Source organism: Palaemon carinicauda, chromosome 6 (genome assembly GCF_036898095.1).
Source record: "Palaemon carinicauda isolate YSFRI2023 chromosome 6, ASM3689809v2, whole genome shotgun sequence".
NCBI classification, from domain to species: Eukaryota; Metazoa; Arthropoda; class Malacostraca; order Decapoda; family Palaemonidae; genus Palaemon; species Palaemon carinicauda.
Window position 1 is genome coordinate 14,280,102 of NC_090730.1, and position 72,089 is coordinate 14,352,190.

Below are 72,089 nucleotides of genomic sequence, written 5' to 3' on the forward strand. Positions count from 1 at the left end.
TCAGGGTAGTAAGCAACAGAGAGAGCTAGAGAGAGAGAGAGAGAGAGAGAGAGAGAGAGAGAGAGAGAGAGAGAGAGAGAGAGAGACCAATGGATACTATCAAAATTCCTTTTAATCTCCCAAATATATAGTAACCTAATTTGTAATGCATTTGCGAGTATTCTATTTAACTGACAATGTTTTCATCATTCATGAATTGTAATATTTCTCGAATTTTATGACTTTAGAAAGGTAGATTTACAACGCTTCACCGAGTGTTTTCCCGAGCGGCTGTCATAGAAGTCGGCTCCTGCCACTGAAAAGACGAATTTATTGCCCCACAACCTGGTTAAACGGTATTATTTGTGTTGGTCTTAGATGTGTTAGGTGAAGGGAACAGAAATGAAGAGTCGTGGTATTTGCTATATGCAGATGATTTGGTGATTTCTGCTGAAAAATGAGGAAGAATTAATAGCCATACATGAAAGTAGAGGGGCAGTTATAAAACAGGTAGAACAAGTTAGGTACTTGGGATCTACTATAAATCAGGAGGGAGGATGTGAGACAGTGAGGCTGAAGTTGAGAATAGGATAAAGCAGCATGGGGAAAGTGGAGGGAGGTAACTAGAGTGGTATGTGATAGGAAAATCCCAATCAAGGTAAAAGTTAAGATCTATAGCACAGCAATAAGACCAGTGTTAATGTACGGATCAGAAACTTGGGGTTTAACGAAAAGAGGAAGCAAAACTTAAGGGAACTGAGATGACAATGCTGAGGTGGAATATGGGAATATCATTTCTTGAAAGATTGGAAAATGGTGAAATAAGAAGTATGGCAGGCATAGTAAAAATTATAGTGTCACGACTGCGATGTTGTGGTCACGTTTTGCGGATGGATGGGAAGGGGGGGGGGAGAGTGAGGAGGGCTTGGGAAGAACCTGTGTGGGGGGAAAAGATCAAGAGGGAGGCAGAGAATTAGATGGCCAGATAAGGAGAAGGATGATATGGAGAGAAGAGGTTTTGTGGAAGAGGAAGCCTTTCATAAAAGGCATCGAGGAGGGCGCATCAGGCCACCGACCCCTTAATGTAGGGATAACGGTGGGGAAGAAGAAGAACCTATATAGTAAACGTGGAGCCCTATAGAATATTATAAATAATATCAGACAAATTATCTAGAGGGTCCAAATAGGACCGAATTTGCGTTCCGGGGGTCTACACCGGACCCCTTGAAACCCTTTCATAGAGATTTTTCTGAACGAGAAAGTCACGTTCGCAATAAATATAGGTTTATGATTTTCATAGCCAATATGACTCGCCAAAAAATAAAATAAACATGTTTGTATCAATGTCCTGAGTCATGCAATTCTCATACAACACTCTGCTCTTTGTTATGATTCCTTTATGCATCAGACCACGTCTTCGGCAATGGTTTATAAGGAGTAGTGTCTGCTGTTGCATCATAAGATATTGGCGTTAGCAGAATATAAATGAGTTTTCTGCTGGTTTTGCTCTTGGAAGCAGTTTAACCTCCATCCCCGTGGTAGCGTAAGAGACAATTTTCTGTAATCCTTCATCTGTGATTTCCTGTAATTCTTATTATTTCAATGATGAGGATAATTGCACGGACAGTCCAGTAATCTTTTCTTGTCCAGGCTAGAGCCGAGAGGAGAGCATTGCATGGAAACGAGATGCGAAAAGGCTGGGGTCTGACCAAGAAGGGAGCGATAGACTTGTCTATTTAAGTCTTTTGAAGGTAGGAAAGCAAGGGCAGAATTCCAAGCCTTGACATTTGAGTGAAAGAAATATTCACCAGACTTTATAAGTCGAATTATGGGACTAAATGTATTATGTTTCTTCTCTTTAGGCTGACGGGTAAGGCAACTGAATAGGCCTAATTTTGCCTTTCCCAAGCTCAAAGGCGAAATTATAGGGAGATGTAGAGCAGTCGAAACGGATTATATACCCGCTTGTCAGAGAGAGAGAGAGAGAGAGAGAGAGAGAGAGAGAGAGAGAGAGAGAGAGAGAGAGAGAGAGAGAGAGAGAGGACCCTCTGGACAAGTTGAAAACAAATCCAGTATTTCTACATGGATCTCAAAATCTAATCTTTTAAGGTTCTCATCATTTATGAATCATAATGTTTCTCATATTTCATGAAAAGAATTCTTTGTTTTTATGAAACAGAATTTTTTTTTTCACAACATTAAGCAATAAACACGGTCATTTACGCACTAAACAATAACAACGCAATGAAAAAACTGTTATTCAAACTCCTCTTCTTGGTTGTTTACCCAAAACTCCGCGCTTAGCCAATTCTGTTGTTTTGATATTCTTTGCCTGTGTCCAGAGTGAGTTCACCGTTTATCGCCCCCTGTCAAACCTGTTTGTTTTGGACGTATCTTCAGATATAATCTGGGGGGGGGGGGGGTTGGATAAGCATTTACTTGCGACATGAATGCAATTGTCATAAAAGGTTTCACCTTCAAAATTATTATTATTATTATTATTATTATTATTATTATTATTATTATATTATTATTATTATTATTATTATTATTATTATTATTATTATTATTATTATTATTATTATTGGCATGACAAGATTGGAAATGAGACAATGAAACAATAAGAAAGATTACTCGAGTGCCATATGTTGATGAGATCATGATGAGGGGTATGTGGAGATGGTTTGGACATGCTCTTCGCACTCTCCAAGAGAGATTAGTTCAGCAAACGTTCAGTTAGGATCCACAAGGCACTAGAAGAGTTAGAAGACCCAGGCCTACCTGACTGAGGACTATGAGGCGCGAAGTAGGAGATGAGTAATGGAAGAGTATTGAATTAAAACCTCAAGATAGAGACGATTAGCGAAATCTAACCGAGGCCCTTTACGTCAATAGTCGTAGGAGGATATTATTATTATTATTATTATTATTATTATTATTATTATTATTATTATTATTATTATTATTATTATTAGCTACGCTGCAACCCAAGTTGGCAAAGCAAAATGTTATAAGCACGAGGGCTCCAACATGGAAAATAGCCCAGTGAGGAAAAGAAATAAAGAAACAGATAGAACAGTGTGCCTGAGTGTACCCTCAAGCAAGAGAACAGTCTGAAAGAAATTGTTCAGGAATAGGAATGAAGTTTTGAAATTGAAATATTCGTCACATATCCTACAGGGATCATTCCTCAGAAGATTACGTAAAAGTAGCTCTAATCCGATTTCCTTTCCTATAAAGTCTCACCATTCGCCCATCTACCCGTAGACTTAGGTCGTGACTTTAATATTCTCAATCTTCACATAAAAATGGATTCATTATATTATTATTATTATTATTATTATTATTATTATTGGGTTTGAAATCATTATTATTATTATTATTATTATTATTATTATTATTATTATTATTATTATTATTATTATTATTATTATTATTATTATTATTATTGGATCTTAAATTATTATTGGGTTTGAAATTATTATTATTATTATTATTATTATTATTGTTGGATCTTAAATTATTATTATTAAAACTATTATTCTTTTAAAGTTATTGTTACCAATAAAAATATTAAAATTAAAACTTTCTTTAACTACCAAGCCTATCAGCTATTGGCTCTCATAACCATAGTAATTACAACGCCAATTTGTAACATCGGGCCAACCAATAGCTCTGTTATCTACCATACCTCAGACGCATCTACACTTTTTCTGTTGTCGGCCATATGCCAGCACCGATCCTTGCTATTTAACAATCCATAGAATATCTAAAAGCATTGCTAGCTATGTCATGTGATAGCCAAGACCATTTTGGAATTCTTCGGACATCTTTTCCAGCACATTTTGAGAACACTTTTCCTTGAGCTATGGTAAGCAGCTCTTCTTGGAGAAGGACACTCTAAAATCAAACCATTGTTCTCTAGTCTTGTGTAGTGCCATAGTCTCTGTACCATGGTCTTCCCCTGTCTTGGGTTAGAGTTCTCTTGCTTAAGGGTACACTCGGGTACACTATTCTATCTAATTTTTTCTTCCTCTCGTTTTGTTAGAGTTTTTCTAGTTTATCTAGGAAATATTTATATTTATGTTGTTATTGTTCTTAAAATATTTCATTTCTCCTTATTTCCTTTCCTCACTGGGCTATTTTCCCTGTAGGGGCCCCTGGGCTTATAGCAACCTACTTTTCCAACTAGGGTTGTTGCAAGTAATAATAATAATAATAATAATAATAATAATACTCTCTTCGGTTGTGGTGGTCTATTCCTAACGACCCTGCCTGGACTGGATTGAACTGGGATTCGAGACCCGCCCAAGCTCTGTTGTTTCTCGTAGTGTCGGCAACCCCACCATCCTTGATGGCTAAGGATGGAGTCATCAGCAATCATTTCCTAGTCCTAGCTTGGGCGCTGATCATAATATGATCAGTCTCTAAGGAACTGGTACTGTCCCTTGTCTCTGTCATTCATGAGCATCCTTAAATTTAAACCTCTGTCAGTTCAACGTATTGTTCCAAAGGACATCTTACCCACAATGAATGATTTGAAGACCCACAAGCAGTTCTGTTTCTTTACGATCTTGGTCGCCTTCATATACCCTCGTCATTAATGTTCGTATTTCACACATTTTCCAGGTTTAGTCAAGTTTTATATCGCTTTTCGATCTCTAATATATCCCAAATATACATTAATTCCATGCGAGATTATGCGCAGTTCTCTGCTATCAAATTTGCATAATTCACTCCATTCTGTATTGAACAACTCGCAGATTTAATCAAATTATATTTACAATCTCCTTTTATATCTTTATATGTCAATTTTGTGTTTTTACATTGCTATTCATCTTTTAATAAACACCATTCACTTCTGTGACAGTCACCTCTACCTTCAAAATTGTATTTGTTAATTCTAAATTGCCTTAACCTAAAGATCAAAAGTCACTAATTACTAAAAATATTGACTGAATCCTATTTTTCCAGCAATAGAAACATATGTCCGATCTCCCCTAATCTTTGTGTCGGTACATTAGTCTTAAAACCAAGTTACTATTAATTGACATATTATTTTCGTTAAGTTTCTTTTTTCATATTTTATCCTTATTACCTATAAGCTTCCATCCATTAATATTCCTTCTACCACACTTCAGTTTTGGATAAAAAATCTGCATTCTTTTATTTTGTTTTTCTCTCATATTTATGTGTCTATGGCCACAAGCTTTTTATTAATCCAAGAAGCAGCATAGTTGAATAACAGAAATTCAATTATTCATATATTACGTGAACTCATAAATCTTTGCTAACAATCGTTCTACTCTCTCTCTCTCTCTCTCTCTCTCTCTCTCTCTCTCTCTCTCTCTCTCTCTCTCTCTCTCACACACACTCACACACACACACACACACACACACACACACACACACACACACACACACATATATATATATATATATATATATATATATATATATATATATATATATATATATATATATATATATATATACTGTATATATATCCACAAACTAAGCGTTTTATCAATCTGGGATAGGGTGTAAGCCTACTGTTCTGTGCTTGGGGTAAAGTTCTCTTGCATGAGGGTACACTCGGGCACACTATTCTGTCTTATTTATTTCCCCCTTTTTTTAATTGCTTATAATTTGTATATGGAAAATTATTTAACTGTGTTTACTGTGCTTGAAATCTTTTATTTTGATTGTCTATTACTTCTTTTGTCGTTTATCTATTTCCTTATTTCCTGTCCTCACTAGACTCATTTTCCCTGCCGGAGCCCTTTGTTTTTCCAACGAAGGTTGTAGCTTAACTAATAATAATAATAATAATAATAATAATAATAATAATAATAATAATAATAATAATAATAATATTCCCAAGTCGCCCAGTGCTGCCCATTTGATAGAACAACAATATCAATCAAACTTTTACTGACATCATCTGAATTGTAATAAGAATAATGGTAACCTAATTGTAGTAGTAGTAGTAGTAGTAGTAGTAGTAGTAGTAGTAGTAGTTGTTGTTGTTGTTGTTGTTGTTGTAACCACAGTCTGCATTATCATTATCATCAAGGAATTTGCGGGTGTTTGTTGTCCACATTTTTTTTTCAACCGTCTTTTGTTTCCATTCATCGACTCTTTGTAAGCCATTTGCCGAGTGAGTGTCATATTTTTTTTTATCCTCTGAGACTTTGCAATAAAAGATCTTCTGTTTTAAATGTACGTTGTTTCTCTTTATTTGGATGTTTGTAACCTTTTACTCAAAGTTCGGCTCAACTATATTTCAGACAGTTGTTTTTCTTTAATTGTAGTTATTCGTCTTTCGAGTGGTAAGCATTATTTAATTGTTACTGAAAAACACAATTTAGTAGGAGAGGTCAAATAATTCTGAGCCATTGAAGAGTAAGTTATATTTTAAAACGTCGAGCTTATCTGTGTGAACAGCGCAAGGCCTCAACATACCGTAACCCGTAATCTATAATGGGAATAGTCTTGTCATCTCATAACAAGGTCTAAGAAATACACACTCATGTTTGTAACTAATTACACGAGAGCTGTTGACCATTTTTTATGGCATTTACATACTGTAGATTCAAAATCAATTATAATACACTGTAAGGAGCAGTAAGTTACGGTAAATCAAATTAAGATATTAATTCTCAAAAGCAAATTAACATATATAAATTCAACATTTCATTAATGAGTCGATCAATCTGTAAACAAAAAATCAGATGTTGACGTTTCAGTTGTGTCAAGAGTGCCATTGAGCATCTTACAAGCACCTGCTTAAAAAAAGAAATAAAAAAATAGTGCGGGTTGGGTGATCCATTGCACTCGTCAATATTGTGATGATGGCTGGTGTACCTTGCCAGCTACTCATTTTTCTTGTTTTTATTTTAGCTTTTATTTGATTATTCTATAGTTCAATTCAATGTATTTAATAGAGAATAATTCACGAGCGTTAGTACTAACGATACAGACAACAATTTTGTAGTAGATATTTATGTATTTTTATTGAAGTACAGATGGCATTCTCTGGAGGCGCGCAGGAATACCATTTAAAATCCAGAGCAACTGCTGTGTTGTTTACATCTTGCTAAATGCTCGTAATCACGACCATTTATAATAATAATCTGTCTAGATCGTAAATTTTGTAGTTTCTTTGTTAAACGAATAGGCGTATTAAATTATTAAACTTAGGTAATAGTTTAACACTTATAATGCGTATTTTATCAAGCTACATATATAACTTGAAATATAATATATTACTCGTATATATTCAATGAAAAATATAACCTAAAGTATATAAAAAACGACCTTTTCAGCGACATGTCGAATTCCAAAGGGAACTAGTTTGTTAGGCGGAGTATGCACCTGATCGAGAGCTCAGTGGCTCGATCGATGCAGTAGTGTAAGGAGGTGGAAAGTGGCTGTAGTTGGAACGTTACTGTTTTATCTCTATTTTTATAGATATACGAACCGGATTTACTGTGAACCTACGAGCTGGTGTGCTGAATTGGAGGGTAAGCAATTAATCCGAACCATTTAGCACCGTCAGGGGTCAATAGACCCGTTGACAGATGCTTCAGATCAGTGGATTTTGTTGTGAGCTGTGGTCTACTTGGGTGTGTATGTTTGTGTGTGTATCTGAATAACGTGAATCGGTGTTAAGAGATATACTCGAGTTCCTATGACTCAGGAGATCCTCCAAGCATTTCCTGTCCTCGTATCGGGCGATAAGCAATGGGAAGGAGAGAACAATGGCTCGCAACATCCTTCCATTCCTTCGAATGTGTCACCGCATCGCGTCGTATATTGGGGGACGAATCTCTGTTGTCCGATGGAGGGAGAAATTATTAGCCTAAATTTATTTGATTAGAGTCGTATGGTGTGGTGGGAGTTGTTAGCCTCTGTTAGCGTAATAAATCAGGCGATAGGTTATCAGCAGTGTTATCCAGATAACGTTGGGAACTTTGACGAGGTTACCCAAAGGTGTGTTGTGATGCAAATAAGTTTTAGGTATTTATTTGATCGAAAATGCCTTATCTTTCATAAGTACCGTAAATGATGTTCTCTGCAGCTATTTTGGAGGAAGTTTCGGTTATCGAAGAACTGGCAAGTTAACTGGGCTGGGTGTGGTGGTGGGTGTTCACCCCTTACTGAGGAAGGATGCTGTCACCAAGTTAGGCTAGGTTAAGCGGTAGATTTTTATTTTGCTACAATAATTGAAATTATGAGTTCTGGGTATGTGTAGAGGCAATTTTAAGATTTCTGAGATATTCGAATTTAAAGATAGCAGATTGTATGTATGATAGCGGACACTGTGTGTATGATGACAGCCAACTTTAGATACATCAATTAATGGTAGTCTTACGGAGGGGGGGGGGGGCGTTGTTATACCTTCAATTAGTTAGTAGTTAAGGACAGCTTGTAGGTTAGGGGAGTTTAGGTTAGTTGGTTCCTATTTTCGGAGGCTTTGTATATTAGCGGCCAGTTCCTCATGCATTGATTGAAAATGGACCTAAACTTTCCCCCCCCCAACCTAACCTACAAGCCGTGTCCTTACCTACATACTTAGCTGGCCGCTATCCTACATACACGCCCCATTTTCTATGCATGTAGGAGGAACTGGTTGCTGGGTTTCATTGTAGTGTATTACAGGGCAATGTAACCTAGGAAAACAACTACTTTTTCTTTTAGAAAAAATTACGCTCTCTTGGAAAATGACTCGTTCCCGTCGCAAATGAATAGTTTCAGAAATATATATACATCTATATCATCCGATAATGGGGGACCGGTTGCTGATATAAAAACGGCTCCAAAATAGTTAAAACTGAATAGTCCCATTTCAAAAGTAATACAATCTAATTCAAAGTTCCCACCTGATAAAATGCCTGTCTTAATCTCCCATGGGACTATGCCTCCTTGCGACCCTCTATAGGACTTGTGCCCTCGCATTACCTTAAGGCTGAATATATCTGTATCGGATTTTGGACCAGCTTCCCTTCTGAAACATGGTTTCAGTCGTCATTACCGAATGATTTGAAAAGTACTACTTTCCAACATTACCATATTGAAACCATTCTAAAACTGCTAGTATATAAACATGCCATTAACACTTTATTTCTTAAGAATGGGAAATGTTTATCTAGTGGTTCCCAACAACCCCATTATCACAAATAGGTTGGTGATTGGGCAAAAAAAAGTCACATGAAAATGCCATTGTTTGGAATCTTGAAAGTCATTTAGAAGTGGAGACCAGTTCCTAACATACAGAATTTGTGAAATTAATGTCCAAGGATAAAGGATTTGGAATTTTAATTATGTAGCTCCTAATCTTGGGATAAAGGGTTAAAATGAGTGTTAAGAATTTTTATTTTGTCTGGCCAATCACCTGATAAATGTGCAAAAGTTGAGTAAAAACAATTTTAAAGTTCCTGTGGAATGAGTTTAGGGCATCTGTAGTAAAAGTGACGATAAAATCTCATCCTTGTGGGAAAGTGATTTTCACATTGGGGTAAAGAACAAAGAGAGTAAAAATAGCTCATGACAAAGTATGTTTCTTGTTTATTAGCTGACCTTAGCTTAACTTGATCCAACTTAAGGACAGGGTTCTTCTTTGTATACAACCCCAACTTAAACCTGGTTTCTTAATGTTTTTGAGATTTTATTTTAATTGTTCATTACTTTTTATATCATTTATTTATATATCCTTATTAACTTAAGTCACTGGGTTATTTATCCTTTTGGAGGCCCTTGGCTTATAGCATCTTGCTTTGCCAACTAGGGTTGTAGCTTAGCTAGTATGTAATAATAAGACTTGTTTCTATTTTGTTAGGTAATGGGATGTATTGATGGTTTTATGATGCTACCATGTCACCTTCTTAATATGGCTGAGTATTTAAAAAAAAATTTCAATTGATTTTATATTTTCAGTCGAAATACTTATGGATGGCACTGAATGACCTAATTGGTTCTAATACGAGCCATCTACCTCTAATTTAATTATCCAGTCTAATCCTGTTTGCATAAGTTGTAAATGTAAAATGAATACAGTATTCTAAAACTCATTATATAACATTCAACCCCTATCTTTTTTTTTCTTTATTCCTCACATAGTTAATTTATTACTTTTTACTTGATTTTTCCATACTTAGCTACATACTTTATTTGTGCCTTCAAGCTTTTAGTACTACACTACGTATTTACTATATGACAATAATAGCTATGCTGTAGTATCATATGTTTAACTCGGTGTGTTTGGGAAGAAGAGCTATGAATAATTATACGTACATACATATACCAAGGTACTTCTCCCAGTTTTGGGGGGTATCCGACGTCAATAATGAAACAAAAATTAAAAGAAAAATAATAAACGGGGACCTCTCCTCTCAACGTTCCTCCCAGCCTGACAGGGGACAACAGAGTTCAGCTGGTACTGATAAATTGTTATAACATGTAGATAACCAATTAGGGTTTTTATGAAAGAATGTAGGTAGAATATTTTGTAACTGGCAGATTTGTTCTTATCTGAAGAATGTATGAACCATGTGTCTTTCTTAATGCTTGTCTCATGTTTCGAAAGATTTTGGCAGTAATTATTGGGCCAAAGCAATCATTATTGTTTTCCCCAATCCCATATCCAACAGTTATTAGTTGACTGCAATGGGGAATCTTTTTGTGGGGGGGGGGGAGGAATGGTGAACTGTGTTCAAACCTTGAAATGAAGTTGCTGAAAAAATGTGTGGTTGCATCCTATGATTCTAAAAAATCACAGGGAGTGAAAAGGAAATGTGGATGTTATGTATGATCTGGATACTGAGTGGAAAATGATCCTACCCAAGGCTTCTACTGCTGCCCATCTGGAAGTTTTGTCTGAATTGCATTGTCCCTCCTTGGACTAACCTAGCCTACGGTGCCCAAAATTATTGAAAAAACATGCTAGAATCTTAAGCCTACTGTTTCTCACTTTTTTCCTAATTAGAGGATTTTTGGAATACCATTTTCGGTTACTTAAAATCTGTTGAAGTACTTGTTTGTGTAACCCGTTTACCTCAAAATATGCTATTTCCTTAGTACAGTCTTTTTAACACAGACACTGCATTGAAAGTATGGCCACCTTATTTTGAATAATTGCAGTGAAGTACTGAACTCATTATCCTTAATCTCCTTCCAGTGCAGCTGCAAGTTGGTAATTCTGGTCTCCATTTAGAATTAATTACTCCCTGATTTGTATGTTTCCCAGTCACATTTTTTGGCATATTCTTCCTACTTGCCATAGAGGGGTTAGGATAATCCCAAGAGAATCCTAAACTGTAATCCGTAATATACCATCAACACGTTAGTTGGGGTAGAGAAACTCATGACTTGAATGAAGCTAAAAAATTTTACTTACGCCACATATTGAAGTTGGATCTCAAATTATGTTGAGGGGCATGTGATATTTGTTAATGGTAACAAATAACTTTGTAAAAGGTAGACAGAGACCAGCACATTAAGAATAATTTTATCTTTTAAGATTAATTTGTTGGAATATATAGCAAAAAATTTAAGTTTTATTATCTGCATTTTACTAGTATCTGGGAGTACAGTTATACTGTATTTGCAACAATTCTAAAACAAAAAGTATCCCAGTTATTTTTGTCAATATAGGGTTTTAACTTAAAGCTAAGAATTATTAGTTTTTTCTATTAATATTGAGCTCACCTAAGTTTGTATCCTGGCAGTCACAAGCGCAATTTTTCATGTCTTCACATGCATTATACGGTGCTCTGTTTTACTACAATTCTTTCCCAGAAAGCATCTGTAGCCAAGTGTCTCGTATACAATATATATATTTACTTTAAAAATTGAAGATTGTGGGGGGGGGGGGTTTGGACCCTGTTGGTTGCTCAATCTCTTAAGATTTAGCTAAAATTGTTCTGAAACATGAGGGATTAAGTTTAAATATGTAACAAAATTCAAGTTTTATTGGTAGTAAGGCTAGGGTATTGAATCCTACTCGCCCTGATATATTTTTTAACATCTTTTTAACGACAGACAACTCATTTCAAACTTTTAATATCATTCATGATTCACCTTTGAAAAATAAATGTTTCTTAAATTGCTAAAAATTGTATGCTGAGGAAGTCCTGCAATATTGTATTTTTTTATTTTATCTGGTTAAATGTTTGTGCACTTTTATTCTGGCTTGACTTGAATATTGCACCGTTTGATCTGCACTGGACTCTACTAAAAGTATTTTACATTAACTATACTACTTTTCCATGATGTATCTCTGATCTTTAATATTAATTTCTGCTACCATCATGGTGCATGGGTTACAGTATTAGATTCGTCTTGAAAAGTCATCTCTTAGCCGTGTGTACCGTATGATATATTATATGTCATTCACAGCAGTATTAGAGCTGCTTACAATGTTATGATAACATTAGTTATGTGGTAAGTTGAATGTAACCACTGAATTGACTTGAGATTCCTATAAGGCTTATGTGAAGGATTTGTTCTCGAAGATGTGAAAACTTGAGCTAGTTTGAAAAAGAGCCCAAAAAGAATGGATTCAAGTATAAGCTGGACTGCTGTGGATTTCCTATCTCTCTTGCTCTGTGACGAGTGTAGATAGTGTCCTCCTTTGTAGTGGTGTGATTATGATTGGAGGAGGAAGAAGTTTAGGAGAAACTTTGGCTTTAGCGTTGATTATGTCCAAACTGTTACTAAAGAAGCTTTTTTATTTCCTCTTCGCCTACTGGTACTCAAACTTCTATACCTTTGTCAGCTTCCATTAGATCTGGGGCCTCTGGAGGAAAACCAAAGATGCTTCGGGTGAGGTATGAGTACAATATCAACTCCTCATATTGAAGGTGATATAGGCTATGTACCTCCCTGCCTTCTCAATCTTCATAGGCATTGATAGTGATTTGTCTGTGGGTATGGTGTTGAAAGTGTTGGCAAATGCCAGGAACTCCAGTACTTTGCTGCTTTGTCGTCCCTTATGCTGTTCCACCTTCGGAAGGAGCTCAAGATGTGATGCCCGTCGACAAGTCCTCGATTGCTGTAGAAAATGATACTCGTTCCTCTCCTGTGGTTTTATTGCCGCTGGTCAGAATGTCCTTGACTTTACTTCTGGTAAGGGGAAGAATCATGCACCCTCCTTACCCTTCCACCTTTATATCTTGGATGCTGCACCACTTGCGTCAAAGATGGAAGCGAGCCAATTTCTTAGATTAGTTTTATAGTGAATGCTTCTCCGGTCGGTGCTTCTTTATACTGATAGCAGAATTCCTTGTGTTCCTTCTATGAGAGAAGCTCCCCTCAGTCCCTGCAGTGAATGGCTATTGCTTGGCCTGAAGCCAAGTCTTCAGACCTCTCCTTTTTGTGGAAGCTCTCTATGCTCATGAGCTTCTAGGAGTCTTGTCCTCCTAAGGAACTCAAATTCCTGGCAAGGGATGTCACTAGATTTCTCAGGTCCCTATAAGAGCATTTGAAGGATCTGACACACTTTCTTCTTCCCTTGGCCTCAGCGAAGTGCGTAGGTGAACTGCGTGAGATCTCGTATGTCACTAGTCATTCAGACGTATGGAAGGTGGTTTCCTTTACGTTCGTTCCTGAGTTTATAGTGAAGACTCAGAACCCCAATGTCCATGATTCTAGGTTAAAGTCCTTCCCCATCTCCTCCTTAAATGAAGCAACCAGAAGTCAGGTTGACTTGTTTCCCTGCCCTACTAAGGCACCCTGTTGCTATTTGACGAGGACTCGACCCTTCAGAACGAAACGCCTTCATCAGTATAATACAGTACTAGCTGGGTGAAGCAAATTATATCCAGGAATACCACCATCTGACTTTGGGAACCATCAGAATGATGTATTCTGCATTATCCGAAGTATCAGAGGGAACTTCGTAAGCAGTGCTCATGAAGTCAGGGGGATTGGTTCAACACTAGCCTTCAAGAAGAACATGTTAGTGGTGCAAGCTGGTGTCTGAAAATGCCAGGTGATCTTCATCGCTCACTGCATTCAGGAGTATACTGTACACACACCTGCTTAGCAGGTTGTGTAGCAAACCTAGCTCCCTTACTCTTGCATCAATTCCATCTCTGAATGTAGATCTGGGGTTGCTGAGTCCATTAATAGAGATCGAGCTAAAATTAGTGCATGGTGCAATTTATGGGTCATGAAGTTGAACCCTAACAAAACTTGTAGGTTAGTCGGGGACAATGGCTCCTCAGCAACCATATCTTTGCATTGATAAAGTTTCTTTAACTATATAAAACATTAAAATTTCAGGCATTATTCTTTAGCACAAATTAATTTTTGAAAAAACACTAGATTTGTTTCTTTAATGGCAAAAAAAGATTAGTTTACTGAGAAAGTCTTGTAAGATTTTTGGTGATCAATCTATTCTGGAGAAGTGTTTTAATTCTTTTACTCTACCTTGTTTCAAGTATTGTCTGGTCTTTAGCTGCTAAGACTCATAATTTCTGGAACAAAAACTTGGTCTATTGAATTTCTGATCTTGATAGTAATCTTTGGCACTGTAGTTTGCTTAGTTCTTCACACATGTTGCATAAGATTTTTCAGATTTCTGACCATCTTTTGCATTCAAAACTTCCCAAACTGTACCATCCTTGTGTGTAGTACACTGTACAGTACTAGGTACGGTATGCAGGTAATTCTAACAGGTATTCCTTCTTTGTCATAAGGCTCAACACTACACAATATTTTGAAAGTTTTATTCCAGCTGTGACAGGATTGTGGAATGATATTCCTAATCAGGTAGTTGAATACAGTAGATGGAACTTCAGAAGTTCAAACTTGCAGCGAATGTTTTAATGTTGAACAAGTTGATATAAAACTCTCTTCACAGTGTGTATGTGGCATCTATTTTAACAATGTTAGTGATATAAAATAATTTTTTCATTACTTCTGTATTGTTTACTGTAATTATTTCTGCATTTTCTTTCCTCACTAGGTTATTTTCCCTGTAGGAGCCGCAGGGTTTGTAGCATCCTACTTTAACATATAGGGTTGTAACTTATCTAATAATAATAATAAGGATAGGTCTTCTAATAAAGGACAAAGATTTGTGTTGATATAGCAGGGGTTCCCAACCTTTTTGCACTCGCGACCCCTTTGCTAAAAATCTGAAACCCATGCGACCCCCTACTTAAAGCTTACTATCATCAGCTTAATTTTCCTTTTATTTTCTGTTAAGTTAAGGCGAGGGAAAGAAACTTCTAAGAAAACATTTAAAATTGCTGTAATTATTTATTAGCAAATTAAATCACATTAGTCCAACCTGAATTCACAAAGAGAACATATATTTCTTAAAATAATATTAACATAGGTTTGAACAGCCATCCAACCCAGCTAGTGGGATGCCTGATGTTGCATTTCAGCAGCAAGCTTTGAAATTCGTGGCCGAACGTTTGTTAGAGCCAGTCTCATGTCATCTCCAACATCCAATTCCAATCTGTTCCTATTCTTTGTTTTGATATTGACAAGAGTGGAAAATCCTGCTTCACACAAGTAGGTAGAAGCAAATGGAACAAGGATACGTAAAGCTATCATGCTGATTTTGGAGTATGACTGATACATACCGCACCAGAACTGAGTCACGGATTTCACCTTGAAGAGATCACGAGCTGAAGATTCGTTCCTTAGATCCAGATATTCATCTTGAATTTCATCTGGGATGCTGGATACATCAAGTTCAGTACAAAATGGGTTCCTTACCAGGGCCTCCTGTTCCTGTGAAAGCTTAGGAAAGTAACGCTTAACTTCCTTTTCTAGAGACTGAAGATGTTCGCAATCTCATCCTTGAGGAACTGATCCAGTTGGATGTGAGACTCATCCATCACTCCACAAAGTTTTTCAAACATAGCGATGTTTCCAAGATTGGTTTTCCGACGCCAGTTTTGCAGTTTGGAAACAAAGGCCCGAAGACTATCTCAAAAAAGAGAACATGTGTTTCCCTTCCTTGAAGCTTCAAATTGAGCTTGTTCAGCTGGTCAGAAATGTAGGCTAGGTACGCAACCCTTTTATTCCATGCTTCATCTTCGAAGTGGACAACAAGATCTTTCCTTTCTTGAGTCTCCAGGAATAGCTTTATTTCATCTTTCATTTCAAAGACACGATTAATAACGTTTCCTTTCGACAACCAACGTACTGCTGTGTAGAAGAGAAGGACTTCGTGGTCAGCATTCATGTCTTTGCATAGTTCTTTGAATAGGCGAGTGTTGAGTGCTTTAGTCTTGATATAATTTAGAATTTTGATTACAGATTCAAGCACTTCCTGCAGAGAAGCAGGGAGTGTCTTACTGGCGAGAGCATATCGGTGAATCATGCAGTGGATGCCCTTTGCTTGAGGTGCTAGCTTCTTCACTCTCGATTGGAATCCTGATTTCGATCCCAGCATAGCTGGTGCCCCATCCGTACAAACCCCACACACGTTTTCCCATTGAAGATCTTCCTCTTGGAAAAAATTTGAAACATTTTCCATGACATCATCAGCTTTTGTTGTGGTTTCAAGTGCACTGCAGAATAAGAATTCGTCTTTAATGTCACCTGAATTAATGTATCTCACGAAGACAAGCAACTGAGAACATGAACTTACATCTGTTGACTCATCGAGCTGAAAGGAAAACAAAGGGGAACCCTTATTTTCAGTCAAAACCTGGTCCTTCACGTCCATAGACATTTTAGAAATGCGCCTCTGTATAGTATTATTTGACAGGGATACTTGCTGCATCTTTTTTGCACTGGCTTCTCCAAGAATAAGATTTACTGCTTTCATCATGCAGGGTTTAAGTGTTTCTCCAATCGTGTGAGGCTTTTTTTGTTTAGCAATTTCGAATGCAATCTCATATGAGGCTTCCAATACTAATATCGAGTCTTTGGCTTTTAAGACACCGTTGATGCCGTTTGAAGAAATCCAAATCCTTCTTTGCGTGTTCTGGATGTTTCGTCTCGAGATGACGCTTGAGTTTTGATGGTTTCAATGACTCTGCACTTAGGATAGTATGGCACATAACACACTGTGATTTCTCAATGCCGTGAATAGAATAAAAATGATATTAGGAATATATTCAATTAGAAAATAAACAAGAAACTTAAATAAAAACATGTTTTCAATCAAAATGTCATATCACAACAGCATGCTTGCCAGACACAGCTCACCTCTACTGCTTACTTATCTCCTTGTTAAAATAAAGTAAAAATTTTGAATAATGCACGCTTTGGAACACTGACTGGTGGTGAGTAATTTACGAGCCGGGTATAAATTTCTTAATGCATACGATAGACACGTAAATAATAATAATAAAAAATATGCATGACTAAGAACAAATAGAATAGATACACGTGAAACATATTGCCAGAAGAGCGAAAAAGAAGTGTAATCAGCAAAAGGTGGTTACTCGAAGGTTTTGCAGGAATAAGTTCTTTTCTATAAATTTCAGTAGTTATGTCCACCAAAAAATAAAGAAAATTCAGACAGTTTTTTCATCTATCTCTTGATAACTTTGCTCTTACTTTTACTAACAGCTCTACATTAAAAGATTGTTATTCGAAGGTTTTGCAGGAATAACTTCCTTTTATGAATTTTTTCTAACAAAAATACAGAAAATCATACATGAACTAAAATAACCGTAACTCACATAAAGATAGTTATCAAATTTATAGTAAATCGTAGCCACTTACAAATCAAAGAGAAAACTAAAACTGTCAGAATAACCAAGTTTGTCTTCAATATTTAAGTCACAAGTGGAAAAGTGAAATAATCCACTCCGTAAATGACGGAAAAAATCTAATGCATCGTTTAAGAAACAACATAAAAACGTCAAACAAAATACACAATCATAAGAAAAAAAAGAAATTTTTGAATATGATAAACAAGAGAATAATAATCATCACTTACTTTTCAATGGAGACGATGATGCAGAGCAAGATGAAATGAAATTAATGTTATCCCAAGCTACTTCTAACAAGGCTACGCGACCCCCCTGCCAAGGCTTCTCGACCCCCTTGGGGGTCGCGACCCACCGTTTGGGAACCCCTGTGATATAGGAATAGATCACCAATTTAAGTTGATTTCATTTTTCCTAACTATTCAAACTGGTATCCTCTTTAGGTGCCTTAACCTCCCCACAAGTCTTAGTTTAAAGTCAAAGTGACTATTAGAGTACCCAGGTTTGTATGATTAAGAAAAATACAAATAACTTTAAATCTTTTTACTGTATTACAATCTGGTTTTCTTTTGCCAGTACAGCACCTTTTTATTGTTGAAAATACTAGTCGAGAGAGACTGGTTGTAGAATGTCAATGTAACTGAGGATCCCTTTTCTTTGATCTACTGTAATGTACATTTAAACATCATTATGCCATACTTTAGGGCTATTTGTCATAACTTAGTTTGGCATTTTTTATGTCATTAAGGATAAATTGTTTCCTTGACCCAATATTTTTGGAAACCAAATGACCTTCTCAACTTCCTAGAAATGGGAACAGAATAAAGTGTGCTGTACAGTTCAAGCCATAATTTATTTTTTCTTTTATTTCAAATTCAGTCTTTTCATCTCAAATCTTCTCTCTTCTTTCAAAAGAATCAGGCCCTGTAAAAAAATGTTACACTGTATTCTACCAAGTACTTAAATGCAGTTGTTTGTTATGTTTGTTAAAGATAGGATGGTTAGTGTATTTTTTGGGACCTAATCAATATTGGGTTTAAGACAGCTTAGGCAATAGGAAAAGTAGTAGATTTCTTGAATCATTGAAGATCTTGAATAACTTGTAGTAAATTTTGAGCTTTAGAGAATTTGTAATAAAGTTTTCAAGTGCATATACCGTGATTGTTGTAGTTTTATTTAAATTAAGGCAAAGTTTATAGAGCTTTAATATAGAAAGGGAAATTTGATAAATGGATGTATCAAGTAAAATAGCATAAAGCTTGAATGGACTGAGAGTTCATTTTTTCCCCTTGTTCAGTATATGAAAGAAAATGTTGTGTTTAATCTTTTGGGTAAGATAGGTAAGATAGGATACTGCTCAACACTTTGCCTAAAGGAAAGATGTTGAAGGGCATTACGAGTGAGTGCCATCACTGTACCTCATATGGCGTACTGTGGGAATTACCTGATTTTTTGCAGTGTTACTTTGACTCTTAACTACTTTTAATCATCCTACTGTACCTTGGATCTTGCTGCTTTTCTTCCATCGTACTGCCCAACCTCTCTAATTTTTACCTCTTTGTATAACTAGACGGTTTTACTTAGATACACATGCTAGAATGGCCTCACAGGGCACAGCACTGGGCTAGACTATGTAGCCCAAATCCATAAATCTATAATAAAAGATTTTGAAGCACAGTGTTGGAACATCTTATAAATACTCTACTGTTGATGAGAATTTGAAAGATTAAGGAGAGGGATAAAAAACTTTTACAGCAGTTAATAATGAATGGTAGAATGCAGGGGGGTTTCAGACCTTGTTTTGTAATGGAAAAATGTTGTTCAATGTATGACTTTATTAGGATTATTATTAGTGAAGTAGGTGTGAGAGGGGGTTTCTTGTTCTTCTAACAGGTGAACATCATTGGGCTTATTTTCAGAAATATTAACTGTTAATTTAAAAGTCAAGATTTCCGTTAAAACAATGCACATTTCAACGGTAGTCCTGGCTAATGAGATCCTCAGAAGTTATGCTTATCGACAAACCAGACCCATCTTAAATCTACAATGAAAATGCCGGCCATTTCCTGAGAAATATTTATTTTTATTTTTTTGAGGATTCCCTGTTTGTAAGGTTTGAGAATATGAACTTTGGAGATTGAATATGATAAATGTGATCCTTTGCAATGTATGATTGCCAGTTGATGGGTATAAAGCACTGTACAGTACCGTACAGTATGTGATCGAGCAAATGGGATGGGTCCAGCTGTTTGCTTATATGTCAGTGTAAGGTATTCCTCAACTTTCTTTTGGCTTGATTAGATGTATAATTATTGTAGCTGTTATTTTACAATATGCTAAAAAAAGACTCCTCCTCTTGTACCTCCTCCACTTGAAAATACAGTACTGAAGTGGGCAATTTAATAGGTTAAAAGGTTCAAAAGAAAATATGTATTGCATTATATATCCTCTGATGAATTTCATCTTACAGGATATCAGATGGAAGATTTTTAATTGTTTTTATTCTGTACAAGCCTCTGTCCTTTTGTAGCTCTAAGAATTTGGTGATGGCTGGCAATGGCGATTGAATTATCAAGGTTTTATCAACTTCTGTCCGGTACCACTGTAGGCCTTGGACTGGCACCATACTAGGCCTCCGTTGAGACTTGCCCTGAAGATCTGTGCAGTGTTTTCTTTATTTTCTCTAAACAGTTTTATTGTCTGTGAATCTGGTAAAACACAGACATAGCTAAGATTGCTGCAAGTGTCATTGTGGTACATTCGTGAGTATAGTTGGGATTGATCCTCATCCTTTGTGCCTGACGTGCAGAGGGCTGGGATTGATCCTCATCCTTTGTGCCTGATGTGCAGAGGTCACCACTGCACCTTGGATTCCCCTTATCTTGTGTGCAGGGAGTGGTTGTCCTCCCAGTGGATGAGGTTCTAATGATGAAAGAGGAAAAAGGCCAATCGTGATTGTTCTCCTTAGGGCTGGTCAGTGCCTACTCGCCTCTCAACTTCTGAATCTTGACACTTTGGTTCTCTTGAAGAGCATACTGAAGAAAACTGACAGCAGTATTCATTCAAAATGGTAGACTCCCATGCTTCCACCATAGAAGAGAGAAGATGTATGCTCCAAAGTGAATTGAAGATCACCAGCTTCAACACCATCCACCCGAAGCTCTCCTCAAGTAGGGTGAGAAATGCCATAATGCACTGCAGATACTCTCTCTGGCTCTCTCAAGAAAGTAGTACTATTCAGAGATTCTTGATAATCATTCCTTCCCAAGCTTATGAAGGTGGGTTGTTATAGAAAGGGAAATTATTTGTAGTATTTTCTGCCTGATCCAATTAGGGATGAATTACAGTACCCGCACTATACAGTACTGTATTACTAAAAGGACAATACCACTGTTGCCGGTTGTTGCACATTGATTTGAGTTCCAGGTCAGGACAATTAGGCATTGCCGAGATTTCTTTGTACAAATTATAATTCCAACATTCATAAGTTGCCTTTCTTGCATTTGGCCCTTGGGTTTAGGTTATTTTTTATTTCAGGTTATGTAGTGCACTGTAGGCATTATTTCAGTATCTGCAACCTTCTGTTTGGTCACTAGTTGCACTTATTATTTAGCCTAGTGCCCTCTTTTTAGCCTTCTACTTTGTCTCGGTTCCTGCCCCTCTTCCTCCGTCTTGCTGTCCAACTTTTAAATTTTTTCCCCCAGTTGCACCTCGGCGCCAAAAGGTATTCGTGGCCCAAGTACTGGATCATAAGACCCAAATTTATTTTAAATCTAATTATTTTTTCCTAACTTTAGTTAATTGGCTATCTATGGTATATGGGAAAGATTGTCAATATTCTTATTATGTGAATTTATCCCTTAATGATCTTTGATGGGATTGTTCTTATGTAACTTGGTTATCTATGAGGGATTTATGTCAGTGATGCATGTTTTAAATTTTATAAAACACACTAAGCTCCAACTTCCTCAAAATATAGCCAAAAGGTTTCTAGTTTCTTATTGTCGATTCTAAAAACGTCTGTAGATACATATTGAAATAATTTTCCAATTCAGGTATTAACTTTTTGTATGTACCACTTAACTTGGATGCATGCTGGGGTAGGTTTTATTGTTCTTACATTACAAACCATCATAATTATGCAACTGCTGAAACAGTAATGCATAAGGAATTAGGTTTGGAGGTCAGAAAAACAAATTGTGAGATGGTCTTTTGAATAGCTGTCTTTGTTCTGGTCTTGATTTTCACAGCTGATGAACTTCTGTGGTTGAACCTTAATGTGGTTGATCCTTAAGGATCTTGATATGACTACTAATCACCTTGCCTTGCTATAGTGTTTGCTACTTATGTATATGACTTTTTGTTTTACAAAGGTGAAAGACTGTAGCAGATCAGTGGCATTAGTTAACCTGACGTGTTGTACTGAGGGTCTTTGTAGAGGCTCCTTGGTCTGTAGCTGGATCTACTTTTTAGGGTTTTATATATCAGTTAATGCTTTTTTTTAATTTGCTCTTGCAAATTTTATCATGGTGAAGCTGCTGGTATCCTCTGTACCTTCTTGTTGAATGTCACGAATGCTTGGCCTTATCATTGAAATTCTATACATATCCATCCATAAAAGATGAAAAGGGCTTAATTGCCTTTGTCAAAATCAAACATTTTGCGAAAGGTATGTATTCACCCGTCAGTTTGTCAGTTTAAATATTTGTTTGTGAGCAACTTTACAAAAATATTACTGTACTGATTTTGACTGAATTTGGTAGTCATGTTAGTATGACCCAATGATGAATCTAACATTTTGAATAAAGTGCATAGAAGTACAAGTACGCAGCTGTACTTTGAAAATAATTGCATGTTTAGTAAATAGCCAATATTTTGTTAGTTTATTTTTTCTTTGTGAGAAGCATTATGCAAACACTACTGAATCAAATCCAGCAAAACTTGTTGGGCATGTGGGGTTTGACCCAAGGACAAATCCATTAGATTTTGAAGAGAATACAGTACATCAAATTACAAGTACGCCGTGAAGTTGAGCAAAATAAGACCGCTTGATGCGGCGAAGGCATGCTCTGTACAGAATGCCCCTATAATTTAACCTGAAATTGTATAGTGCCATTGGATGCTTGTAGGTTTTATTTCAGTTTGTTGCTATACTGTATTTTGAAATTAGAAATACTATACTGTACTGTGTAAGTTCATACATTTTTCTCATAACTTGGTCTAAGCTACACAGATCAATGGCTTTAACTTAATTATTATTATTATTATTATTATTATTATAATTATTACTGGCCAAGCTGCAACCCTAGTTGGAAAAGCAAGATGCTATAAGCCCAAGGGCTCCAACAGGGAAAAATAGCCCAGTGAGGAAAGGAAATAAATAAATGATGAGAAGAAATTACAATATATCATAATGGTTTTTTTTTACAAGACATATGGCAGACAGACATGTCTGCCTGAATCAAGATAGGTTGCTAGAAGTTAGGACCCATTGATTAGCTTTGTTAAAAAATTTTTTTTTTATAGACTTGGTAAATAGTCCTGCAAAGACTAACAATTGCAGACTTTCCATTCAAGAAAGGAATTCTCGTACTTTAAATATATTGTACTTAAATAACCAAAGTGTTGATAATAATGATGAAGGCATTGGATGTGTCATAAATTTCCTTCACGTAATTTTTGCATGAGTTCATGTCTGGTTGAACTTTCGTTTCTATCGCATTGTGTACATTATTCCCACTACTTTTCATCCTTTTGCCGCTCTCACGCTCCCATCACAGGGCAAAGCTATAGTGTACAGTATTGCTCTTTGAGGTTTTAGTGTTTTTTTTTTTGCCCTTGGGACCTAGGTGTCTCAGCAGCTTCATTTGTGATATCATCTCCCTTTCTTCATCTTCGTTACCACTAACAAATTTGACTGGTTTTCACTCGGCATGGTTAGACTTCAAAATATAACATGCCAATCATAATTTCTAAATATTAGCCATGTCTTTAAATTTGCTACAGTATTCTCTTTAACAAATAGCCATTTCTCTACTGCATATATAAGTTTAAGTAATACTGTATACACATGTATCTCTCTTCCTTTTGCTTTGATTACTCCGCAAATTGGATTGTTTCTAATATTTCTCTCCACTTCATTGGGATTCACTGCTACAGTATTAAGTACCAGTAATATATTCAATTATGTTGTCAAAGTAGTTGAAACAGTCTAGTTCCTTCAATCCATGTCCGTTTACCTTCGCTTAGCCCTGCTTCCTTCACTTCACTTCATCATTAATTGTTCTTCAGCAGAGAACTAAAAAATCTCTGTGCTCAAGTAAGATCTTGCCTCCACCAATGGTACGTTGGAGGAAGTTTTATGACCTCGTGGCTGCTGGTCCTTTTGCTCTTACCAAGGAGTGATGCAATAACATTGACACCATAACCTGTATTGGAAAGACTAAGTGCAGGAGGAACATTTTTTTTTAACATCGAAATCTGCTTCCATGTGCAAACCCCTGTTTGGAACACTGGTCGGAGGAAGTGGCCTACTTTGCTTCTTATCATGATGTGACTTGACCTGAGAATAAGAAGAATTTTACTGATCTCATGCTGTTGAAAGCAAAGGCGGTCATCTTCCTCGCATCAGTTAGCTAACCAGTTTGTCAGGGCTCAGAGCTCTTCCCGGCACAGGAAGGGGAGGATGCCGTAGAACAATGGAGAAAAACTAGCCATGACTAGTTTCTCCGTTGAGTAGTCACATTTGAGAGAATAATGACACCAAGATCAACTCCCAGGACTTCAATGAAGACTCCCCTGTATTCGGAAACTAAGAAGTCTGGCCCCATCAAGAACCAGTTCCTTTCTGTCAGCTGTGGTTTCATCTCACAGAATTGTCTATTATTCTCCTTCCTTTTGTACCTGGTTAGGACTGTCTAGTGTTGTCAGAGGATGCTAGAGCTGGCTGTCCCCTCCAGAGGCTACCACAGGTGCGAGATGCCTGTCGAGTCATGGGGCAAAGAAGTACTGTACTTACATGGAGTTGAAGAGCGTACGGTAAAGGTTCTTCTGGTTATGATCTATCTTTCACCATCTCGCCCTCTCAGTTGGACTGAAGACATTGTCATCATACCCACCGAATTCTATCAAAAACCTCGCCTTTCGGGCAGAAGTAGAGAAGATACGCTGCAGGTCCTACAGGACGGATCTACAGGCTTCTTTAGTCAGCTGTTGCTAGTGGATCAAGTCTGTTCATGAGCATAGCAAGTGCAAAATTAATGTTATTGGAGTCCTATCAAATGAATTTCCAGTGAACAGCTGAGTCACCTATGTTGTTTATCCTCATGGATTTTGTAATGCGTAGAACAGTCTGAGATGGTGGAGAAGGATTGGACTGGATTGGTAACAGGAAATTAGCAGGCCTAGAGTATGCTGATGATATTGCCCTTTTTAGCAGAACACCACAGAATTTGCAATGCTTGCTTACCAGAATGCATGAAATATCACTCAAGGTTGGGCTCAAGATAAATAGAAGAAAGACAGAGGAAGAGAACTGAGTATGCAATGGAAGATTGAATATCATTGGAAGGAGAAAGGATTAATGGGGTTGAATCATTTAAGTACAGTATTTGGGAACTATGATCTCCAGTACAGTCTTTAGAATTAGAGTTTAGTGAAAGATTGAAAAAAGCAAACCAGACAATGGGTAGGTTAAGTAAAATTTGGAAATCAAATCGTCAGAAATTACTTATAAAAATCAGACTATTCATCAGTTTAGTGAGATCGGTGATGCTGTAAGGACCAAAACCCTCTGAAGGATATTGGGAGTTAAATGGCAGGACAGGATTAGAAAGGAAACTTTGAGAGATTACTCGAGAGCCAAATGTGGATGAGATCATGATGAGGGGTAGATGGAGATGGTTTGGGCATGCTCTTCACACTCTCCAAATGTTTAGCTGGGCTCCACTATGCAATAGAAGAGTTGGAAGACCTGTGCTTACATGGCTGAGGACTATGAAGCGTGAAGTAGATGATGATGAATGGAAAAGTAGTTAATTAGATGCCGAAGATAAGTGACTGGCAAAATCTAACAGTGTCCCTTTGCTTCAATAGGCATAAGAGGAGAAGATGATGATGGTGCTAGTGGAGAAGTCGTCAAGAGGACTAGAGACTGATCGTTTATCTTTTCTCCTCAATAAAGTTTGTGTTAAAGTCTATATTAAAGATACACACACCAAGCACTGTGCAGACTGTAATGAGGAGGAACAACTTCATGTTTGCCTATGATTTGAAGGCCACGCACTTTTAGATCCCTATCCATCAAGCCGACAGAAAGTTTAGTGTTTCCACTTCATCCTCGATGGCAAGGTGTTCAAGTTCAAGGTCCTGTGCTTTGACCTTCCCACTGGGCATCCTGCAAGTGTTCTCTTGAATGTTTACTCTGGTATCAGCTTCGTCTCATACCAGTGGCATCCATCTATGTCTACTTCTAGTTTACTGGCCGATCCTGTCTTCCTCCTGGGATCAAGTACAGTACTGCTGTGGGCCAACTGTCTTTGCCAAACCCTATATGCTGAGGTACCACAAAACATTTACCTTCATGTCTTTTTACAGGTGAAGAGACACACTCCTCCGATTGAAAGGCTTTTAGTGAAGTACCATTCTGGGGATTTCTGGATAGCTCTGCCAATCCTCTGCATACGTCTACCAAGCAAAGGGGTTTATCATCTGTGTTGGATGTTGTTGGAGGAGTTTTTCTCTGCTTGAAGCATCTGTGCAGTGATAGCAGATTTTCTTTCTTACTTTTGCTGGTAGAAGCTCCTTACAGCAGTAAAAAGCTATTGCTCAGCCTTCAGCCAAGTCTTCAGGCTGAAAGGCTTGAATCTTTCCTCCTCATGAGAACTTTTGATGCTTACGAGGTGCTTTGAACAGTTAAGTCTACTGTTGATCTTTTACCGCTGTCGTGGGATGGTACATGTGTTCTCCCGTCACTCAGACAACCTCCCCTACAAACCTTTAAGATATTTTTCAGTTAGCTCTAACTGTATTTCTCCTTGCTCTAGTGTCACGAAGTATGTAGGAGAGTTCCACAGCACCTCATATGCCAGAAATCATACTGAGGAATGGAACAAGGTTTCTTTTTCCTTTGTTCCAGAGTTTGTGGCAAAGAGGCAGATTTTTGCCATTCAGGACCCAAGGTTTGAATCTTTTTTTTCCCATTTTCTCCCATAAGGAGGCAACCAATAATGAGTAGTTGCTTTTATGTCATGTGAGGGTTTGAATATGTTTTCTGGTGGTGATCAAGAAGAGCCTGCCTGGCCTCACACTCACAAAGTCAGAGGAATTAGTATCTTTCAGTGAGTCAAGTATTGAAGGCTGAATTCTACAACTGATAGACAACCTTCATCGTCCACTATCTGAGGAAGTATATCCCCATGTCTTTGGTTATGTTTTCCCTAGGACCTGTGGTAGTTGCTCAGCAGGTCATGTAGTGAACCTAGCTCCATCATGGGACAAGAATTATCTAATTAAAGATAACATGCATGGGTTGAGTATTGCCAAAAAGTGAAAGTTATCTTGCAGCTTGAGCCATATACAAGGTAACTATTACTTCCTCTAAATGGTCACTTGTAATTTTCTTTAAAAGTAAACAAAATTAGAATCTTTGATAACTCAATGATGACTGGGTCAACTGGTAATTTATTATACCTTAGTCAGACAGCTCTAGGCACATGTAAAGTACTGTTTTGTCTTTTAACAAATGTGAACTGTACGAGAATGATTTAATGGCGAGATGTAATCATATTTTAATTTTATGCTAGGGAAGTTTATAGTTGCTCCACCCTATTTCATAGCATTGAATCTTGCAGTTCTACAGTGCACTACTAGCCTTTTTGCATTGGGGAAGGTTATACTGTGGGGTATAGTAAGATGACTAAGACAGCAAATCAAGAAATGAAAGATACTGTGTGATGTGTATGTGCTCTGTCTAGTATGTGAATTCATTTTCTGAATGGTTTTCTCTGTATGATTTTAACCTTAATGATTCAATTATGGTTATCCAAGCACAGTTTATAATTACAGTAATTGTTGAATGAAGGTTATAGCACAAAGAAAATAGTGTTGTTGAATTTAGTTTGCAATTAAGTAATGAATTGTTTCAGTTTGATATATTTTCCCTTGTAGCAGTAGCAAATTTGTTATGTATTTAATGTAGTCTTTATTTGTAAGAGGATAATTTTGGTTGAGAATTTAATGCAACATTTGTTTTTTGTCTTTCTTACATTCTATTTTTGCTTTCAGAAGTGTGCGGTGTGCTGAGTCGGAACCATGAGTTACCCGATGCCTCAACAGGCGCGGCCAAGTAAGTTTGAAGGGGAGACTAGTTTCCCAAATTTATTATTCTTATTATGAAAGTAATCCTTATCACGGAATCATATTTGAATACCACCAGCAAGCAAAATATGGAAAGAAAATTTCACTGGTTTTGTGAATGGACTGTGGTTGGGAATAGGTAGTCACTTGCTAATTTCTGTAGTTATAATAATGATCTCCCAGTTACTAACAATAATCACCCAGTTGCACAGGTAAAATTTTTTTCATTTGCAAACTGAATTTTTTAAATAGAAGACTTACCTGGTAGTTATATATTTAGCATACGTCTCTGACGTCGCGGCAGAAAATTCAAAACTCGCGCCAATCACCGATTGGATAGCCAGGTGTACCACCCGCGCACCCTAGCGAGGTACCTCGGAACCATCCCCTGATCCCTCATATCTTCTCTGCCGCCGATAGAGGCAACATTGTTGGATATTCTCTTCGCTTTTTCCTAATATTGCTCTCCCTTTGGTGAAGTACAAAAATTTGGTTTTTGACTCTCGCTTGATTGGATTTTCTATTGGATACTCTTGATTTATGTTTAGATATTGATATTTTGACCCTTGCTTCTTTTGATCTTTAACAATTTTTCAAAATGGCTACCCCCCCCTGTAACTTTTAGTGTGTGTGAATGGGTCTGAGACCCGGTTGCCAAAGGCCTCCATTGATCCTCATTCGCTCTGTGTTAAAGTAGAGGTAAGGTTTGCGAGCTGGATGATAGATTTGATGAATGCCTTCTATTATCTGATCGTGAGTGGCTTGAATTCGATCGCTATATGCGAAGGTTAGAAAGAGATAGGTTAAGGCTTAGTTCTTCCTGCTCTTCTAGAGATTTTTCCTCTTCCCATGTCACTGAACCTATTCCTTCCCCTATAGTGGTAGTTCCTGATCCCACTAAGAGTACCGCTAATGAGCCTACACTTAAAGACATGATGTTGGCTATTCAGGTGTTGGGCGCGAAGGTTGAGTCTATCGCTGCAGATAGGACGCAATTAATGTCCGACGTTAAGCAGCTTAAAAGTGAAAGTGCGAGAAGTGCAGTGAGTGTTTTTAGTGCTGTGGAGGGTGCGCCTGCTCGGGCTTGTCGTTCTCCTAGTCCTAGACCTCTTCCAAGGTCCCCAACCCCTGGGAGAAGGAAAAATGAAAGGAAACGAGAGGCTTTAGCTCCCGTGCAGACGTCCCCTCGAGCGTTCCTGTTGACGTTTCCCAGGACGTTCTCCCTCACCATAGGAAAAGTGAGGTTAAGGTGTTTTATTCATCCTCGGATGACGACGTTCCTAAAAGAGGCTGGCGTCAAGCGTCCAGACCTCTTAAGCGGAAGTTTGATAATGGCAACCAGCGTCCTTCCAGGACGTCACAAGGTCCAAGCTGTAGCCATTGGAGTAGCCCAGAATGCTTTCCTTCTACCGAAGAGAGCTCGTCTTCCAAGCGTCCTGCTAGGACGTTAGATTCTTTAAAGAATCGTCCAGTTGTTGGGCAGTTGTCTGAATCAGGCATGACCTCAGTTCATGCTCCTTCGCCTCCTTCAGATTGTCTCTCGCCCTCTGGACACACTAAGCGGTCTTTGAGCGGTGTAGAGAACGAGCCTGGCATTGATGTATCGTCACCTGTTTCGTTACTAGACCCAAATCTTAATATGTTGAAAGAGATGCAGCAAAAGCTTTTGTCCTTTATGCAAAGCTATCAAGCTATGGAAGCTTCCGCTCTGGACGCCAAGCGTCCCAAGACGTTGAGTCGCGAGAGTCTTGCAGACGAACGGCAAGTATCGGGACGTGTTGAGCATTTGACAGTGCGTAGCGATCAGCGTCCTGGTGAACATGACGTTAAACGCCCTACATCACACGACGTTGAACGTCCTGCATTCCAGGAAGTAGAGCGTCCTTCAAAATGGAGCGCCGAACATCCTATTAGGAGTGATAGTGAGCGTCCTACAGCAAGTGCTTTCGAGCGTCCATCAAGACGCGATTCCGAGCTTCCTCCAGAGCGAGGCGTCGAGTGTCCTTCTTTAGCTAAGCAGGACGTTGAGCGTCCTTCTAGTCGTATAGTCGAGCGTCCTTCGATCCAGGACTTCGAGCGTCCAGCAAGACGGGAGGTCGAGCGTCCTCCAGGACGGGAGGTCGAGCGCCCTCCAGGACGGGAGGTCGAGCGCCCTCCAGGACGGGAGGTCGAGCGCCCTCCAGGACGGGAGGTCGAGCGCCCTCCAGGACGGGAGGTCGAGCGCCCTCCAGGACGGGAGGTCGAGCCAGGACGTCGAGCAAGATCCAGAACTCCTTGGCTCTGATCGCGTGGACCGCGAGCGTTTCACAGAGCGTCTAAGGGACTTTATCAGAAGAAGTTGATGTTCTCCTTTCTCCTGTCGAACCTTTTGAGGAGTTATCTGAAGAAGAAAAGACTAAATCTTTTCACCTTTCAGTGGACTTAAAGAAACTCATGAAAGTATTCAATAATGAGTTCCCAGAGTCTTTTGTTCCCGTTGCTCCACGTTCGCCTCCATCGGAATTCACGCTTGGGAAACCAAAGAAGTCGTCTCCGTTTACTAGAATGGTGCTGTCTCGTTTGTCGAAAAGAGCTCTTAAGTTGATGGGAGACTGGATGGGATCCAAAAAGGACCAAGGGAAAGCAGCATTTGCGTTTCCCCCAACTAGATTAGCATCTAGGTCCAGTATATGGCACGATACGTGAGAAGTTCTCGGCTTGGGAGTTCCTGCCTCTGCCCAGGGAGATTTCTTAAGCTTAGTAGACTCTCCCCATAGATCGGCCATGAGGAAGACCAAGGTTCTCTGGTCTACTTCAGAGTTGGACCATCTGCTCAAAGACCAAGAGGCTAGAGACTTATTGCTCCACAGTGCCAGATCCCGAAGCAGCACACACGGACGCGTTCCTGTTAGATTGGTCAAATCTAGACGTGTACGTTTTTCTGCCTTTCAAGATCCTTAAGGTGCTACAAAAGTTTGTGTCAAGTGAAGGGACCAGAATGACCCTAGTAGCCCCCTTCTGGCCCTCAAGGGAATGGTTCACAGAGGTACTGGAATGGATGGTGGACACTTCCAGAAGCCTTCCATTGAGAGTAGACTTACTCAAACAACCCCACTTGTAAAGGCACCATCAAAGTCTCCAAAATCTTCAGCTAACTGCCTTCAGACTATCGAAAGATTCACAAGAGCTAGAGGTTTTTCAAAGGAGGCAGCTAGAGCGATTGCAAGAGCAAGGAGGTCTTTGACCATCAGAGTCTATCATTCCAAGTGGGAAGTTTTCAGGGAATGGTGCAGAGTCAACTCCGTTTCCTCTTCCAGTACCTCTGTAACTCAGATTGCTAACTTCCTTTTATTCCTGAGAAAGAAGCGCAATTTTTCTTCATTCACTATCAAGGGATACAGGAGCATGTTGGCAACTGTATTCAGAGAGAGATTTGGATCTATCAAATAATAAAGACTTACAAAAACTTCTTAAGTCTTTTGAGACATTGAAGCAACGTCACCAGGATTCACCAGCTTGGAATCTGGATATAGTCCTGAAGTTCCTTATGAGTAACAGATTTGAACCCTTGCACTCTACATCTCTGAAGGACCTCATGATGAAAACCCTTTTCTTAGTTAGTCTGGCAACAGCCAAGACATTTAGTGAAGTCCATGCATTCAGTAAAAACGTGGGTTTTGAGTATAAAAAAGCTATCTGCTCATTACAGTTGGGTTTTCTTGCCAAGAATGAACGCCCTTCTCAACCTTGGCCTAAGGCTTTTGAGATTCCGAATCTTTCGGATGTGATTGGCGATGAGTTAGAGAGAGTCCTATGTCCAGTAAGGACCCTTAAGTTCTACTTAGACAGAACGAAGGAGTTTAGAGGCAAGTAGGAAGCCCTGTGGTGCTGAGTCAAGAAACCCTCCTTGCAGATGTCTTAAGAATGCCCTGTCGTTCTTTATCAGACTTTTAATTAAAGAGGCTCATACATATTGTAGTGAGACAGATTTTAGACTTAAAGGTAAAGACTCATGAAGTGAGAGCTGTAGCAACCTCGGTGGACATCAAACAAAATCGTTCGTTGCAAAGCATTATGGACACAACCTTTTGGAGGGGCAAATCTGTGTTCGCTTCACACTATTTGAAAAGTGTCCAAACTCTATATGAGGACCGGTACACTCTGGGACCGTTCGTAGCAGTGAGTACAGTAGTGGGGGAAGGATCCACCACTACATTCCCATAATCCTAATACCTTTTCTTCTCTTGGAACTTTTAATTTGTTTTTTATGGTTGTCTTGTGGAGATTGCGACAGTCTTCCGCATCATTGATTGGTCAGGTGGTCAATTTGGTTCCTTGAGAGCGCCCAGAACTGGGTATTAGAGGAGTCTCTGTCACAGAGAGGTGTGGTCACTGGTTTGACAGCTCCTAGGGATCTTCAACCCCCTGAGAGGACCTCTGGATCTCATAAGGAAAGCGGACATAATGGCAGAGTATCATTGAAGTCAGCTTCCTTATGAGGTACGAACCCTTAAGCTTGTTTTGTATTTAAACTCTTAAGCAGAATTCCATCTATATTGGCTGCCTGTAACCCTCCACCAAAGGTGTTAATCAGCTATATATATAACTACCAGGTAAGCCTTATGTTTAGAAATGTTATTTTCATTATAAAATAAATTTTTGAACATACTTACCTGGTAGTTATATATAATTAAATTAACACCCTCCTCACCTTTAGAGACTAGAGGCATGGAAGATATGAGGGAACAGGGGATGGTTCTGAGGTACCTCGCTAGGGTGCGCAGGTGGTACACCTGGCTATCCAATCGGCGATTGGCGCGAGTTTTGAATTTTCTGCCGTGACGTCAGAGACATAAGCTATACTGTATATATAACTAGCAGGTAAGTATGTTCAAAAATTTATTTTATAATGAAAATAACTTTTTTTTTTTTATATAGTAGCTGTTCATTTAAGCCATTCATTTTTAGGTGGCTTATTTTGATTTGATGAATATTGTTTGTTTTATGCACTTGATGGCAAATTTAGACATTAATTTTCTATAGAAGTGCAGTACAGCACTTCAAGATTTTAGAATAATGTTGTTGGTACTAAGAGACTTTCAAAGTTTCGATTCTTATTACTGGAAAAACAAAAGATTTGTTAGTCCAAGAGAATCTATAATACAGTTTAGTCTCCTTCCCCTGTGCCTAAATGTTTTTACTTGCATTTATAGTTTTCTGTAGATGTCTTATAGATAATACAGTTTCTCTTTGTTTACTACTTATAATACATTGCTTCTATTAGGTGCCCCCTTGTGACAGTCAAGGAGGAGATAAAACCACATACCTGTAAAGGGAACCTCTAGAGGTCGGACTTAATTCTTTATAGAAGACTCAAACAGTTGATTTTCTCCTTGGGAATGAATTTGAATTGGATAAATTTGTTGCAAGCCCTAAAGATAACTTAATTTCACTAAATCCTTCCGATCAGCTTTAATACGTTTCTAAACTGTTGGCCTCTCGACTATACTGAAGTGAAAATATAGCAGTTTTTGCCCTACTGTATCTAAACCCAAGTCTAACATCATTCCTACTGTTAGGCATTACTGTACAGGGTACTGTTTTTTTAAGTGTCCGTGCTATGGTCATACTTACAGTTTCTGGGGTTGTGGGTTTTTTGCCCTTTTTGGGTGTTTAAGTTATTTGTCTATCTTCAGTTACAGTATTGGATAATCGCAGGTACTGTATGTGTTCGCAGCTTTTAGGGATACCGTGTTATAGGTTATTATTGGTCTGCTTTGGTTCTCGTGGCATCTGCGCCATGGTATACAATGCTCCATCCTTAATTGCTGTAAGGAATATAAAAACATAAATGAACTGGAGGTTTTTAATGTCTAGAATGTTACTGGTAACTCATCAGAAATTTTAAAAGAAAGGGTTTTTGAAAATCACAGCCCTAACCATCTTGAGGCCTTCAAGGGCTTTTGATGAGCTACTTAACTGTAGTAAAGTACAATAGTGAAATTCCTTTTCCTGTGAAAGTGATGCAAGTGGTTATGATGTATGCCTCTTTTCCTATGATTGGTGTTGACCTACCAAATGAAGGGATGGAGATGCTCCAAACAGAGAATAAAAACTTCAACATCATGTCGGTTTACTAACCCCCACTTATACCATTTAAATGGCCTCCAAATCAAAACAAGTGAAATAGGGCATCTTTAGTGATTGGAGATTTCAACAGTCACAACAGCATATGGGGTATAGCTAGAATAACACTAATGGAGAGGCTGTAGAGGAATGGGCTCTAAATAACAACCTAACCATTCTTCATAATGCCAAAGATAAACATTCTTTATTGAGCACAAGATGGAAGGGAGGATGTTACCCTGACCAAATGTCATCTTGTCACTACCCAAACTATGAAATAGCAGTCTATGATCTATTTCTAAAATCTTAACACAGACCTATTGATGTTAACCCTTTTACCCCCAGGCTATTTGGAAATTTCCAACCCTTAACCCCCAAGGGTTATTTTTTTTCAAGAACATTTTGCAGTATATTTTTTTTAAATTGCTCTAACAGCCTTAATTTTTGTCATAGAGAGGTCAGGTTGGTCTCATTCTCTTGGAAAATTCCTGAAGTTTCTCAAAAAATTATTAAAAATATGCAAAAAAAAATTTATATAGCATTTTTTTTGCAAGGACGTACCGGTACGTCCATGGGGGTAAAGGGATGAGTTTTATGAAACGTACCAGTACGTCTTTTGGGGGTAAAAGGGTTAACATTCAACCAGTTATTAGAGCTCTGAGTTTTAACCTATACAAAGTTTATACTTCTGGAAAGCAAGAGGGAATGTTTTCATATCAGTGCTGGATGACAAGATAAATAACATTAAACCAGAACCAAACAACTGTGAACTTTTCAAGAAGCGTATATGGACAGTGTTAAGACATATTCCGAGAGGAAGTAGAAATAATTTGCAATGATTATACACAGGCGTTCAATTTAGATTTGTTTGCTGAAGACACCATCGAACTAGGAGAGTTTTGATGGCTTCTGTAGCCAACTAGAAAAGGCAGAGATGGTAAGAACTAATAACCAGCACAGACATGACTCAGAATAAGAAGCAGCATGGAAAACAAGCGGTAAACTGAATTCGGACAAGAATAGCTGCGGTGACAACTAACACAGTAGCAAAACAACTCTTACTTAATGGGGAGCCATATAACAATTAATGCGTACATCTCAAAAGAATTAAGGATGAAATAAAATGTGCCTTGCAAGAAAAGGCCTTTACCTGGAAAAGCTACTGGGCTGTCGGCATTACATTTGAGATGATACTGCACTTTGGCGGCAGATCTAAATCATGGGCACTGGCACTTCTTAACTTTACATGAATATTCTAGATCCCCAAACTATGAAAAAGAGCAAAAGTTGTCCTTACTAAAACCTGGCAAAGACCCAATGATCCCCAAGACCTATCGGGGCAATATCTCTCCTCGACATCTTGTGCAATGCAAACTTTACAAACAAATGATGATGATCTGCATAGCTCCCACAGCCAAAGAAAAATTATCACCAGACCAGGCTGGCTTCAGGGCAGGAAGATCCTGCTGCTCTCAGGTACTTAGCCTCACTCAGTATATTGAGGATGAATTTGAGTTTGAAAATCACAGGGTCAGTATTTGTTTGACCTAACAGCAGCCAATGACACTGTGAACCCTAAGTAATTTCTCTAGAAACTAACCAATGTTATTCGCAACTCGAGCATTGCCAAAATCAATCAAGCATGTCACATAGATACAGGTGTCTTAAGACCAACACCCCTTCTAGTACTTTATAGATTGGTAGGTATTGCACCACCGAACAGCTCATTCAAAGGCCCAAAAATATAAACGAGAATGATGAAAAGACTGGCTCTATGAACACCAGGTGGTTAGACATAAATTGAAATCCTGTAAGAGCTTCATAACCACTACTTGCTTTGACCCCATTGGAGTAGGTAACTTACTGCCTAGAACGCTGGAGAGAAACAGAGCACTGCCCACCTGACGAGGCTATCCAGAGCCCATGCGCGTCGCTTCCCCGTGGAACAAACCTCTGTAGAAAGGATTAGGTTACTCTTAATCGAACAAGAACTAGAGTTTGAAGGACTGGAGACGATCTTCATTAGTGGGGTCCCGCCCCTTCTGCTGAGCTCCTATGTCGTCATCCCATCGAGACAATGGACCACATACTTCTTGGGTGTGAACAGGGGCAATCCATACAGATATGGACCCTTACAAATGTAATCAGGCTGTTATGCAGTGGATATGTCCCCTATCTTCCTTACTTGAACGTTTGACCTTTCTCCCCTTAGGAGAGCAAAAAGCAGTGCATGGGCTAATTTTCCTAGAACGGAAAGAACTACCTGAACTCAACCCCAGGGAAGGGGTTTGTTATTATGCAATGTAGCCACTCCCCTACCTCTAGCGCTAGATCGAGCCATTGTTCCTCTTCCGCCTCGGACGTTCCCGATAAACTCTGTTGACTCCATTGTCAAGGTTGATTAATTTTGTGTTTAGAAGCCCTGAAAATAGGGATCTGATGTAAAACGCAGGCATGGGGACACATCTTTTTTAGGCCTGGAATCTCCTATCATGGAAGACTTTCAGGATCAGTCAGGCAGCAGCATAACCTTTAACCTTTAGTTGAATGCAATTGCTTAGGGCCTGATGAATTGCAAGAGCCCATGCTTGGCCACAAGGGCTAGTCAGTCTACAGCAACAACAGGATGCAGTCATATACCTTGCCTCAACCCTAAACTTGACAGTCCCAAACAGTCTGGAAGTAGGACCTCTGTCTTAAACCATGTTATCAGTGCAACATTGGATCCAGAAGGAACTCAAGGGGGAGAAGTGCACTCAAACACCTTCCAAATGGTTACCCAAGCCTTGCAATCAAGCTTTTGCAGTTAACTCTTCCAGTCAAAAAGTCAATAGCAGCCTGTTGACTGACTTGACTTCCCATTCAAGAGGAGGACAGTGCTGTAAGTACCATAGTCTATCATCAGGAAGAGGATTTCTCCCTCTTAGTGAACCTGAAGGATTCTTACATCTGGATACCAATTCTATGTTATGTTGTGAACTCATCACCTTTTATGCTTTGATTTTCAGTTCAGACTCCCTTTTGTCCTAAGGGTTCATGCTCCTTTATTGTGCCGCCTATATCAAGACTTACATCTTGGATTTTCTCGACAAAGGGCTCGTCTTGTCTTCCTCCTTGGGACAATGTTCCAAGTTCCTTTTATTACAATATGAGAATTGTGTTCTTGGTAGCACAGCTGTATAGCTGGACAAAAATAGAGGACCGGAGTATGCTGACAATGCTTTGAATATTCGTATTGGCAAACGGGGGTAGGTAAAACAGTTGCTCCCACATGGCTAAGAACTTTCATTTGGATGTTAAAACTCTTCTGAACATTCTTGGCACCTGGAAACCCGTTCTGCATGTCTACCACACTGGCAATTGCTTCAGGATTATGAGAAGAATCGATGGTAAGCAGCCATTGATTTCCCTACCTTGTGGTTTCAGTAGAATAGGCAACACTGGACAATCGGGCTTAGTACGGACTGACTTTATTCTCTATGGGAGTTCCATTGAACCCCACCTCCAGAGATTGCCTTACACGGAAGAATCCAGGGAGGAGGGGACACACTGGATACATGATCACCTCAGGGAAATGCTTCTCAGAACAATGCCACCTACTTTTCAACCTACCAGTAATGCTTGCAATGTGACTACAGTACTTTACAAATAGGGTTGATAAAGTATTCAGTACGTTGAGAGAAGACACTCTTCCATTCTTGACTTTCGTTAATAAATGGTTTTGTTTCACAGACCCTTATCAAAAACACACTCTTGAGAAGTTGTCCAGGTAGGGCTGTATGCAAGAGTCATCTGAGCAGGAGGATTATGCAAGCAAACATTCAGTCAACAGTACTGTAACTCCTTGTAGGAGCCTTACATCAGTGCGGGGCGAAAGGCTCCGTACTTCACGTTTTCACCGTCGCCCGGCCAGCTTGTCCTTCAGTTGGACAGGAACTTTCAGTTTCTGCTACCTAGTCCCAGTCTGCCTTACGACTTCCATAGGGATTCTACATGCTTCCTCCTTTCTGCCCATCTTCCCATTTTGCCAATCACTCATAGTCGGCTGACGGCACAGATGTTCGGCATGAACCTGATCGCTCCCAAGTATGTTATCCGGATAAGCGATTTCTTTGTTAAGGAAGCTCCTCATTCTTAGAGGTGAAGGATATCGCTCAGCTCTTGAACCCAAGTTTTCTACTAGGTCTTAGGTCTAGGCCCTTTACAAAAATCAGCAAGACCATCTGATCTCCTGGGGAGCTGAAGTTGTAGAAAAAGTTTCATGAGTTCGCAAACCTTTACAGTAATTTATTAGCTGCTTATGTTACTTTTGCTGGTTTGATGAAATGATTTTCAGGACAAGGAACACTTCCCAAAGTAGTTTTTTTTTTTCACTAAGCCCTTATATGAAAATAACCACATGTGATTTTTAAGTATATATTGTAAAGGAATAATGAGTCACATCTTGACTCAGAGTTGCTTTTGTAAGATAGGAAGGTAAAGCTGGGGTACTTTTCATCTCGGTTATATGGGACCAAAGAGAACTGGTAAAAAGTGATAGGCAAAAAATAGTAGTTTGGGGTAGTGTTACTGCAAAGAACTGTTTATTACTGTCCAAAAGTACTGCCAAAGGCACACTACAATTACCACCCTCGTAAGCTCTCATGACCCATTATAAGTACTGTATACAAACTTTTATTCGTCAGCTATTTTCATTTTATTTTTCCATCAATGATGTATTGTTTCTATTCTTGGATTACTGTTGTTGTAGTCCATTTCTTTGATATAATTCATCTGGTAACAAAAACACAGATAATTTCTTAATCAAATTAAACTTCTGGATGTTGATGTTCTCAGGTTTTTAATAGTTACTATCCAGTGTTGTAATAATTTCCCGAACCAAATCAGTTCCACCCTTATTGTGAGTGAGTTTATTCATTTGGAAGAAAGAAGTGTTAATGAAAAGTTTATATACTCCCTCAAGGGGTAGGGAGAATTCTATTTAAGTACAGTCTAGTGATTATTTCTTACTTTATTCATGCATATTTTAGTTTTAGAAATATTTTCATTCATTACTCAGTGCTGTATGCTTTAAGAAAACAGTATTTTAGGAAGAGTGTTTTTGCCATGTAAACAATAAAAAGAATGCTTTGGATTCATAGTGAAAGATCTAGTTTAATTTAGACTTATTTTGCAGGTTTGGAAGTAATTGGAATAAATCTCGCTAAAAGGCTGGAGTTCCTGTATAAGATAATTGTGGAAATTCAGTTGAGATATCCAATTTATCTTGATCCCTTTCATAGTCCTTAATTTATAGAGAATGGATGATATTGATTCGTCTGTACCTTCTATTATCTTTGTATTAATTCAATTTAATAATTTGCCCCTGAGTAAGGAAAGAAAAGAATAATGCAAAGTCATTTCAAATTTAACCCAGTTGAGGGAAGAGGAGACTTGAATGCATTTCTTGATGATTACTACTAGTCATCTAAATGTATTAATTAAATTTGAATATGCTCTTCTTCCCTAGTTTAGTTAATGGGTTTAAAATGTTTTAGGAGATGCTATATAGAATTTTTCTTAAGAGATTCATACATGTTTTGCAGTAAAACTTATTTAACACTGTTGAAGTTTGTGTGGATGACTAAGCGTTAAAGTAATGTCCTAAATTATTTTCTTATGTTTTCCAGTGTCCCAGGGTGGCTACCATAACCCAGCCGACATGCCAATGCAGAATCCCAAAGAACAGATTGCCATGTGGCAACAGAACACCTATATGAGTGATTCAGGTATTCACTCAGGTGCCACCACAAATGCCCCATCTCTTACCGGTAAAGAGGAAGACATGGATGCAGAATGGATGGAAGGACAAGCGCAGCAAGGTTTCAATCAAGCCGCGTTTACATCAGAACAGGTAGATTTTTAATCAATTTTTTAGATTTTATAAGTAGTTGCTGATGTTAGGGCTGTCATTCATTTCAAAGTAATGATGAAGATGATTAAATTGCAGTAAATAAATCTTTGATGGGCACAGTCAAAAGAAAGATTTGCTGTTGAGTGTGATAAACTTGAGATCGTAATGCTGCTTCGACATAAGCTTTTGTAGTAAGGTATATCACTTAGAAGTTTATTTACTGTATTTTGTTAATTATTGCCATGGCACTTAATATTAGTAATTCCACACAGGTGTTCTGGTATATAAAATTGTGATTTATATGCTAATTTCTTTGAAAATATGAATTGCAGGTGGACGATATGAATCAACAGCTGAACCAGACAAGATCTCAGCGAGTTCGTGCTGCCATGTTCCCTGAAACTCTAGATGAAGGGATGGAAATCCCCTCCACTCAATTTGATCCCCAGCAACCGACAGCTGTGCAAAGACTGGCAGAGCCCTCACAGATGCTGAAGCATGCTGTGGTTAATTTAATTAATTATCAGGTAGGTTTGCTATTCCCCTACTTTTTCCCACAAGAATATATCCTGCATATGGTATAGCATTCCATAATTGCATTGAATGTTGACATTACAGGAGATATTACTGTATATGTTCAATGTAACCTTTAAGTTATGTTCACGTCAAGAATAGTTTTGTAAAGAAGCAAAAAAGGAATATCATCCATATATTCAAAACTCTTAAATTATAAACTAAGTACTCTATATTCTTTTAAAATGTATATCAGTTTTTTTACAGTTTAGGAAATCAAAGAATTATACTTAATTATTTTATATGCAACACCTTTATTGTTCGTGTTGATTTTACTTGAAGCTGTATTGATGTTCACTCCATAAAAAAAAATGTCCCATTTTCTCTGCAAGTGCCTCTTCCCTGAGAACCATTTCGCCATATGGCGTTTGATGGCAACTAACTAGTTTGATACTACATATATCCTCCGGCTTTCCATTTTCTCATCAACTCTGGTCTAAGTGATTCTTTTTTTTAGCCTGGGATTGAAATTGTTTGTTGTTCATTATGAACAAATAGCAATGTGATTCAAATCATACCCAGCTTGGGGTAACGTAGCCGGCAGCTGCAGTGTTGTATTTTTGTGTGGGGGGGAAAATTGTCCACTGGTACAGTATTCCATCTTCTCAAAGTTTCAGCTTTCAACTGACCTCTTTGATCACAACATAAAGTAAATTTTGTATAGTAAATTTTTTTACTATTTTGCATTTAGTTAAGGGTACAGTAAATTCAGAGAAGACTAAAAACTCCTTTTTACATAGCCTTACCCGTACTCCTGAAAACTAGACGCCTTACATCTTTGTGGCCTACTTTAGGACAACATCCGTGGTCAAATGTCTTGTCTAGTGGGGCTCTTGTTTTCTTATAGACGTAGAAACTCGCTACGCCACCATGGAGCTGGAGCTACTCGCAGTCACCTGTGCTGCAGCCAAGTGCTACCTACATTTGTCTGGACATGCATTTCACATTAATGACTGCCCATTGTCCCCTGATACTGATTCTCAACCACAACACTGGACGATATTGAGAATTCGCACCTACAAAATATAATTAAAAATTTCATTCTACATTTTCGCTGCACTCAGGTATGTGGGAAACAGCCCCTCTGATCTCCAACCAGTTGCTTCACATCTAAAGATGAAGTAGACTGACCACATTGACTCAAATGTCAGGCTCATTGTTGCTAGCACCACGCTTCCATCGATGACCAGGCAACAGGATTTGTCGTGGGGGATAAGATTACAGGAAATCTGCACAGTTGCATCTCAGGATCAAGCCTACAATCTTGTCCATTACTTCTCAAATGGCTTTACCACTAACCACTATGACCTCCATGCGTTTGCCCTCACATATTGGAAGTTGATGTAGCATTTATGTGGATGGAGACTTAATGAGCTCCTAACTGCAGCTCTCCGTAGGTGAACCGTGGCTTGCCTCCACGACATTTACCTAGGAGTCGAAGCTACTTTGACAACCAAGACAGACAGTATTTGTTCATGTATTAACACACAAAAAATACATTAGAAAGCTGTGAGGCCTGCTAACAGCTTCTCCTCTGTCAGCAACAAGAACCTTACATGTGTGACGAACACCCATCCCTACCCTTTGAACGTGTGTCAACTGAGTCGTCCACGTAGCTGGGAAGTCCTTCATTGCTATTGCTGTACTAATAGATTTTCAGACTCTCTCTTGCCCCGTGGTGATCCCGTGGACGAGACAACCGCAGCCAGAGTAACAAGAATTTTCTCTCCTCGCCTAGGTTGGTGTGCCCCATTTTAAAGCGTCAAGCAATTTACCAACTGCTGGGGCATTCACCATATCATTACTTCTCTCATTCCCTTAGTCTAATAGACATGCAGAAGCTGGCCTGAAAGCTGTCGGATACATAATCGCTAAAACCGGCAACATAGATTGTGAAGCCTTTTGGTAGAGGACTGCTAGAGCTTCAGAACTCAGCGACCCCTTCTCGATTCTCTCTTTAGCAGTTTCTCTATGACCATCTTTTCCACACCTGTGTTCCAGCACAACCCCTGCCATTCACAGCTGAGGGGCAGACTAAACAGGATTAGGACTGTCATATGGTCCCCCACACCTACAAGATCACGAGCCTCTATAATTCACGTACCCTCCCTCTAACCAAGCTCACCATTGACCAACAAGTCTGGATACAGGACACTATGATGGGAGAAGGTTGGCATCTTAATGGGTCCGGCATTTGTAGACGATGTAAGGTGCTCCTTCCAAGTGGTGGTGAAGGTTTGCAAAACCAAAGACATTTATGCCCAGTGCATAATGAGTGATGGCACCTATGCCAAACCCTGTTTCCCATTGTTTTTGGCCAGGAAAGGGAGCCATCCTTTAACCCCCTAATGTCACTCTTCGTTCATCTTGGTTGAGTAGTCTATGTTCCCCTTAAAACAGTGCTATGAGCTTAAAGGAGACGCATGTATGTACAGTAGATATAAAATGCATTGTATGGTACATACATTATGTGCAGCTCACTTGCACTCTTGTGAATTAAGTTATTGCTTTACAGAGTTGTTACATTTGTCGCTGTGTATCCTTTATCAATGGTTTACTTATTGTATGAACACAAGTATCTTCATTATGGATTGTGGCAACTTGTAATTGTATGGGAAAACACCACCATTAGTTTCTGCCGTGTACGATGCATAACCCAGTCATTGTAAAGTGGTAGCTTAGGTGTGACAATCAGCGGACATATCTCGCTTTCAGGTTTGTCTGTGTCTTTAATATATGGGAGTACAGTATTTAGAACCTTCGACTTTTAATTCATCACCCATAGTTCTTTTACGTAAATGGACGTAGTATGTGGTAAGGTTGCACACTGCAGATCACACACAGAAGGCAGTCTGCCTAAATGCCATTGCAACTACAGTAGTAGACCTTTTACTTATTATAAAATATTTTCGTTTATCTGACTGGGAGGCGACTCCAACCAGTTCCGTTTCCTGGTCAAGGAGACTTCTGGCCTCCAACCATCCCTTGTTCAAGAAACAAATGCCTTTCCCAAGATATTTATCCAATTCAACAAAGGCACATTTTTTAGTGCATAGAGATTGGCAAGCTGCTGGCTGATTTAAAATGGTTATTTGGATTGGGGCAAATTGAGAGGTTTTTCAGTCAGAAATTAGTTGGGAAATTTGATGAAATTCTGGTTTTTTGTTAGACAAAATTATCTATGAAGGCTATAGAGGTTTAGGTCATACTGGGAAAGCTAGCCTTGTCAAATATCTGGGTGTAAATGTATTCTCTTCAGGGTTGAATGTAGGTCTATTAAGAATTTTTACTTTTAAAAACCTATAACTGTCAGAATGGCTTAGAGTAATTCTACTTTCTAAAAAGTTCTCGTTTTAAGGTTTTCAAGTTTTTCTTTTAGATCTCGCAAATATAACTTCAATTTATCAATAAAAAACTTGATAGACTGCTGATAGTTTTCCTGTAATGGGAGTTTGAGGGTGGGAAGAGGATTCTATCTCTTTACCTTATCGCAGAATTATTTATTCATATAGATCATAGATTATATGTTGCACATATCTTTTTGAAAAGCAAAGGTAGTGATACATCAGAAAGCTATAAAGTGATAGGATGACAATACTGATATATTGAGAGTAAAATTTCCTATTGGTTTATGAATTTAGATTCGTATGTCATCTTTCCTGAAATACAATTTTGTCTCTAGATAAAGGTTTAGTGAAAAGGTCACACAGCAAATTAGATTAAAATCAGAGAAAGGAAGTAAAGGTTTATATTTAGAAAGTGGTAGTTCAGTTATTTTTGTGTGAAAAAGAAATTAAATGTCAATGTCAATGATTTACATACAGTATTTGGTTTTCACAAGGGTCTATCTGAAAGGTAGCCACTTTTATTAAAAATTTAACCAGGTTTAGGGCTTGGGGTAACAGTGAGAGATGTGATGTAAATATGATTTAGTTGGGTAAATTTAGTTTTAATTTATTTCTTTATTGGTCTCAGTAAGTGTTCAAGGTTTTGGTTTTTATAGAGGACTAGTTTTAAAAGGTGGATAGTGGATTCAAGTTTGCAATCCGACTGATAAGGGTGGTTACCTTTTAAATGATTTTTGGGTGGTTGATACACTTTTTTAACCTAGATTGTTACTTTCCCATCTCTTTATTACACTATCCCATCTCAATTGGGGTGTGAATCAGCAATATTATTATCAGGGAAGTTTTATAAAAATAGGGAGAATTTTAATGATAAAATTAATTTTTATACTCTCCTGATGTTCATATAAGTCTCCCTCATCCTCCACTGTTCAGTGATGTCTAAAGACTAATGATCGGCTTTTCGATTTCAAGAACTGAAAAGTAGAAGAAATATGTCGTATAGGAACGAGTTAGTTGCCATCAACCGTCAGGTGGTGCAATGGTCCCTAGAGGAGAAGGTATTTTGCAAGCAGAGAAAATTGGATGAATCAGATGAATATTTCGTATTATTAATTATAATGTGATTTTGTGCAGGATGATGCAGATTTAGCAACACGTGCCATCCCTGAGCTCATAAAGTTACTGAACGATGAGGATCAAGTTGTAGTGTCTCAGGCAGCGATGATGGTTCACCGACTCAGCAAAAAGGAAGCATCAAGACATGCAATCATGAACTCCCAGCCCATGGTGGCTGCTCTTGTCCGTGCCCTGAGCAACTCCAATGACCTGGAAACCACTCGAGTCACAGTTGGCGCACTTCACAACTTGTCCCACCACCGACAAGGTCTCCTAGCCATCTTCAAGTCAGGTGGCATTCCAGCTCTAGTCAAGCTTTTGAGGTATGATATAGAAAAGGTTTAGTTGGTACCGGGGCCAGTTGGACTGGCATCCTCTTGGCTTCCAGGTCCTATGCAATCAGTAACTGTGATTGTAATTAACTAAAAGTAATAATTGAAGAAAATATAGAGGAAGAGAGTTCTAAGTCGGGAAAAGATTACATTTTAAATAGATTTTGCATAGTACAGTATTGTAGCAAGTGATCTTGTATACTGTGTTTACCTTGAAATATTACAAAGTGTCCGTAGAACAGATATTTTATGAATGAAATGGTACTTTTTCTTGTATTAAAACTTTTTACCCATTCATGAGAATGAAATTCTATTATGGTATCTCAATCGATTTTAGTTTCATGTAAGTTGTGAAGATTTGTAAAAGACACTCTTGGCAAATGACAAGTCTCCTAGAACACCATGATGGATTTATTTTATATAAATTTCAGTGTGGAAGTTCTAGAAAAAAAAAGATTGAGTGTGATATGACAATACAATAACAGGACATGGAGGAAATGCTGTCAGTTTTGTTACATACAAGATAGGATTACTGTAGGTCTTTGTAGTGAGTAAACTCTTAAGTATCATGTAAAAAGGGTTAAGGTTTTACTGTACCATCTCATATTTATGGAGTTTTAGGAGGAGTTTGAAAAGTACCCAGACAAAATATTAGATGGTAATTTTATAGGCAGAGCTATAAGATAGACTCAATAGGTGGTTGATATTACTGTACAGTAATTGTTCCTTTAACAACCTCAATATATTAACACATACCCACGAACAGTGTCTTGGCCACTTGCAATAGAAAAATAGATAACATTTTAAAATTCTTCTAATGATCTTAATATTTGAGCTAATAGCTTTAATTTTGGGTTTGTTATTTGCTTAAAAGATTATATTTTATGAGGTAGAAAACTATGAAAATTATGAATTTTTGAGTGAAAACTGTGATCTCTAAAAAATAAGTTCTTTTGTATCTCTATTTTAGATCGCATATCCTATGGTTCAAATAAGGCTCGTAACACAAGCGAAGGCCTGTTTTATATACTAAGGCATACTCTTTTATTTTCAATGAACATTTAGAAAATTTTTGTTTACAACATAGGTCGTATAGGTGATCATGACTTTGACAATGTCAGGGACATCTAATGGTTGCCAAAGTTGAATAACACAAGATCTAAAGAAACTACAATCTATCAAGAATTTTAGTTAATTCTTCGTGCTCATCAAAAAGGCTTCCTGAGTCTATTGCTGTATATCATAATATTAGAAATGTTTATAAGGGAGTTTAGTTGAGGAAGCTTCTACGAGTTGGGTTATACGGAAGATTTAGAGTTGGCAGCAGTAGTTAAGGAAAGCTGGGTAAAGGTTTAGAAGGGGGTTGATGGGAATAAAGAGAAGAATCCATGTAAGAAAAATTGAATTTATTATAGCTAGCAAAGAAAAAAAGGGAAGATGCACTTTAATGGAAATGATTGTGCGATTGTTTTGAAAATTATGCTATGAACTTGAATGGTGTCTTGTGAGGAGCTTAGGATATCAAAGCACTGAAGTTGTGTGCAGAGTTAAGGAGAGGATCTGGTAGGATTTTTTCTCATCTCAAGTTTGTGGGAGTGGTGAACTGTATTACTGTAAATAGGTTATGATGGTCAAATTTTGTATGCAATAATCCTTTGCAAAATTAGACTAATGCCTCTCCTGTAATGATGTTTAATGCAAATTGCCTCCCAGGTTCCTCCATAGGTATTGGCCATCGTTCACTCCTAGAACTTTGATGCATCCATGTAATGGCTTGTCTGGTAGTCCTGTCATGCTCTTGCCAAAGATCTTGCTCTATCTTAGATAATATGAGTCCTTGAACTTTCATAAATGTACTGAACATCTGTAATCTTTTATGCAAGACTATAGTTTTTGTAATCAAAGTTTTTTCATGGATTATGGTACAGTATAAAAACACTGTACCTGAAGAAACAATAAGAATGTATTTCATGAGAGTTTATTTCAGTCTAACTCATTTGCAAAATAGTTATGCTGTTAAAAGGGCTAGGTATGATAGATAAATGAAATGTGTGTAATAATGCACTATAAAGAAACTAGATATGTTTTCTTGATTTATGTGGTAACTTTTCTGTATTCAGGCCATGTTCCTTCATGATTATTCTTTGAATTTTTCTTGCTTGCCTTTATAAATAATTGGTTTGCCACTAAAAGCAATTTGTATTGAGTATGAATAATCAACTTGTCCAAAGAATTCTAGATTTGTTCATAAAGGTTGAATGTTGTTATTGTAGAAGTTTAAAAAAAAAAAGAAAAAAAAAAGGTATAGGATGCTACCAAATATGTAATTAAATTACAACCGTTTAAATTGAGAAGGGAATATTTTGTTTTTGGCCACTGTTTCATAGTTGATTTATTGGCACATTTGTGTAGCTAAAAGAAAAATCAGATGTGAAACACTTAAGGTGTTGTTGAACATTATTTGATAATTTAAACATTGTTATTGAACAAAGTTGTTGATGACTTAAAGTTTTGTATGTCTCATTTTATAGCTCGCCAGTAGAATCTGTGCTCTTCTATGCCATCACAACACTTCACAACCTCCTGCTGCATCAGGAGGGGTCAAAGACAGCTGTACGAATGGCTGGGGGCCTGCAAAAGATGGTGGCCCTCCTTCAGCGTAACAATGTTAAGTTCCTTGCCATTGTAACCGACTGCCTTCAAATTTTGGCTTATGGTAATCAAGAATCAAAACTCATCATTTTGGCATCTCAGGGACCTCAAGAACTTGTTCGCATCCTGCGTTCCTACACATACGAAAAATTACTATGGACTACCTCAAGAGTGCTCAAAGGTATGATATTTTATGGCATACGTTTTCTTGGAATCTTCATTAGGATGCACTTGAAGATGGATGTTAATAAATTGAGACATTTGCCCTGGCCCTGATAATATGAATAGATAGGATGAATTTAACATTTAAACCTTATTCGCTTTAATTGAAGAGGGTTATGATGCTTTATAGAAAATAATTATAATTAATGATAATAAGACCCTATTAAAGTAACTTGATTCCTAAATAAAGCTTGCCTTAAATTTACCTTAAGGCTTTGTTTTACTTGTTCAAGAAAGTAAAATTTTTTAAAAACTGCATTTCTCGAGTCCATTGCATGGCTAATTTGATAAAAACTGCTGCATAGAATAAAAGAAAAAAAAAAACCTGCATCTTTTGAATAGCTTGGTTTTTCATAAATAACCTTTGTTTTTCTGAACAGTATTGTCTGTGTGCTCAAGCAACAAGCCTGCTATTGTTGAAGCTGGTGGAATGCAGGCTCTTGCCATGCATTTGACCCACCAGTCCACACGTCTGGTACAGAACTGCCTCTGGACTCTACGTAACTTGTCAGATGCTGCCACCAAAGTTGTAAGTAACTAGCGGTTTTTACTCCCATGTTTACTGTAGGTTGCCATGTCCCAGTTAGTGGTGATTGTATGATTAGTTGAAACATCTTTTTCTGTTTTATGCTTTGTCTTTTCTGGGCTTTTTAGATTGAGGAATTATTGTTTAGCTATTGTATAATACTCCTATTTTAATATTCCTTGTAAGAAAAAGGAAGATTGGATGTAGGGAAATTTCACGTTTAGCCATTTTTTTTATTAATCGTAAATATCTCTTGAATGGTAAGAGGAAGAAACCTTTTATGTGATATCATTAATGTACAATCATTCCTTGGATTTTGTTGGCAAGTTTGGGACAGACTAGGAATTTAATAAAATTATGAACCCTGTTAATAAAAAAGCCACTGTAATCTTTCTGTTTCTCTTTTAGGATAGTTTAGACCAGCTCCTACAAAACTTGGTGCACTTGTTGAGAGCCAGTGATATCAACGTTGTAACTTGTGCTGCTGGCATCCTCTCCAACTTGACTTGCAACAACCAACGTAACAAGATTACAGTCTGTCAAGTTGGTGGGGTTGAAGCATTGGTCGCCACCATCTACAGCGCGGGTGAAAGGGAGGAAATTACGGAGCCTGCTGTGAGTGCTTGACCAGAGTTTTATGAGTTCAATGTAAAAAAAAACTTATGCAATTTTGAAAAATTTTAAAAAGTAGTTTCAGGTCGTCTACAATTTTGAAACATGTTAAAAAGTAATTTGAGGACTATTCCTTTTCAGTTAATTATTTATTTAGTAAGGGAAAACATACTAAAAATAATTTTTAATTGTTGGTAGGTATCATTTTTTTCTAATTTTACAATAATTGCATTTTCTGTCATAGGCCTATTTGAATTAATACAATGGACCTATTAATTCCTGTAGGTTTGTGCATTACGTCACTTAACTGCCAGGCATCCAGAAGCTGAAGTTGCCCAGAATGGTGCCCGCTTGAAGAACGGTATCCCCATCATTGTAAATTTACTTCATCCACCATCTCGTTGGCCACTTGTGAAGGCTGTCATCGGGCTTATCAGGAACCTGGCTCTTTGCCCAGCCAACCATGCTCCTTTGAGGGAGTCTGGCGCCATTCCACGCCTGGTACAGCTCCTTATTCGGGCTTTCCAGGACACACAGAGGGTAAGTTGATTTGATTATTTATGATGCATGTTTTATATTTAGTCCAGTTCTATGAGGGTTAAACTATCAAATATGGTTTATAATATTAAAGTATACAAAGTTGTTTGCATCTATCAAGTATTGCACCATAATAATATTAAAGTATATACTATTCTTTGCATGAATTAGAAATTTTGAAATCAAGAAATTTTCCAAAATACCGTTGATTTCATAAAATATGTACAGTATAATTTAGTGATAAAAACTTTATGCGTACTGTACCTATTCCCACGTGTGTGTGTATGTGCCATTGTAATGGTTCCGATAAGGAACATCATTTTATAATCTTATGTGGCACATATCGTTATTAAAGGGTCTTCTTATATCCCATTAACTCCTTTCCTTTTTGTGTATTCCCCTTATTTTCTTACCTACTTCACCATTTTAACATATTGAACTTTACCTTGAGCCATTTTTCACTTAACATTTGAAAACAATAATTTAAGTGTAACTGTAATAATGCTCTAGTGTTATGTTTGGGTTGTAATTCTGGCTTCTTTAACAGTTTAAGCAAAGCAGAAAACTTAATTAAATATTGAAATTAGAGATAATTTATTTTTCTCTTCCAGCAACGTTCTTCGGTAGCCAGTGGAGGTTCTGGTAGTATTGGGGCATATGCAGATGGTGTACGAATGGAAGAAATCGTAGAAGGAACAGTAGGTGCTCTTCATATTCTGGCACGCGAGTCTCATAACCGAGCGATCATACGAGGTCTCAATGTCATACCCATTTTCGTTCAAGTAAGTAGTAATTACCAATGACTAGCTAGCTAGCTTGTTATAGGTTATATAGCATAAGTAGACAAATTTAATTTACACCTCAAAATTTATAGATTTATCAAATTACTTGAAATTTGCTATTTTTGTCAATTGAAATAGTTTATGTTCAGAGTAATAATAGACTTCCATATAGAATTACACCTGCAGAAACAAAAGAAAATTAAACAAGCAAAATTAAATTTTAGCTTCTCTACTGATATAATTTCTTTTTAACAGTTGTTATACAATGACATCGAGAATATTGAGCGGGTTGCGGCCGGAGTTCTTTGTGAACTTGCAGCAGACAAAGAAGGAGCAGAAATGATAGAGCAAGAGGGTGCCACAGCCCCATTAACAGAACTTCTGCATTCACGCAATGAAGGAGTTGGTAAGTTTTGTCATTTTCATGTAATATCTCTGAGATGAGCTTCATGGCACTTATGTTATTGGTACACTGTAAGATAATTTGGTTCCATAGAGAAAATATTCTCCTATTATTATATCAGACATTTTGTTTTTCTCTTGTTCATATGGTGTATACTGTACTGTGATTTACATTGCGGTATGTAGATTTAGTAGCTTCCTTTTGCAAAGTATAAATAGTCATAAGAAAAACTATATTAAACAAAGGTGGAAGAAAGACAGATATAGTTATTACTTAAAAGGGCTCTCATTCTATATGCAAAGTAAAATTCTAAGAAGTTTATTAGTAATCTATTATAATAGCAATCATTGTTCGGTTGTAGATCAATTACGAAAGTATAGTAGATTATGCGGCTAAGAGAACTAGTTGGCTACTATACAGTATACTGTACTGTGTGTGAACTGCTGCTGGGGTTTTATTTAGTACAAATTGATCATCTCTCTCTCTCTCTCTCTCTCTCTCTCTCTCTCTCTCTCTCTCTCTCTCTCTCTCTCTCTCTCTCTCTTTCTCTCTCTCTCTCTCTCTCTCTTTCTCTCTCTCTCTCTCTCTTCTCTTCTCCTCTCTTCTCTTCTCCTCTCTTCTCTCTTCTCTCTTCTCTCTTCTCTCTCTCTCTCTTCTCTTCTCCTCTCTTCTCTTCTCCTCTCTTTTCTCTTCTCCTCTCTTCTCTCTCAGTTACTTAACTAGTGTTAGTGTTTACAATAAATAATGACAATAACAGCCCATAATACAGTACCTGAAGCACTTTATTGTCAAGATGAATGAATGTTTATTGAAACTGCAAAAATATTGAGCAGCAGTTTGACCTTGCCTTAGAACTGTTTGAATAGAACATATGTTTTAATATTGATTCATTCAAGACTATTGCATCACTGTCATGAACTCATGATTCAATTAGTTGATAGCCTTGTTTATTATAAACATTCAGTTACCATAGTTGGTTATCTCTAACCTATTCCTGATATTTTGTATTAATTTCTCTTTCTCTTTCAATTGTTGAAGTTTAGTATTTTGAACTGTTATTTGAATAGTTACAGCTGTAGGAATTTCTTGTGTTGTAGTTTGGATTTGTTAAGATTTTCAAGTAATGCTGTGAAAATCAACTGTTGTAAAATAAGATTTTTCTCTTTCAGCCACATATGCAGCGGCTGTGCTGTTTAGGATGTCTGAAGATAAACCGCAAGACTACAAGAAGAGGCTTAGCATGGAACTGACAAATTCACTCTTCCGTGAGGATGGATCCATGTGGCAAGGAGATTTGGCAGCCATGCCTCCTGATCTGCAGGATTTCATAGCTCCTCCTGAAGGCCATTATGATCCTATGTATGGCCAAGGGCCACCGAGTGTCCATGGAGGCCATGCCGGGCCAAATTATCAAGGTTAGTTTTACCACCATTATACTTGAAAATCATATATACATATACCAAGGCACTTCCCCCAATTTTGGGGGGTAGCCGACATCAACAAGGAAACAAAAACAAAAAGGGGACCTCTACTCTCTACGTTCCTCCCAGCCTAACAAGGGACTCAACCTAGTTCAGCTGGTACTGCTAGGGTGCCACAGCCCACCCTCCCACATTATCCACCACAGGTGAAGCTTCATAATGCTGAATCCCCTACTGCTGCTACCTCCGCGGTCATCTAAGGCATCGGAGGCAGCAGCAGGGCCTACCGGAACTGCGTCACAATCGCTCTCCATTCATTCCTATTTCTAGCACGCTCTCTTGCCTCGCTCACATCTATCCTCCTATCACCCAGAGCTTCCTTCACTTGAAAATATTTTCCTAAATAAGCTCTTGATTATTTCCAGTAGGGAAATACTTGCATGTTTTGCAATGTCCTCACATTTATTAGGTTGGCATTAGTTTTACCGGAAAGGTTAGGCAATGCATTATATTTTGCCTTAGGTTACTGGCCTGTAATGTCTTGTTAGGGGAAAAATGTATAAGCTGGGATAGATAGCTACTATGACCCTAAACTAGAAACAAAGTTCTACATGGTAAGTTACCCTTTAATTTGGGATTTTAAAGAAGTTTATTAACCCTGATTATAGTGGTCATGGTGTCTATTGACAGGCAGATTTTTTTTCATTTATTTTTCAGCTATTTGAACTGCTCCATAGGTGATCACTCAAGCTCTTAAGTGGGTATCAAATGCCTGTTACTTTTGAAAAAGTTCAATGCACCATAAGAAAATGATTTGTGGTTTCACATTTCTCATGTATTAGAACAGTTATATTTAAAGGAAATTTTTAAATTACTTGTGAAGAGGATTATCCTAGCAGAGACTGAAAAATACGATAAGAGACTGGAGAAGAATTAGAGACATTTTCCCCCACATGGGGTCATCAAAGGAGACGTGGCCTGCTTGCACCAGGACTCTGTCTCCCCACACACTCCCGAAAGTAGTACTTACCTCGAACTACTTCTTAAGAGTTATCTTCTACACAATAAACCAACCTCGTCTCCTACTCTGGGTAGGAGAGGGTGGTAGGGAAGCTCAGCCCGGCGGGACGCCCCGCGCCAGTCTTCTTAGGCGAACCCTTCGTCGCCCACTTCCTCTTGGTGCTATACCGCACCCACTCAAATTCTTGGGGAAGAGCAATGGGCACTTCCCCGCAACTGACTTACCTCGTCCCCTACTCTGGGTAGGGGAAGATGGCTGTATAAGAATCTCTATTCGACGAGGCATCGGGAATTAAGTTGGCGAAGAGAGGCTCGTCTTCCTACGAGCCTCCTGGATGTATTCTTCCTTTTAGTGCCGAAGCGCACTTACTGCACTACGTTCCAGGACCAGTAGTCCCGACACGTGGTTGAAGAGGAACATAAGCTGCCCCTACACGGCAACACCGAGGATAAGGGGAGGAAGAACGATTTCTTGTAAAAAGTTTTCCTTTCAGCTATCAGTTCCTTGAAGAAAATCAAGGAATACAGTTCCATAACGTACACAACGCACGACACAAGCACTAAGGAAATGAATTAAACACCGGGTAAGGACACGGTTGAAAAGTGAACGCACAGGAACACTTGGGAGGTACACTGCGAAAAAACACCAGTCCGTACACTGGGAACACGTGGGATCACAACGCGCCAAAGGATCGAGAGTTTAACCGAGAGAGAGTGAGATGATTCGCATCTCACGACCAAGGACTTAATGAGATCCTGACCCGGGAAAAGCAGTGTCCTGCCCTAATCCGGGCCGCAGGAATTATCCTGGCGGCGGGGGGTAGGAACTATCGGGAGCGAGATAGGGGGGGGTAGCACGGGAAATCTTGGTCGAGATTGAGAGAGGTCCAAGGACCCTCCGAAGAGGTAATTCTCGGTATGTATGTTAGGAAAAATAAAAATTACTTAAAATTTTTCATAATTAAAGAAATCAAGTGCTACAGAGGTTCAAATACCAAATCAAAATAACTTGGTGAGTGCATCATTTGTAACTTTTTTACTAAAATATGTAAAACTGAAAATTTTTTTGTCCCATTGGTCTTTTATTGTTTTCCCTTGTTGTTTATAGTTTTTGTGTTAATTATCATAAATAATTTGTCTAGTGTGATTGTTATATGCTAGTTGTGGATAAATTTAATAAAACATATAATCATGCCAGAATCAAAATTTAACATAAAAGTAGAGTGAACAAAAATCCATCCCTTTTACTGTTTTTTAGAATTCTGACAGTGTCATTTTAGGATGCATATTTTGGCATTGGTTTTCACAAAAGCTTAGCTCCAATGACCTTTCCCTCAAATGACATTATTCATTATAGCAATAAGCTTTTTGTCTAAAATTGCCATGATTATGTACAGTATCATTACAAACTTGAAGCATTAAATGTCTTTCAATTAATGTATGAAAGCAATTCTTTAGCAGTGCTTACTTCCTTGGAGTATGAAAGTGTAGATAAAAGCCTATATCAATGTTTAATAGTGTGTACTTCATTGTATGGTAATATGGAAGGTACAGATTAATAAACTTTATTTTACCATTTATATTTTACGGATTATTTTCAAGCTAAACAAAAACTGAATATTTTTCTCAGGTGGCTACGATCATGTACCTGTGGACACCATGCAAGGACCAGGATCAAACTATGGACCTATAGACCCGCGAGACCTTCCGCCTGGACACCCCGGACACCCTGACCTGACGTTTGATCAACAGATACCGCCACAACCGCCGCGTGACAATAATCAAATGGCAGCGTGGTATGACACGGATCTCTAAGTCAGTGGGGGTATTAAAGGGAAATATGGAGTCATTTCTCTTAATATATAATAAAGGGTGTGCAGCAGCTTTCCTTCATGTATACAGTACAGAAGTTAATGATTGCTTACAGCTGATTGTCTACTCTGCATTTAGAAATATTTGACTTCTAAATTTAAGGAGCAAAATCAAACAATTACTGAATATCAGACTCACACCCACTCTGTTGCAGCTAAAAAAGCATTTTATAAGTGAAGAGTGATGTAATGGGTTGGAAGTATAAGTTAAACAAGAATAATTGTTTTACAATGATAGGTGCCATGTTGACGTTTTTGGGGCAAAACTAATAGTCTTGTGTAACTGCTCCGAAAAACATATTTTATCAATATTTAAATAATAAAAAACATAATGGAGGACCTTCCCCACCCTCCTCCATTAACAATCGTAAATACTGTCGTGTTTTCCCCTCTGCCAAGGTATTACAGAACACCCAGGTGTTTGTTGGGAGTTGAATGTTTGGCAGTTTGAGAATTACTGCTGCTGTCATGAATTTTGTAGATTTTTATTTAGTAGCCTAGTTAAATGTTTATAAACTCCAGGATTTGATTTTTCTTTCTTTTTTTTTTTTCTAAAAAAGATCATAAATAGAGTAGGCTAGTGAACATTTGTTATGCACAAATTTTGTGTATTGGTCACTACTCGATGAGATTTCATGAGTGGTAACCCGTACCAAGAAATCTTAGTTTTCACAAGTAGGATATATTCATGTATTAAAAGTTTGTTTACCGAAGTTTTAAAACAATGTTATGGACAATCATGTAATGTAAATTGTACCAAGATTGCTGTAGAGTACTTTTTAGTGGTTATGAACTCTTTTTACTTAGGTTTCGAATTTGACCCTCAGATGGACACACTTTTTATTATGATTATATGTAAAGAAGCCTATTTTCTCCTTAGGATTCTGAAGAATCTATAGCGTAGATGTCAAATGGTTTTATCGAGTCTTATGTTTGTACTGTACTTTTTTTACATACCATGTGATTTTGATCAAATTTTTGAAAGATTGTGGAAGTTGGCAAGTTTCTAGGGCAATCGCTTGAAATTGTTCATCATGATTCTGTAGGTATCATTTTATATTAAGAACTTAGACACAAGAGTTTTTCAGATTCTCTTACTTCATGTTGTGCTGTATGTAAAGTTTATATATAACAAAACTCACTTCCTTTTGTACATTCTTGATTATCCAAGAATACTTGCCTCAGTTTGCAGTCTTTTTGACTGAGTTGGACGATTTTGTATATGCATTCATTTAACATGAGGAGAGATGTGGAGAAGCATTTGCCTGTAATTAGTGTTAGCCAAGTCAGCATTTTGTAGTTCAACCTGATTAACTTTCCTTTTTTTTATCGAGTCTAGGTAATTGCCTCTTCACATGTTTACTCTCGTACATTATACAATCCATATTCCTGTATGTTTTCAGTTTTGTGCCACAGTATTAATATGAATTAATGATAAAAGTCATCATCTCTACCAACCCCTTGTCTTGTATCTTTGCTGAAGCTATTGATCACCTGTAAATTTCCTTGAAGTGGCATCTTCAGCGTGTACAGATTACGACCTGACACACAAATGCTATTCCATCTTGTAAAAACTGGTAATCTGTAGGCACTGAAGCAGCCGTCAGGGAGTAATTTTCCTTTCCGTGCATTGTAATTTATGTCCCTATCATATTCTTTCCACTTTTCATCAACATAGGATCCTTTAAATACAGACCATTCCTATGAAGTGCACTTCATTTTTCAATTGCATCTCTCTCTCTCTCTCTCTCTCTCTCTCTCTCTCTCTCTCTCTCTCTCTCTCTCTCTCTCTCTCTCTCTCTCTCTCAGGATTTATTTCCTCATTACAACTTGAATTTTGTTAGTTTTGTAGTGTATCTTTCATCAGATGTCTGATATAAGTCAAATAAAATGTTTTTTTTTACGAAAAGGTTTCTTATTACTTGCCTCAATTTGTACATTGTAATATGCAGAAACCCCAGTGTTCTTTCATAAGTATGTGTATAATGTTATTAATTAAAGAGCAACAGAAATTTAAGAATAAAAAGATAAAAGCATACAAAAATAACCCTGAACATTTGATGGTACTGAAGGAGAGAGGCAAAAAAAAAAATTATCTATCCAAATATACATAAGCTTTTGTAAAGAATTATGTAGAAGGATGATGTTTAGTTTGTGGTGCTGATTAACCTTCTCAAAAGTTTGTGACGTATAAGAGAGGAGACAAACAAGATTGTACTGTACTATCAAGCTGATGTAAATACTAATGAGACCAGTGTCAGTTTCCTACTTTAACATCTCACTAGATGCCCAATCATTAGTAGACATAAATGACAAACTTTTGTTATTAAACTATTTGCCGTTTGCTTCCAAAGCCATAGGGTTTCCTGCGGAGCCCTGCTTGGTGGCGACTTCCACCTTTAACCACGTGGTCCCTTCTATCGAGAATGGCCAGACCCATGGTCTCTGGATCTCTTCTGCCATTATGGTTTGCCTGAGAAGAAAGTTACTATTCTATGCTAAAGTAACTTATCAAAAATAGAGTTATCCCAGTTTTGCCATCCAAAATAAAAGAGGGCCATCCTGCATTGAGGCTTCTTGATAAGTTTGAGAAAGGTATGAGTGCTGTTTGGTCCAGAGGTTTCATACACCCTAGCATTTATGAGAACTTCAATAAAGTCTTTGCTGTTGCACATGGTGAAGGGAAGGTAGAGAAAGTTATAGAATGGAAAAAGATACGTCAGGCCTCCATTCAACTCTGGTAGGTTGGGTGCTGTACATTAGGTCAAGGATGCCAGTAGTGTACAGTATATCATTATACGAGTGACTGGAGTTCTTACTGAAAAGATATAATTTTTATATTGGAATTAATCATTTCACTACTTACTGAAGTTCGTTGGTGATCTCCGGTACGCTTCAAGCTGACTTTTGTTGTCTGCAGGTGATAACCATTTCCCTTGTGTGACCTGATATATGTTCATATATTTATGACCCCATTTCCCCTACCGAGGAGGGAATTGAGCATTGTCCATTGGGTTTATTCAAGGAAGAAGCCCTCTAACTCCAAGAACCCTTACTTGGACAAGTCACATTGCTAGTCAGTCACACAATCACACGTTGGTCAGGCTGCTAATGCGTGCAAATGCACCTGAGTTTAGCAAGGTGTCAAACCGAGTTCCTTATAAGCTCGTGCGTAGCACAGATTACATCGCGGGTCAAAAACCTGAAACTTAGTTAGGACTTCCACCCGCTTTAGGGTGACTCTTCGCTTTAAAGAGCGAAAGGTTTGTATTTAGTGACTGAACAATGACAAATTTGAAAGTACTGTAATTTGTATTTGTTCCAACACGGAGTACTTAACTCTAACTACTTTCTTAGGAGTATCTGGGATCTCCTCCCAACCTACCAGAGTTTTGTGTAGTTTACCCTATACCCATTTTCTATGAGGGGTAACCTCAGGCGGAGTGATACGCGCCCTGAGGCTAACCCTGGGCCAGAGAGCATGCTTGCTCAGGTCTCGACCTCCAGTAAGTTCTCTGGTCGCGTCGCGATATCATCTCGCTGCTCTCCTTAATCCCAGTGTGACTCTTAGTGTCCCCGACCTCTTTGTGTCTCACGCAGTTCCCACGTGGTTCCTTTGTGCTTTTCCCTTTGCTTTCCCTGTGCGTTCTTGTGTCTCGTAGTGCTTCCTACTGCATTATGGAGCATCCCCGCCGTTGTCCTGGGCCTATGGCCGGTAAATCGTGTGGAGCGTTTCTATCGAAACCGGAACTAGACCCGCACTCCTTGTGTTCTTCGTTTAGGGGCAGTGTGTGTTCCCCTACCGCCACGTGTCCGGAGTGCGTGTCCTGGAACGAGGTGCAGTGGGTGCGTTACGGCACCAAAAAGAAGACGAAGAAGTCGCCTAAGAAGCCGAGCATCGCTTCTCCCCTTGCTTCGCCGGGCGTGTCGTCGGACCGAGCTTCCCTGCCACCCTCCCCTACCCCGAGTAGGGGATGAGGTAAGTCCGTTGCGGGGAAGAGGCCTGTGGTCCTTCCCCAGGAGTCTGATCTGCAAGATAGTGGAGTTGTGGCATCTTTCCAGGCAAGTGTGGGGCCTGAGGGAGGGTCGGGAGTGTGTGTGGGGGACGGAGTCCTGGTGCAAGCAGGGCATGTCTCCTCTGTTGACCCTATGTGGGGGAAAAATGTCCCTAATTCTTCTCCAGCCTTTTGGGCTTGTTTTTCAGGAACTAATGCAGCCGAAGGTACCGCTGAGAAGGAACACTTGCTGACATCAGACCCCCTCGCGTGGGTACCCCCGAAGACGCCCTTCAGGTCCCCGCTGAGAATGGAAGAGGGCTTTGGTTCCTGGTCCCCCACTGAAGAGCGTCTGCGCTCCCCTCCAGTGCCATCTGCTATGTTTCCGGACGCCTTCTTACAGGCCCCGCCGTCGGTCTAGCGTCGAGGGAACCCTCCTACGTCTTCGCGTGAGTTGGGCCCGCCTAAACGGGCTTACAAGTCGTCGGGTTCGTCATTCGAGGTTTTTTCCTGCTCCTCGGAGGACGAAGCCCGGAGAAAACACAGAAGACATCGAGAGAAGTCCCGCAGGAGGCAGTCCAGTTCGCGCTCCCGCTCCAGGTCTCGCCACGGGAAAAGACGTTCCGGATGCCCCAGAAGAAAATGGAGGAGAAGTGGCTCCCCAGACGAGGAGTGGGTTGTTATACCTCGCAGCAGACTGTTGGAGTTGGCAGCAGTTCCAGGCTCTTCAGGTTGGCGCCCTAGAGCCCATTCTCCGGAGAGATACTCGTCCTGTAGCAGATTCGACCGACAGAGGGAGTTGACGTTCCAGGTCCCAGCAGACAGGCATAAGTCCGCGAAGGTTCCGGCTCCATCCGCCCAGCGGAGAGAGTCGCCCCTTCGGTCTGGCAGCCGCGTCCAGACCTCCAGGACATCCCTGAGCCATCAGGATCGTGAAGGACGCTCCCCTTATCAAGTAGACCCGCAGACACGTGGACCTCCGTGAGGAAGGATAGACCGAGGACGGAGGCCTCCGTCTTGACGGCTATGCCCGTTCTCCAGCCAGAACCCCAGGAGATGGAGAGGACCAAGGCCTTGGCTTCTTCCCGTACGAAGGCCTCCAACGGAGGTGCCCCGTCGCATGCAGCAGTTCGTCCTGCGGAGGAGCTGGATGGTCAGGGGGAGGGTTCAGCAGCGGAGGTGTCAGCCTATCGAAGAGTGATAGGCCTCATTCGGAGACACCACAGGCTGGACGAGCCCGAGGCCTCCTCCGAGGAATTCTGGTGATCCAGTCTCAACAGAGACCCTCCCTGGCACTTCCGTTAGCCAGGGATGTGAAGCTAGGTAGAGCCCACGTAGACAAGATTGTGGCCAACCACGCCGAGGCTCCCAAGAACCAGAGTTCCTCCAAACTACTACAGGGCCTGAAGTCCCAGAGCAAGTTTTACCTCCTGGAGGGCCACCGTTCAGGCGCCCGTACACTGGAACCTGCAATTCTTTAGCAGTGCTTACTTCCTTGGAGTATGAAAGTGTAGATAAAAGCCTATATCAATGTTTAATAGTGTGTACTTCATTGTATGGTAATATGGAAGGTACAGATTAATAAACTTTATTTTACCATTTATATTTTACGGATTATTTTCAAGCTAAACAAAAACTGAATATTTTTCTCAGGTGGCTACGATCATGTACCTGTGGACACCATGCAAGGACCAGGATCAAACTATGGACCTATAGACCCGCGAGACCTTCCGCCTGGACACCCCGGACACCCTGACCTGACGTTTGATCAACAGATACCGCCACAACCGCCGCGTGACAATAATCAAATGGCAGCGTGGTATGACACGGATCTCTAAGTCAGTGGGGGTATTAAAGGGAAATATGGAGTCATTTCTCTTAATATATAATAAAGGGTGTGCAGCAGCTTTCCTTCATGTATACAGTACAGAAGTTAATGATTGCTTACAGCTGATTGTCTACTCTGCATTTAGAAATATTTGACTTCTAAATTTAAGGAGCAAAATCAAACAATTACTGAATATCAGACTCACACCCACTCTGTTGCAGCTAAAAAAGCATTTTATAAGTGAAGAGTGATGTAATGGGTTGGAAGTATAAGTTAAACAAGAATAATTGTTTTACAATGATAGGTGCCATGTTGACGTTTTTGGGGCAAAACTAATAGTCTTGTGTAACTGCTCCGAAAAACATATTTTATCAATATTTAAATAATAAAAAACATAATGGAGGACCTTCCCCACCCTCCTCCATTAACAATCGTAAATACTGTCGTGTTTTCCCCTCTGCCAAGGTATTACAGAACACCCAGGTGTTTGTTGGGAGTTGAATGTTTGGCAGTTTGAGAATTACTGCTGCTGTCATGAATTTTGTAGATTTTTATTTAGTAGCCTAGTTAAATGTTTATAAACTCCAGGATTTGATTTTTCTTTCTTTTTTTTTTTTCTAAAAAAGATCATAAATAGAGTAGGCTAGTGAACATTTGTTATGCACAAATTTTGTGTATTGGTCACTACTCGATGAGATTTCATGAGTGGTAACCCGTACCAAGAAATCTTAGTTTTCACAAGTAGGATATATTCATGTATTAAAAGTTTGTTTACCGAAGTTTTAAAACAATGTTATGGACAATCATGTAATGTAAATTGTACCAAGATTGCTGTAGAGTACTTTTTAGTGGTTATGAACTCTTTTTACTTAGGTTTCGAATTTGACCCTCAGATGGACACACTTTTTATTATGATTATATGTAAAGAAGCCTATTTTCTCCTTAGGATTCTGAAGAATCTATAGCGTAGATGTCAAATGGTTTTATCGAGTCTTATGTTTGTACTGTACTTTTTTTACATACCATGTGATTTTGATCAAATTTTTGAAAGATTGTGGAAGTTGGCAAGTTTCTAGGGCAATCGCTTGAAATTGTTCATCATGATTCTGTAGGTATCATTTTATATTAAGAACTTAGACACAAGAGTTTTTCAGATTCTCTTACTTCATGTTGTGCTGTATGTAAAGTTTATATATAACAAAACTCACTTCCTTTTGTACATTCTTGATTATCCAAGAATACTTGCCTCAGTTTGCAGTCTTTTTGACTGAGTTGGACGATTTTGTATATGCATTCATTTAACATGAGGAGAGATGTGGAGAAGCATTTGCCTGTAATTAGTGTTAGCCAAGTCAGCATTTTGTAGTTCAACCTGATTAACTTTCCTTTTTTTTATCGAGTCTAGGTAATTGCCTCTTCACATGTTTACTCTCGTACATTATACAATCCATATTCCTGTATGTTTTCAGTTTTGTGCCACAGTATTAATATGAATTAATGATAAAAGTCATCATCTCTACCAACCCCTTGTCTTGTATCTTTGCTGAAGCTATTGATCACCTGTAAATTTCCTTGAAGTGGCATCTTCAGCGTGTACAGATTACGACCTGACACACAAATGCTATTCCATCTTGTAAAAACTGGTAATCTGTAGGCACTGAAGCAGCCGTCAGGGAGTAATTTTCCTTTCCGTGCATTGTAATTTATGTCCCTATCATATTCTTTCCACTTTTCATCAACATAGGATCCTTTAAATACAGACCATTCCTATGAAGTGCACTTCATTTTTCAATTGCATCTCTCTCTCTCCCTCTCTCTCTCTCTCTCCCTCTCTCTCTCTCTCTCTCTCTCTCTCTCTCTCTCTCTCTCTCTCTCTCTCTCTCTCTCTCTCTCTCTCTCTCTCTCTCTCTCTCTCAGGATTTATTTCCTCATTACAACTTGAATTTTGTTAGTTTTGTAGTGTATCTTTCATCAGATGTCTGATATAAGTCAAATAAAATGTTTTTTTTTACGAAAAGGTTTCTTATTACTTGCCTCAATTTGTACATTGTAATATGCAGAAACCCCAGTGTTCTTTCATAAGTATGTGTATAATGTTATTAATTAAAGAGCAACAGAAATTTAAGAATAAAAAGATAAAAGCATACAAAAATAACCCTGAACATTTGATGGTACTGAAGGAGAGAGGCAAAAAAAAAAATTATCTATCCAAATATACATAAGCTTTTGTAAAGAATTATGTAGAAGGATGATGTTTAGTTTGTGGTGCTGATTAACCTTCTCAAAAGTTTGTGACGTATAAGAGAGGAGACAAACAAGATTGTACTGTACTATCAAGCTGATGTAAATACTAATGAGACCAGTGTCAGTTTCCTACTTTAACATCTCACTAGATGCCCAATCATTAGTAGACATAAATGACAAACTTTTGTTATTAAACTATTTGCCGTTTGCTTCCAAAGCCATAGGGTTTCCTGCGGAGCCCTGCTTGGTGGCGACTTCCACCTTTAACCACGTGGTCCCTTCTATCGAGAATGGCCAGACCCATGGTCTCTGGATCTCTTCTGCCATTATGGTTTGCCTGAGAAGAAAGTTACTATTCTATGCTAAAGTAACTTATCAAAAATAGAGTTATCCCAGTTTTGCCATCCAAAATAAAAGAGGGCCATCCTGCATTGAGGCTTCTTGATAAGTTTGAGAAAGGTATGAGTGCTGTTTGGTCCAGAGGTTTCATACACCCTAGCATTTATGAGAACTTCAATAAAGTCTTTGCTGTTGCACATGGTGAAGGGAAGGTAGAGAAAGTTATAGAATGGAAAAAGATACGTCAGGCCTCCATTCAACTCTGGTAGGTTGGGTGCTGTACATTAGGTCAAGGATGCCAGTAGTGTACAGTATATCATTATACGAGTGACTGGAGTTCTTACTGAAAAGATATAATTTTTATATTGGAATTAATCATTTCACTACTTACTGAAGTTCGTTGGTGATCTCCGGTACGCTTCAAGCTGACTTTTGTTGTCTGCAGGTGATAACCATTTCCCTTGTGTGACCTGATATATGTTCATATATTTATGACCCCATTTCCCCTACCGAGGAGGGAATTGAGCATTGTCCATTGGGTTTATTCAAGGAAGAAGCCCTCTAACTCCAAGAACCCTTACTTGGACAAGTCACATTGCTAGTCAGTCACACAATCACACGTTGGTCAGGCTGCTAATGCGTGCAAATGCACCTGAGTTTAGCAAGGTGTCAAACCGAGTTCCTTATAAGCTCGTGCGTAGCACAGATTACATCGCGGGTCAAAAACCTGAAACTTAGTTAGGACTTCCACCCGCTTTAGGGTGACTCTTCGCTTTAAAGAGCGAAAGGTTTGTATTTAGTGACTGAACAATGACAAATTTGAAAGTACTGTAATTTGTATTTGTTCCAACACGGAGTACTTAACTCTAACTACTTTCTTAGGAGTATCTGGGATCTCCTCCCAACCTACCAGAGTTTTGTGTAGTTTACCCTATACCCATTTTCTATGAGGGGTAACCTCAGGCGGAGTGATACGCGCCCTGAGGCTAACCCTGGGCCAGAGAGCATGCTTGCTCAGGTCTCGACCTCCAGTAAGTTCTCTGGTCGCGTCGCGATATCATCTCGCTGCTCTCCTTAATCCCAGTGTGACTCTTAGTGTCCCCGACCTCTTTGTGTCTCACGCAGTTCCCACGTGGTTCCTTTGTGCTTTTCCCTTTGCTTTCCCTGTGCGTTCTTGTGTCTCGTAGTGCTTCCTACTGCATTATGGAGCATCCCCGCCGTTGTCCTGGGCCTATGGCCGGTAAATCGTGTGGAGCGTTTCTATCGAAACCGGAACTAGACCCGCACTCCTTGTGTTCTTCGTTTAGGGGCAGTGTGTGTTCCCCTACCGCCACGTGTCCGGAGTGCGTGTCCTGGAACGAGGTGCAGTGGGTGCGTTACGGCACCAAAAAGAAGACGAAGAAGTCGCCTAAGAAGCCGAGCATCGCTTCTCCCCTTGCTTCGCCGGGCGTGTCGTCGGACCGAGCTTCCCTGCCACCCTCCCCTACCCCGAGTAGGGGATGAGGTAAGTCCGTTGCGGGGAAGAGGCCTGTGGTCCTTCCCCAGGAGTCTGATCTGCAAGATAGTGGAGTTGTGGCATCTTTCCAGGCAAGTGTGGGGCCTGAGGGAGGGTCGGGAGTGTGTGTGGGGGACGGAGTCCTGGTGCAAGCAGGGCATGTCTCCTCTGTTGACCCTATGTGGGGGAAAAATGTCCCTAATTCTTCTCCAGCCTTTTGGGCTTGTTTTTCAGGAACTAATGCAGCCGAAGGTACCGCTGAGAAGGAACACTTGCTGACATCAGACCCCCTCGCGTGGGTACCCCCGAAGACGCCCTTCAGGTCCCCGCTGAGAATGGAAGAGGGCTTTGGTTCCTGGTCCCCCACTGAAGAGCGTCTGCGCTCCCCTCCAGTGCCATCTGCTATGTTTCCGGACGCCTTCTTACAGGCCCCGCCGTCGGTCTAGCGTCGAGGGAACCCTCCTACGTCTTCGCGTGAGTTGGGCCCGCCTAAACGGGCTTACAAGTCGTCGGGTTCGTCATTCGAGGTTTTTTCCTGCTCCTCGGAGGACGAAGCCCGGAGAAAACACAGAAGACATCGAGAGAAGTCCCGCAGGAGGCAGTCCAGTTCGCGCTCCCGCTCCAGGTCTCGCCACGGGAAAAGACGTTCCGGATGCCCCAGAAGAAAATGGAGGAGAAGTGGCTCCCCAGACGAGGAGTGGGTTGTTATACCTCGCAGCAGACTGTTGGAGTTGGCAGCAGTTCCAGGCTCTTCAGGTTGGCGCCCTAGAGCCCATTCTCCGGAGAGATACTCGTCCTGTAGCAGATTCGACCGACAGAGGGAGTTGACGTTCCAGGTCCCAGCAGACAGGCATAAGTCCGCGAAGGTTCCGGCTCCATCCGCCCAGCGGAGAGAGTCGCCCCTTCGGTCTGGCAGCCGCGTCCAGACCTCCAGGACATCCCTGAGCCATCAGGATCGTGAAGGACGCTCCCCTTATCAAGTAGACCCGCAGACACGTGGACCTCCGTGAGGAAGGATAGACCGAGGACGGAGGCCTCCGTCTTGACGGCTATGCCCGTTCTCCAGCCAGAACCCCAGGAGATGGAGAGGACCAAGGCCTTGGCTTCTTCCCGTACGAAGGCCTCCAACGGAGGTGCCCCGTCGCATGCAGCAGTTCGTCCTGCGGAGGAGCTGGATGGTCAGGGGGAGGGTTCAGCAGCGGAGGTGTCAGCCTATCGAAGAGTGATAGGCCTCATTCGGAGACACCACAGGCTGGACGAGCCCGAGGCCTCCTCCGAGGAATTCTGGTGATCCAGTCTCAACAGAGACCCTCCCTGGCACTTCCGTTAGCCAGGGATGTGAAGCTAGGTAGAGCCCACGTAGACAAGATTGTGGCCAACCACGCCGAGGCTCCCAAGAACCAGAGTTCCTCCAAACTACTACAGGGCCTGAAGTCCCAGAGCAAGTTTTACCTCCTGGAGGGCCACCGTTCAGGCGCCCGTACACTGGAACCTGCACTCGCCTTTTTGGGACAAGGAGCTGCGGAAGAGAGGGCCTCAACATCACCAATCTGTTTTTCTCCTGCGGAAGCCACCATGATGGAGGAGATAGCGAAAGACCTGGTGAACATCTCCTCCTGGCTGGATTGGTGGGCTTCTACCCTGGTGGGCGTCCAGGCATCGTACGACCTCACGGTCCCAGAAAATCAGGCCTTACTCAAGGAGCTGATTAGCTCGGGAGGTAAGGCCCTGAAGTTTCTGTCATACCAGTCACTGGCGTAGGCCGCCAACTGGGTCCTATGGAGGAGGGACACGGTCCTTAACAAGATCACCAGACGGCTCCCCGACAGAGAGGCGAGGTCCCTGAGAACCTAACCCTGTGGGACGACTCGATTTTCCCCCTGAAGGCAGCTGAGGAGTCAATTGAAAGGGTCAGGAAACTCAAGGACCAGGCCGATCCCAGACCCCCCCCCCCCCCAGTGAGGAGGCCCACGCATAGAAGGTCGACCTCCGATGTTCCTCTACCACCTCGGGCTACTCCTAGGTAGCCCAGGAGAGACACCCCTACTACGGCCAGGTCACAGTCCTCTCAGCCCTCCCGTAGGGGAGCAGCCTCAGCTCAATCCTCCTATAGGCCTTCGTATGCAGCGTCCAGAAGAGGGCGTTCAGGCCGCGCCTCTAGGAGAAGATAGGGAGGGAGGCCCCCTACTCCTGCCGATGCCTCAAACACTCTTGGCAAGCATGGAAAGACCACGGAGCAGACCCGTGGACCGTGGCAGTCCTGAAGGAAGGGTACAGGTTACCCTTCCTAGCGGAACCCCCACCTCTGATACCAGATCAGCAGGCAGGGTGGCTAGCCCCCAAGGACTCCTTGAAAAAGACAGCCCTACAGGAAGAAGTCTCAGCGATGTTGGCAAAAGGAGCGATGGAACCAGTCAAGGACCCTGGTCCGGGGTTCTACAGCAGGCTGTTCCTGGTGGAGAAAGCGACAGGGGGCTGGAGACCGGTCATAGACCTCTCAGCCCTCAACAAATTCGTGTGCAAGACCGACTTCAAGATGGACACTCCGAAGTCGGTCTTAGCGTCCTTAAGGGAAGGGAATTTCATGATTTTAGTAGACCTCAAGGACGCCTACTTACAAATTCCAGTTCATCCCTCCAGCAGGAAGTACCTATGGGTGAAATGGGGTACCCAGACATTGCAGTTCAAGACCCTCTGCTTCGGGCTGTCCATAGCCCCTCAGGTCTTCACGACGGTCTCAGCCTGGGCACACGAACAGGGCATTCGCCTGATTCGGTACCTAGACGACTGGTTGTTACTTTCAGCCTCAGAGGAAGTACTGAGGGAACAAGGCACGAAGCTTCTGCAACGTCCTGGGTATCATCATCAACCTGAAGAAGTCCCAGTTGATACCCTCCACCAGGATGACCTACCTCGGAATGGTTCTGGACTCCCGGTTGGCGAGAGCCTTCCCCTCCGCGGAGAGATTAGACAACCTAGACCAAGTCCTCCGTCCCTTCCTGTCGGACCAGCCCAGGAGAGCGAAGGACTGGCAGAGGCTGATAGGACACCTTGTGTCATTAGAGAAACTGGTCCCACAGGGCAGGCTGAAGCTCAGAGAGGTCCAGTGGAATCTGAAGGAGAACTGGAGCCAGAGGGACTCCCCCCACAAGGTGATCCCGGTGTTCCCGGAGACGAAGGAGGTCCTAGAGTGGTGGTGCGGCAGGTCGAACACCCTCAAGGGAGTGCCCTTCGCAGCCGACCCTCCGGAGATGCTCCTGTTCACGGACGCATCAAAGGAGGGGTGGGGTGCCCATCTGCTCGGACAGTCAGCAAGAGGGACTTGGACGGACGAAGAGAAAGCCCAGCACATAGACGTGCTAGAGATGAGGGCAGTACGAAGGGCGTGCCTGGAGTTCGTCCATCTACTCCGGGGGAACACCATGGCGTTGATATGCGACAACGCCATGGTGGTGGCCTACATAAAGAAACAAGGACTAAGATCGAAGGAGTTGTGTGTCCTCACGTTGGAACTTCTGGAATGGGCCGAAGTAGAACAGATCAGGATCTCAGCAAGGTTCATTCCGGGAAAAAGGAACGTCCTGGCTGACGGCCTCAGCAGGATGGGACAAGTAGTGGGTTCCGAATGGTCCCTGCACCAAGAAGTATCCAAAACCATCATTCTAAAATGGGGATCGCCGGTGATGGACCTCTTCGCAACGAGGTTGAACGCACAGCTCCCCGTGTTTTGTTCTCCTGTGCCAGACCCAAGAGCGGCGTTCGAGGACGCCTTCTAACATCCCTGGGACAACCGCGACGTTTACGCCTTCCCCCCCTTCGGGATGCTCAGACAGGTCCTCAACAGAGTAAGGAGGGCCGACAACCTGTGGATGACTTTGGTAGCGCCCTGGTGGCTGGAGAGAGAATGGTTCGTGGATCTAAAAGAACGGGCATGACTTCCACCTTGGCCCCTTACAGACAGGCCAGACCTTCTTCAGCAACCACATTTCCAAAGGCTTCACGAGAACCCTCGGTCCCTCCGTCTTCACGCGTGGAGGTTATCGAGCGTCTCCTGAGGAAAGAAGGCTATTCATCGGGGACGGCAGCGAGGATGTCAGGCTACCTGAGGGGATCATCGGCAGCAGTCTACCAAGCAAAATGGGCCACCATTACTAAGTGGTGTGCCTCTAAGAACATCAGGCCCCTGAGGGCCTCCCTCCCGGAGATAGCGGACTTCTTTGTTTATCTCAGGGACATGGTCAACATGTCCATCCCGGCCATCAAGGAAGTATGAGCTGCTCTGGGTCAAGTCTTCCTCCTGAAGGGTATCGACCTGGGAACCTCCAGACATCTCTCGATGCTCATTAAGAGCTTCGAGCTATCGTGTCCACCGCAAGCCGTTCGGGTGCCACAGTGGGACATGGGCAGGGTCCTGAAGATGTTGTCAGAGCCTCCCTTCGAACCCCTAAAGGACATCGTGGACAAGGATCTCACCCTCAAGACAGTTTTCCTATTGGCATTAGCTTCGACGAAACGAGTAGGGGAGATACATGGACTGTCCTACGAGATCTCTCACTCGAAGGGTTGGCGGGAGCTCACCTTCAGGTTCGTGCCATCCTTCGTTGCGAAGACCCAGAATCCGTCCGTGTGGGATCCCAGGTTTGAGGGGTTTTCAATACCAGCAATTCCTCGATCAGACAACTCGAAGGACTTGCGACTGTGCCCTGTCAGGGCCGTAAGAAAATACTTAGAGAGGACAGCCAGACTTCAGCCCGATATCAAAAGTCTGTTTGTGTCCACGGGCCTGGTGAAGAAGCCAGTCTCGAAGAACACTATCTCCTTCTGGCTGAGGCAGGTGATTATCAGGGCCTACAGTAAGGCGGATATCCCCCTGCCGGGAAAGCCCAGACCCCACGACATTAGGGGTCTGAGTACCACGCTAGCTTTCGAGAAGAATATGGCAGTGGGCCAGATCCTGAGAGCAGGCACCTGGGCTAACCAGTCTACCTTCACTGCTCATTACTTGAAGGACTATTCAAGAAAATCCCTGGATGGGTTTTCGATAGGTACCGTCGTTTCTGGGCTCCAAACGGTTTAAAGGTCTAGCCCCAGTGATAACCACGGGTAGAAAGTACAAGAGACACAGTTTCGTTCCTTAAACCCCTTTTTCTTCCTCCCCCTATTCTGCTTAAAATGGTCTCAGATAGGACTCTGAGCCGGGATACAAGGACCCCTACTTTGGAAGGACATGGCTCCTAGGATTTCTTGCAAAGGTGAGTTACTTAGACACTAAGATGAGCTTTTTGTGTAGTTTCCTCTATTCTCGTTTTTCCTTGGGGTCATCAAGACCTAGCCTCCTATCTAGGTCTTTGGATATATCTCAGCACGGTCTCAGAAGGTTAAAGGCCACTCCCACCTCCTAAAGTATAAGTCTCTTAAGAAAGTAGTTCGAGGTAAGTACTCCGTGTTGGAACAAATCACAAATTTTAAGTAATTTGTATTTTTCCTAACAGTACTTACCTCGAACTACTTTCGGGTAATGGCCCGCCCTTCCTTCCCCGAGTGCCTTATGGAATTCTTAGAGACCTAAAACTACCAAGAACTAACTGGAGATCGAGACCTGAGCAAGCATGCTCTCTGAACCAGGGTTAGCCTCAGGGCGCGTATCACTCCGCCTGAGGTTACCCCTCATAGAAAATGGGTAAAGGGTAAACTACACAAAACTCTGGTCGGTTGGGAGGAGATCCCAGATACTCCTAAGAAAGTAGTTCGAGGTAAGTACTGTTAGGAAAAATACAAATTACTTAAAATTTGTGATTTTTCCTAATAAAAACCTTGTGATCTTTATACAAATTTGTCCTGCCAGTATCTAACCCCCTGCAAGTTCTGTCTAAATAAAATCTGTCTGACCTATGGTAACCAATGGTTATTGATGTACAGTCGCAACTACAGAAACATAATTGAAATACATTCAAATTTGAAATTTCCGTCATGGCCATTAAGAGATCAGATTGCTACTGAGAACAATTAACCATCTTCTTCAATAATTGATGATGCCATTTCATCAGTCGTCATCAGAAATCTGATATTTTTTTAAAATTGTGAAACAATGGGATAAACAAATGGCTTTCATTTAACCCATGGTTGGGAAAAATGAGAACAAGATAGAACTAATACTACTGGGGGTGACAACCTTAAAGACAAAGGTTATTAGAATCAGGGAAAACTGCAGCATGTAGAGTTCCAAAGCCTCAAGGTAGTGAAAAAAAAAAGTTACTGTACCGTTAGATATGAGTGTTGCACAGTTCCACACTGTGCCTGTGAGAAGCTACAAGTAGCCATGACAGAGATTTTAGATTTTGCTGCTATCAGTTTCTATGAAAGGTGATTGTACATAAATTGGTTACTCTATTGGGGTATTGCTGATGCTCTCAATTTTGATATAACAGAATTCTCATGATATCGCAATTAACTGCATTGCTTAAGTTTTTCTCTATTACACTACGCAACAATAGCTTTGATTTGGCAAACTTGAATCTGTCGTTAAACTGCTCAACTACAGTATAACAATGATAACCAAGACAAAATAAAATCCGGTCATCCTGTACAGTGACTGGAATTGTAACACAGATAAAAGTCTGGTATGAGCTGTAGTTTGTCACAGTATGGCCTGAGAAGCAGCTGTCGAAAAAGTGTTTAAAAAAGCTGCTGGCTAAAGTGCCATGAAAAGAGACTACAGAAATGTTGGGTTTGATGGTCAATGATTGATCAAAAC

General features: G+C 40.0%; 2 protein-coding genes across 2 annotated transcripts; one reads left to right on the forward strand and one right to left on the reverse strand.

Moving 5' to 3' along the window:
* The first annotated feature begins 7,348 nt into the window (after positions 1-7,348).
* On the forward strand, positions 7,349-55,984 carry arm (armadillo). Its single transcript, XM_068374986.1, has 13 exons — positions 7,349-7,505; positions 27,951-28,011; positions 39,797-40,020; positions 40,353-40,547; positions 45,075-45,379; positions 47,920-48,221; positions 48,643-48,791; positions 49,197-49,403; positions 49,686-49,940; positions 50,549-50,719; positions 50,975-51,125; positions 52,292-52,537; positions 55,194-55,984. The coding sequence occupies exons 2-13, from the start codon at positions 27,978-27,980 to the stop codon at positions 55,376-55,378; spliced, it is 2,424 nt and encodes an 807-aa protein (XP_068231087.1). The 5' UTR covers positions 7,349-7,505; positions 27,951-27,977; the 3' UTR covers positions 55,379-55,984.
* Positions 15,836-16,774, reverse strand: LOC137642871 (protein FAM200C-like). The gene has a single exon (XM_068375738.1). It carries the CDS (start codon positions 16,772-16,774, stop codon positions 15,836-15,838), a length of 939 nt encoding a protein of 312 aa, XP_068231839.1.
* Positions 55,985-72,089: the final 16,105 nt, after the last annotated feature.

Coding starts and splice junctions, on each gene's coding strand:
- LOC137642871 (XM_068375738.1), bottom strand. CDS start 16,774: ATGAAAGCAGTAAATCTTATTCTTGGAGAAGCCAGTGCAAAAAAGATG.
- arm (XM_068374986.1), top strand. CDS start 27,978: ATGAGTTACCCGATGCCTCAACAGGCGCGGCCAA. Junction 40,548..45,074: donor TTAATTTAATTAATTATCAG/GTAGGTTTGCTA, acceptor GATTTTGTGCAG/GATGATGCAGATTTAGCAAC. Junction 48,792..49,196: donor CAGATGCTGCCACCAAAGTT/GTAAGTAACTAG, acceptor TTTCTCTTTTAG/GATAGTTTAGACCAGCTCCT.